This window comes from Mesocricetus auratus, unplaced genomic scaffold (assembly GCF_017639785.1).
Source record: "Mesocricetus auratus isolate SY011 unplaced genomic scaffold, BCM_Maur_2.0 Super-Scaffold_100037, whole genome shotgun sequence".
NCBI lineage: Eukaryota > Metazoa > Chordata > Mammalia > Rodentia > Cricetidae > Mesocricetus > Mesocricetus auratus.
Window position 1 is genome coordinate 11,028,383 of NW_024429215.1, and position 72,089 is coordinate 11,100,471.

Below are 72,089 nucleotides of genomic sequence, written 5' to 3' on the forward strand. Positions count from 1 at the left end.
GCAAAGTACACAGTCAGCAAGACAAAAGGCACCCCACAGAATGGGAAGAATATTCACCAACCTCACATCTGACAGAGGTCTGATCTCCAAAATTTACAAAGAACTCAAGAAACAAGTCTCTAAAACAACAATGAATCCAATTAAAACGTGAACTACAGAACTAAATAGAGAATTGTCAATAGTGGAGTGTAAAATGGCTGAGAGAAACTCAAGAAACTGCTCAATATCTCTAGCCATCAGGGAAATGCAAATCATAGCAAATCTGAGATACTATCTTACATCTGTCAGAATGGCTAAAATCAAAAGCACCAATGACAGCTTATGCTGGAGAGGATGTGGAGATTGGGGAGCACTCTTCCACTGCTGGTGGGAGTGCCAACTCGTACAGCCACTTTTAAAATCAATATTGAGATTCCTCAAGAAAATGGAAATCAGTCTACCACAAGATTCCTCTCTTAGGCATATACCCAAATGATGCACATTCATGCAACAAGGATTTCTGTTCCACTGTATTCATAACACTATTATTTGTAATAGCTAGAACCTGTGAGCAACCTATATGCCCCTTAAACTGAAGTGTGGATAGAGAAAATGTGGTACATTTACTCAATGGAGTACTATGCAGCCGACAAAAAACAACAGAATCTTGAAATTTGCAGGCAAATGGATGGCACTATGAGAAACCATCCTGAATGAGACAATCCAGTCACAAAAAGACAAGTATGGTATGTACTCACTCATATATGAATTTTATACTTGGATCAGGGAAGTGTGCCAGCCCACAATCCCACTCCCACATAGTCTGGGATACAGGTAGGACCCTAAGAGAGATATGCAGGGTACCTCAGAGAAGGGGAATGAGAGTGGGATCATGGGAAAAGAGAGGGGGCGAGGAGGAAGGGAGAGTATGATATGGGGGAACAGGAAGGTTGAGTTGGGGGAAGAATAGAGGATTGCAAGAAGAGAGATGCCATAATAGAGCCAGTCATTGTAGGTTTGAGGAGTGATCTGGCACTAGTGAGATTTTACGAGATCTACAAGGATGACCCCATTTGGCCAACTAAGCAATAGTGGAGAGACTACGTTAAATGCTTCTCCCTGATAATGATGTCAACCACTTCCATATATGCCATCTATCAATTAGCACCTTCTATCAATTAGCCGTTGGATGGAATAAGACAGAAACTGTAAAATAAACTAACTAGAAAAAGACTTTCATCAAATCCAAAATGCTTTCATCATGAAAAGTTATGTAGAACCTATGGATGAAATGATTAAAACTTAGCATAACGAAGGCTATTTGTGACAAGTTTATAGCCAACATAATACTAATTGGGTAAAAACTCAAAGCATTCCACCTGTGATTAAGGAAACTGGAATGTATTTACTCTCTTCAGTGTCATTCAGAACTGTGCTCGAATTGAAGCTAATAAGCTAAGGAAATAAAATAATAGAATGAAATAAAGAGAAGCAAAGGGAAAAATATCTAAGTATTTCTTTTTGTAGTTAAAATTATTGTGATTATAAGCTCAAGAGACCAAAAATACACCACTAAAATACTTAGTGATGATAATCTTACAGTGAAATATTTATAAAATTAACACACATATTAGCCATGCTATACACCAATGTTAGTGTGGTGTGATATATTAGATATAAGATGTAGAGATTTTGTATAGTTCTTTCTCTATTGACTTTTAAAACCATGTCTATATTTATATCTATTTATATATAGATAGGCATAGATAAAGAATATATAGATATAAATGTAGATAAAGAAAAAGTATATACATACAGAAAAATAAAACATATATATAATATACACATATATGCATATATTAATACATATTACTTAATGTGTCCCATGATTTTTCTGCCAGGCTATATAGCAAGACTAACTTGAATTACAGATTGTGATCATTATCAATGGTAGATTAGGAGCAGGTAGGGTGGGTCCTGCTTCAGGCAAAACCATCAAAGACCACACTAGTCAAAGCCAGGATTCAGCTGAAGAGTTTCAGAGAACAGGTGTGAGAAGACAGAGTAGTATCATTGGAGAACAGAGTCTGCAAAGAGTAAAGTCTGCAATCACAGGTGCTATGATAGTTCCAAAGAGTTTGCCATGGTTAGGAACCAAGAAACTTACAAGCAAGACATACTGCATAAAGTGAGTGCCTCCAGTTATGTGTAACTTTCACAAGTTTGCATAGTTTATCTTCATAGTGCCGCAATTGGGGGCATAATCTAAGACCATCAGTTTCTTTTTTAGAAAATATTTTATATTTGAGCCATGTAAATATAAAAAATTGGTTCTGTGGGTGTATGGTAGACATGATGGTGGAAGGAAAGTGAACATAAGAAAAATTTTTGAGCTGCAGAAGAAAGAGGAATGCAGTGTGTAGAGTGTAGTTTTTTCCTTGCCAGTCTCCTGGGCCCTGCTGTGCTGCCTGAACCCCCCAAATAACACACAGGGTGCTATATTAATTATAAGCTGTTGGTCATTTGCTTGTTTCTTACTGGCTAGTATTTAACCCATAATTGTTAATCTAAGTATTTCTCTTACTGGAGAAAGGGGTCCGGATCTCTTACTCCTCTGATGGCCTACATTGTGTCTCTCTCTTTCCCAGAATCCTCCTCAACTCCTAGTCCCACCTATCTTGCTTCCCTATTGGTCAACTTGCTTTATTCATACAAATCAGACATATTTTTACATAATGACATCTCCCAACAGGAGTGGAGATGATTTGTTTTAAAGTATCCTAAATAAAATGATAAGTGGTCTATAACTATTGATCAAGGCATGAGGGATTATATCCAATCTACATAAGACAAGGTACTCATGATAAAATGTATGTTCCAATTATAGGTAAGAATAGAAGGCCCACAGAGACAACCTGAGAGAGACACAGTCATCTCCTGTGACAGAAACGCAGGATTTATAAAAATAACAAAAAAGAACAAATGTGGAAACGCACAGAATTGACTCCTTTCCATTTTGACTTAAGGTCAGAGATTTTTTTGCGTGCCCTTGCTCTTCAAAGGTCAAACAACAAGGATCTCTGGCCTAAGATGTAAATTCAATAGGATACTAGGCCTCAGGTGTGGTCAATGCATGTCCTGCCTAAACAACAGAAAGCTTAACTGAGGATAAAATAACTTGTTGTTTTATGTATTCAGAAGATGATTATGCTTGCTTGTTGTATCTGGGAAAAGAAGTCATTTGTCTTCTCCTCTTTTGATAGGAGTATAAAAGACTATGAAAAATAAACATGGGCAATTCATTACGCACTGAATACTCTCCTGTCTATATCTCTTGTCCTTTCTTTAATTCATTTCCTCAACACACTCCTCCCTCGAAGCATAGACTAGAAACATTAGTTGGTGGCACCAGAGAGCAGCCCAATGAAATAGGGTTACTACAGATGCCCCTGCTACATGAGGCTACTATAGCGCCTGTTTTTAATTCCAGAAGTCAGGAAGCAGAGGCAAGCTAACCTCTGTGAGTTCAAGGCCAGACTGGTCTATAGAGCAATTTACACGCCAAGCTCCAAAGCTACACAGAAAAACCCTATCTCAAAAAGCCAAACAATTTACACCTTTAAGCGGCCTCCCATGCTGTCACACATGATGCTACCCATTGTTGCTTCACTAAGCAAACGCTGTTATTTAATTTAATTTTATAAACACATGAAATTTGGAGGGAATGGTGTAGTAGGATACAAAGGGACTTTGTAAGGATATAATGGTGGACTTAGCTGAAAGGCATTTGCATGTGTGAAATACTCAAAGAGACATTAAGTAGCAAATGTTCTTAATCTTTAAAATAGAACTACGTGGATATGTGCTGGAAGAAATCATAGCAGACTGTGTTCATTGATCAATAGATACTTTTGTAAAATTGGCATTAATCTGATCTCACAGTTTCTATCATCTTCCACAGGAGACCTAGTGCCAGCTTTGGAGAACATGAAAACTTAACATCTGTTCCAAACTCCCCATGTCACTGGAGATATTCATGAGAAACTCTTCAGTATCTTTTAATTAGCATTGGAAAACATTTCAAAGGTGATTTTCTCTCTCAAAGCTAGTGCTGTCACGGCCACTGCAGGTTATATGAAAATTGTCATTCTGGAGGGAGATGAGGTAACAGAGTCACAGACCTTTATCTCAGGCTTGACCTGTCTCCCTCTCCCACAGTGCTGCCTATTATGAAGTTGGAGCATGTACACACACAACATATCAGAGTCCACAACACTGTGGAGGCAAGAAGCCTGGTGAGTACTTTATATTTCAGAGTGCATTGCAGAGACCAAAAGAGCAGAGACCCATGTAAGTACTCATGTCTGGCAATGAGAATCTGGAGTAGAAGCAGATCCATGTGACAGACAGAGAAGGCACAATAATTATTACTTAGTTAAGAGGTGAGTGTTCCTAAACTCGATCCAGGCTCTTTTGGTTATCACTGTAATGTGTCAGCTGTTGAGGAAGACTGTGGGTAACAGAGGCTAATGCATCCTATCTGTGCAGGTGCTGAAAGATTGTGGTGAAAAGTGAACGTGATAATTCACCTTACCTTAAATGGTATGTAGAGTAACTTTGCAGGTATATTATGTGTGAACTTTTCTGGTTTCATGACACAATAAACATTACCACGCAAACATAAGAAGCACACATAGATAGGAAGGTGCAGGATGTGACTCTGATTCTGGAGTAAAATGTATTCTTATGTGAGGGTACATTCATGAGTTTTAGAGGCAGTAACTGTGACCATATTGAGTGACCTCCTAGGTGCAATGTTGCTTTGAATCTTCCCTTTTGTACTTAGTGAGGTAACACTGAAGGGAAGTTAAAGTAGGAATATCAGGCAATGAAAGTTAGGTTCCAGTGTATCTTGAATTAGTTCCCCTGGTTTAGTCATACTCTAATGTTAAGCATAATTTGATGCCGTGACTTCCATCATTGTTAACCATGCTTGCTAATGGAGCATAAGGCAGCCTTGTGCATGCCAGGTCAGGGCTCTAACACTCATCTCCTATTCTATTCTCACTTAGTTCTATATTTCAGTTTGGACAATGTTTATGTTTTCATGTTTTACAAGTTCCTTTTTATGCAACTGACATGAATACCCTCTCTCTGAGTGCATTCTGATTTTTATTTTAATAGCTTATTCAATATAATAAGTAATACATATCTACAGAATTTTACATAAATGGTTTTAGTGACTTGATTATTTTTTACATTACTTGTGTTGTGCTTTGTACAGAATAATGTTGCGCGTAACTCATCTGTAGTTACCACTCTAGCCTTTATTCCACAATGACAACAGTGAATATTTCTGGAGGAATCTTACACATCTTGTGCTTGTGAAGTGAAATAGGAGATCAGCAGTTTCTGTCATATCAGATTACACTTATTTTAGTAAGTAAGGGCATTTTAGTGAAATATTCAAATATGGAAAACCTTATTTGCCCTTGTCATTTTTGTATGAAGCAAGCCTTTAGGTCAAAATGAAAACTTAATTTTGCACATATTAATTTATTACTTATTTTGCTTTTATGCTCAAGAATTTTTCCTGCTTTCAAATATGTGTACTATGAGAATTCAGTGCATGTAGACAACAGAAAGGATTTGTGAATGCTTTGGACCTGGAGTTAATAGGCAGTTGTGAGTCACCCTGTTGGTGCTCAGAGACAAACCTAGGTCAAACCTGCAACACCAGCAAGTGTATTATATCACTAAGCCATATTTCTGTTCCCCTCAAATGAAAACTTCCTATAGCTAGAAGTAAGCAGTAAAATACCAATAATGTGAACAAAATGTCAAGAGAGTAACAGAAACTGCATATAAAAATTTTGTATGTTTCAAAGCATCTATCATGGCTTTGTGAGCACAGACTTATGCTATTTTGTTTGTGCTACACTAGACATGTTCAAGTCCTTCAGTATCTACTCTGACTTATACAGCTTTTAGTTTTAAAGTCATAAGTACATGTTGTGTTACTAATATCAGGCATTGACAGCAGAAATAAAGCTACTGTCCACATCAGACTGTTATATAATCAAGCTGTTGAACAGATAGGGTAGAGGTGATACATAAATTGTTACTGCTGTTGGCCATCCCTACACTTAGTAATAAATATTACAACTACAGTTTCTTAAAATGTTCAAAATGTAAGAGTAGAACATACAGGCAAATCAATAGAAGGTGATGATGAAGTCTGACCTGTAATTCACTGAAAGGGAACGATCTAAGATTAAGTATGGAGATGGAGTCTTTATCATTGCCCAGTACAAGGATACTGTGAAAATTAGGGAATAGTCTGCATCTGAACTGCCTACATGAGGGTATCTTCAGAACAAGTTAGGAAGTTGTCTCCCATAACATGACTCATGAGGTCACTAAATATGGGTCTGATGTGATCCTGGTGAGAACTTTAGAAGTAGAGAAATTGGGGAATGCAATCTCCCATCTCTTCTTAAGAGGAAACATGCACATATAAGTCAGTATAACATAAACAACTCCCCACTTGACTGGCTCTTGTGAATCACTAGGGACATGTTGTTTCTGGCAGATATTTCAATGACCATAGTAACTGAAATATCAAAGAAGATGGTAGATATGATTGACGGAACTGGACACATGAGAAGCAGCTTTTGTTGTCTGGTTAAAAGAGTGGCATGGGACTATGTTCACTGTGGAGCTGAGAAAGGAATCAAAGCAGTGGAACCTCAGGACTGGTATTGCTTTTATGTCTGTGTTCATCTACATGATAAACACATCCTGTATCTGTATTTCCAGATAGGGTAGGGTTACCTCACAGATCTGCACTCAGCAGCCATTTCACAATATGGTGGATGGTGGTTACTGTTTCTTTTAATTTACGTCAAGGCTTAACTCACCGCATTAAAAGCAGCTAGATACCCAAACACTTAGTTCTCAAGCATATGGTACATATACTTCTTAGTAATTTTCATTAAAGCATTTTCAGTGTCCACAGAGGTCGGATTGGTCCACTGACATAATCTTCTGGGGTATGTGCTTTGCCTCTCAGTCAGTACAACCCTAGCTGTGTAGAACTTTTAAAAAGCTTCCAGGGATGCCGTGTTTTTACTTGTCCCCTGAAGCATGCTTCATATCCTATATGTTTTGTCATATTTATTTGACATCTATCATCACGATGTGGAAAACTTTAAAAGTTTCCAAGAAGCCTGTTGTAGTGGTGTATGCCTTTAGTCCCAGAATTCAGAAGGGAGAGGAAGGAGGATCTCTGTGAGTTCAGTGTCAGCATAGTCTACATAGCAAATTCCAGAACTCTATTGAGGGACCACATCTTAAAGAAAAAGTCAAAACAAAACAGAAAATGATATTTTCAAGAACAATAGGTGTTCACCCATTCTCTCTTTGAAAGTTTATATCCTAAGTGGTGTCATATTTCCCATGTATATATTTATCAGAAGGAGCAACACAAAATATAAATAATGAGCATGCTTGTGATACTCTTTTGGCAGCCTTTCAGTGAACTCACACCTCACAATTACTAGACAGTGTTTGTTGGGATAATGGTCTCAAATTATAATTTCATGAGTTTCATTTAAACATCATCCCCTCCTTTCCTTAAGAAAAATTAACCCAAACTGTCTCTCCTCTCTCTGCCTTCCAATCTCTCTTCTCCTTCCTTCCTTTCTTCCTTTTTTCTTTTTATTTCTTCTTATTTGCTTAAGATATGTACTTTTTATAGTAATCAAACAGAAATGATAGCTGTACTTCTCTGAATTTTTATAGGTGAAGCACAACTTGGAACATAGTAGATATAGTAAACAAACTGTTCCTATGAACTCATTAAGCAAAACCAGACTTCTGTTGCATATTTTAAGGGAACAGACTTATGGATAACATTTGAGGGGTTAGATCAAATTTTCCTTGTGTGACTTTTATAAATGAAATCCCTCTCTAATAAGTAATTTATATTTTGAAGTTTTTTATTTATACATATTCATTTTGAAATGAATTCTTGTCTTCCTCCACTCTGATACATGGAATTTTCCTTTTCAAAATTATGTATATTTGGCACAGTTCAAAACCCAGGAAAGGTTTTTAGAAGGAAAACAATAAATGTGGAGTAGATTTTGTATCTTTCAGTCATATTTTCTAGAACAAGACCATTTTTCAAGGCAAAAGTTTAGAATCTCTACTTGTTATGGAATCTATTATGAAAGATCTGATTTCTAGATGTGACAAGTTGCATTATGCTGGTTTGAAAAGTGCCTGGGATCCAAACCCTTAATGTTCATTGCTGTAAATCGAGGTGTTTGAGTTGCCCTGCCAATCAAGAGATTGGGTTCTTTTTTTGTTTTTTCAAGACAGGGTTTCTCTGTGTTGCTTTGGAGGTTGTCCTGTAGATCAGGCTAGCCTCAAATTCACCAAGATCTGCCTGTCTCAGTCTCCTGAGTACTGGGATTAAGGGCATGTGCCACCAACACCCAACAAGATTTTTTTTAATTTCTGGACTAATTGAATTCAGCATGACACATTTCCTCATCACTGTGGGTCAATCCTGCTGGAGTAGAGACATCATCACTTCCTTCACCATATCTTTGCTTCTTTCATTGCTAGCTCCATTTCTCCATCTTCTCCAAAGTAACCAGGGCCAGAGAGATCTGGAATGTGCTTCTCCTTTTTGCTATTCTTGCAACAGCATCCCCAGTATTTATCTATTTATTAATTGAAAAGACCTACTAGATCTTCATTTGTCCACTCCTGAATGCCTCATCCTATGCTCAATTGCTTGCTTCTCCTGATATCCTGAGCAGATACTTAGTCTTTTAAAAAATAGATCTTTGTAGTGTTTCTGACATTGAGTTTGGAATTTTAGATCTTCCTCTTCTCACTGCTTAACCACCTGCAGATGATACTTATTCACATAGATATGCTGAATGCTTGGTGCAAAATGAATCTCAGTCTCTTCTTCCTGCAGGCTATGGGCCATGATGTTGTTTTCCAGCACAGAAAACTCCACATACTTCCTTCCCACTGTGGAATCATTAATGCTCACATTGGTCTTTATGGTGATATGGTCTCTTGTGCCGATGACCTTGGTGGACTATTATATTGCTCACCAGTAACAGTCACCCATTTACTCCATGGCTGAGATGACATGGAATCTCTCAAGGCTAGAATCGGTATGTAGAATTCTATTTTTTTCATTTTTTATTTAAATTAAAAACAAGCTTGCTTTACATGTCAATCCCAGCTCCCTCTTACTCCCCTCCTCCTACACCACCCAGGGTCCCCAACCCCCCACCAATCCCCACTCTGATCACCATGGAGGGTGATGCCCTTCATGAAGGATCTCCAGAGTCTGTCATGTAGAATTCTATTTTGTGTGTATGAGTTAATTGATGATGGACTGCCATTGGGCACATCTGAGTATTCTTCAGGTCAACGCTCCCTTGATTGTTACTGGCTGATGTAAAGAGTAAACTCATTTCTGTGGTTAGTCTTAAAAGTGGGATTACTGAGGTATAATGGGATTTTCTCCTTCCATGTTAGCATGTACATTGGCATGATTGTTCATCTTTTTATTGTCAGCCATATTAAGACTTCATGGCTGTAACTTCCCCAACATTTTTAGGCAATGCAGTCTTACAGCAGATACATATTCCTCTTGATCTACAATCTCTCAAACCTCCTCTACTATAATTTTCCCTGATCCTTGAGTACAGAAATTGCATTATGGTTGTACAACTGTGGTTTGGCAAAACACATTAAGTTGTTTATTGCCTTTCGATCAGGAATGACTTTTCTTTTTTACGCCTTTTGATTAGTCATATTTTTAATGGTCTTCTTCTTTTGCATTGAAAAGATTTTTCTTCAGGCATTAGAACTGCAAACAATGGCAGAATTGTGGCAAGTAGGAAAAAATAGTCCCAGTTGTTTACCAAATTGTTTGTGAAATGGTGCACACTATAATCAAGTATCTACAAGTAGCATTATACAGAGTGAACAAATGTTAAATATAAATACATAGAAGCTACAGATTTGAGAAGAAATGTTTGCATTGGTACTTGGAATTGATTTGGGGGAATAAAGACAGAGCAATGTACTTATAATTTTCTTTCAAAAGTTGAAGAGATAGAACTATAGATTATAAAAGTACCTTCTATAACACAAATTAAATTGTAATTAGACATTTTTTCTTTTTAGAATAGTTAAAGCTTGAGTAGAATTTTGGAAAATTAAAGAGTGTGATAATTTGTCTGTAGAGTTATGCTTTATCCACTTAAGCTATTGTGACTCTTTTAACAATTCACAGACACTTGCAGGGCATTTGATTCCTGGTTATTCTATAAGCATGATCAAGTTTCATATTTTCAACATTTTCTTCACTTTATACTGATTTTTCTTTTGTTTTACTTGTTTAGTATTCTTTTATATTTTATTAGCTTACAAAGTAACAGGAATCCTGAAGTCATTTGCATACTTACTGTTTTGTTTGGCACAACTCTTCCCTTCTCCCATATTTCTACCCTTGTGCAAGTTTATACTGTACCATGTACATTACTCATTCTTTAACTTTCAAAGCTCATGTATTGTTTTACCATCCCCACTCTACTCCGAGACATTCCTATGGGTCCCTTTCAAGTCTCCTGGTCTCTATCCTCACTTACCCCCACATAAATACAAGTTTCAAAAATTTAAAAGCTATGAAATCACACTTGAGACATTCTCTCTCTCTCATTCTCTCTCTCTCTCATTCTCTCTCTCTCTCTCTCTCTCTCTCTCTCTCCTTCTCTCTCTGTATTGTATCAATTAACAGTGTAGTTCCTATTTTCAGATGTGTGTTCTACAGTGCCAGCACATAGAAGAACATAGCTTGCATTTGGTAGTTCCTAAGGTCTCAGCTTATCTCCCTATGCTATTTAAATGATTTCAGATCTCAGGATTCACTGCCAATTCTGCCCCAGATCTTAACTGTCCAACGGACTGTCCCTACATGTTTAATGAATGTGAGGGACAACACAGACCTCCCTGGGGCTGCTGGGGCCAGAGGCAGTTTCGAAGCTGCTACTGGGTGCTTCCACAATGGATCTCACCGAATTTAAGAATGGTTTGCAGATACTTTCTCTTCCAAGAATAGAGTGTTGTGTCCAATGAGTTTCCTGCAACTCCATTACGTTGATGGGTTGTCTAATCCACTGACTTCTTTCCTATCTTTTCCACTTTAGACTTCTGACTGGTGCATGGTTATCTCACACACAATTTCAATAGATACAATGACCATTTTATAAGTAGGTATCATTTATAATATTTTGTCATTCTCCCTGTCACGTCTATGGTCATATTTTGCCTAATTCTATTTTATTGGGCATTCTGTGATATTTCATTACATCAGATGTTCCCTTCTCTCCAACAGTCCTGCCATGAATGTGCACACACACATGTATTTACATCTATTCATTGTGACATTGTGACAAGAGAGTTGGTCATTGTGACTTTTCAAAAGAGCCTGCTTATAACTTAACATGATTCAGGATATCACTTGAACCATCACTCTAATATAGTTTGTGATCTTAATAAATGTTTCTTATCTAAGAATGTTGTGGGATGAAGAACCAAAGATCACTGAGCTGAACTAAAATTCTTATTCAGAATCTATATTTAGAAGACTTGGTGTTTGCCTTCAGAGAAACACTTCTCACAGAGCAGTTTGGAATAAATTTTACATGGAGCTTATATAGGCAAAATTTCAGAAAATCAGCATCTCAGTTATCAACTCACAGGGGGAAGCAAAGCAAGCAAGCAATCTTACAGATAGAAAATTAATTGATATTATGAGGGGCACTTTAACCCATAATATAGTTAGATACTTTACCAGGAGAATTTCATTGAGTAGTTACAAGAGGGATAGTCGATTTCTGGTTAAATCAAAGATGGCTTCAGCTGAGAAAAGACACAGGAACCTTTACCTCATCAAAACACTATAGAAATATTATGAGTGGTATACATTTCTAATTTATGTCTCTTTATTGTACATGAAATACAAAGGTCATCTTTTCCAGCCTTAATACATGGGGACGTGTTTAGTTTTACTGCAACTAGATAGACCATGTTTTCTGACTATTAACGGGAGACCTGTCATTTCCTAAATAGAAATGAAGGAGGAGTGGATTGGGAGGTGGAACAGAGAGGCATTGGGAGTAGGGACTGTCAAGAGAGAAAGGGAAAACTGTAGTCTGGATACAAAATCAATCAGTCAATTTATTCCCTTGCCCTCCCTGGAGAGTGGAGGGGGGGATGGAGTGGGGTTGAGGGATTGGGTGGATTGGGGAATGGGGGAGGAGGGGAGGGAGAGGGAACTGAGACTGGCGTGTAAAAATTTAAATAAAAATATGAAAAAGAATTACTTTATATTAAAAAAAACCGACTGTGTTCCAATGAGTACATAGGCAACACAATTGGACTTTGTATTTTTTTCCTTTCTTTAGAGGAGGTCAAAGGAAATGGGGATGAACATGGGCAGACAAGGAAGTGAATGTGATCAGGGTGCATTATGTGAAACCTCTAAATAATCATTAACATATGATGTTGGAAAAATGAATTGCTTCATGTGAGTTTTGTGGTTGTTTTTTAAGTTGTTTTCTTTTACAATGTGACTAGAAAATATCAATATATTCTGAAAGTCTTACATTATGTTAGTTTATACTGCCTGCTACTCTTCCTTGTTTTCCACAGGTCAACAGCCTATCATCTGAGTGTTTCATTTGTAGGAAACTTTAGGATCCCAATTCCATCAGTGTGTGCATTCTGAGGTATTGAGAAATCACACAGTAACACACATGGAAAGAAGCTACTCTGTCAAAATTATTGGGATGTGGTCTTTTTATATGGTCAAGGCTGGTCTTGAAATTCTGCATATAACTAACCCTTTGTTTCAGCCTCTCTGTAGTTCCATGGATTAATGATATCTTCCTTCTTCCCAGGATATAATCATTTTCATTACCCTCTTGACCTGAGAGGTACCGTGGCTGAATTCTATAGGAAGTTGTGCTGAATCACAGAATGGACTTCTGGAATCTGGTGATCAGAATCATTTTCTTATCACAAATTACCACAGGAATTATGGGAAATTTCTCTGTAATTTTCTACTATCTAGTCCTTTACTACAGAGAAAGCACATTAAAACCTACAGATTTGATTCTTTTGAACCTAATGGCAGCCAATGCCTTGCTTATTCTCTCAGCAGGAGTGCCCCAAACAATGTCAGTATGGGGACTGAAGAAGTTCTTGAATGATTTCAGATGTAAGGTCCTACTGTACATTCAAGGGTTTAGTCGAAGTCTGTCCATTTTTACAACCTGCCTCTTGAGCGTCTTCCAGGTCATGACCATAAGTCCCAGGAAATACTGCTGCAAAGATCATAATGTCAAAACTGCAAAGTACATTGGGTGCTCTATTTCCCTGCTCTGGGTCTTGTATATGTTGATAAATTTCATTTTCTTTATGTACCCAGGTACCAAAATTAATAGCATAAATGCAACAAGAAAGCGAGACTTTGGATACTGTGTTATTGCAGGGCATGATGAAATCAGTGACTTGCTCTATGCAACATTGGCAATGTGCCCTGAATTCTTCTTTTCTCTGCTCATAGCCTGGTCCAGTGCCTCCATGATGACTATTCTGTACAAACACAAGCAGAGGGTTCAATACATCTTTAGTTCTCATAGTTCCAGTAGAAATTTCACTGAGTCCAGGGCCACTCAAAACATTCTTGCCCTGGTGTCTACTTTTCTGGCTTTTTATACGCTCTCTACCATCTTACGAAGCTGCATTGCTTTTTTGTATAACCACAATTTGTGGCTGGTGAACATCTCTCACTTCACTTCTCTGTGTTTTCCCTCTTTTGGACCGTTTGTTCTTAGGAATCATTACTCCATTGTGTACAGATTCAGTTTGGCCTGGATAAGAAAAAAAATATCTCCTCATTTTATTATAAGTATGTAAAATAGAATCATTTCACAATATCAAATTGTATACTCAATTAGCACCCTAAAAATCAATAAAGAAAGTGAGGGATTTAGTACCATGTCTCTCCGTGATTGACTTAAGTGAGTATGGGAGCTTAATCAGATGGTTGAATTAGTAGCCTGTATTAACTCCAACTGTCAGATAGTAGCATTTTTCCTTTGCCCAGATGATGTGGAAAGAAGCTAGTGACCTAGTTGCCTTTCTTGTGGCTATGCTCCTGTCAGGTAAACTTGGCTGCTGCTGCACATACATCTTATGGATACTGCACTCTAACTGTAAGGCAAACAGAAACCATAACTGGCCATAAACTTGTGCTTCAGATGGCCCTTGTCCCATGACAGGTGCTCTAGCCCAAAATTGGTTCAGAATTCATCTTCAGTGATAATGTCCCAGATAATTTTCTTGTTCCAGAAAAAAACAGTGTTTGGCTGTTCTTAACCTTGTAGCAACAGTCCTCAGCAACATCTGGGAAGATGGGGATCTTCCCTACTATGTTGGACTAAAATTGTGATTCAATCTTTCACCTTATACCAAAATCAATTAAAAATGAATGATGTTTTTGAGATGTTCTTGAATTTTGTTTGCTAGTATTTTTCCACACTTTATTAAACATAGATTTTTCTCACACCACAGGGTATCTACATTGTCTGAAAAGAGTTTCTTCTCCCTTTATCCTTCCAGGGCCTCCACACTTCCCCTTCCATCCAGATCCACTTCCTTTCTGTGTCTCATTGCAAACTAACTAGATTTATTTATTTATTTTTTACTTTAATTTTAAATAGCTTGTTTTACATGTCAATCCCAGTTCCCTCTCCCTCCCCTCCTCCCGCACTCCCCTTCCCCCCAGCCTCCCACCCTATTGCCAATTCCTTACACATAGGGGATATCTAGAGTCTGTCATTTCACTCAGGGCAGGGTCCAGGCACTCCCCTAAGAGTCCAGGCTGAGAGAGCATCCCTCTTTGTGTTATGGACACACGATGTCTGTTTGTATTCCAGGAATAAACACTGATCCACTGCTCAGGGCCCCATAGGTTGCCCAGGCCTCCTCACTGACACTCACCTTCAGGGGGTCTGGATCAGTCCCATGCTGGCCTCCCAGCTGTCGGTCTGGGGTCCAAGAGCTCTCCCCTGTTCAGATCAGCTGTCTCTGCTGGTTTTGCCAGCCCATTCTTTGCCAATTTGCTCATCGCTCCTCTCTGTCTGTCACAGGGTTCCTTGGGTTCAATTCAGTGTTTAACTGTGGGTGTTTGCCTCTGCTTCCTTCAGTCACTGGATGAAGGCTCGCGGATGGTTATAGACATCAAGTTCATTATCAGGAATGGGCATTCGAGGTGGTCTCTCCATTATTGCTTAGCTTGCCAATTGGTGTCATCCCTTTAGATCACTAGAGGTTACACTGGTAGATTTTGATATACAACTAGGAGACACACACCATGAAATATAATTGGATAAAGCAAAACCATCATACCAAAATTGGACAAAATTAGCCAGGAGAAATAAAGGGCCTCAATAGATGGCACAAGAAGCTAAATGGAAACAGTGATAAACTGGCTTCTAGGCTCTTATCTTTATGACCATTGATTACTATGTCCCACAACCCTCTTTAGAGAAATTCCTTTTGCAGTCTATGGGGATTAACACAGAGGCCTACATTATTCAAGGTAATGAGAATAAGATATGCTGGAACAACCCTGATAAAAATCAGACATTCATATAATACCTCTTCCTCCCAAGAATCACGGATCATCATAGAGGAAGAGGTAGAAAGTGTGTTAAAACCTATCTTTTTGGGGTTAGAGAGATGGCTCAGAGATTAACATATAAGTTTTAACACACTTTCTACCTCTTCCTCTATGATGATCCCTGATGTATTGAACTCAGGACCTCTGGAAAAGAAGCCAGTTCAATTCCTAGGAACCACAAACCAAAAGGTATCTCACAACTATACTTAATGAGATCTGGTGCTCTCTTCTGGCAAGTAGGCATAAGAACACTGCATACATAATAAATAAATCTTTAAAAATGTTTAAAAATAAAACCTTAAAAAGAAACCCTTTCTGACTACAGATGATTCCAAGAAAACTGGTTTTATCCAGACAGAAAAAGGTCCATGCACGGGTGAATTCACTTTTTGTAACAGTATGAACAACAACTGCACATATTCATGAAGAAAAATCTCACCAGTGTGGAGGTGGTCAGGAAATCCCACACTTACCTGAAGACCTAATGGCAACAACTGACTTCTGGGAGGGGATGTGTCTGATTTACCTTTTTTTTTTTTTTTTTTTTTTTTGGTTTTTCGAGACAGGGTTTCTCTGTATTGTTTTGGAGGCTGTCCTGGAATTCGCTTGGTAGACCAGGCTGGCCTCGAACTCACAGAGATCCGCCTGCCTCTGCCTCCCGAGTGCTGGGATTAAAGGCGTGCACCACCAACGCCCGGCTCTGATTTCTATATTTTAGAGACTGCTCATGATTCAATAATAAGTGCCACTCTACTATCAGATAATCAAAGTCACTAAGTACACTTGGTGATTTTTGTGTTTAGGTTTTGTTTGTTTGCTAGTATTAAGGGACTCATGATAAATAGAGTGGATGAATAAGAAAGGATTTGGAAGAAGATAATCATTTGTAGATCTGAGTAAAACACATGCATGTACAAAAGAGTCAAACATTTTAAGTAATGAAATGTTTAAAATATTGTGAAAATTGACTATGTTAGTCTGTATTGGAAGAAATCAGTGAAGTGTGGAATCCAAAGAGACACAGAGACATGTCTGACTTTCTCATGAATCTGGCTTCAAAATTTCTAACAACTTCCACAGGAGTTCCAGTCAACCTTCAGGGATCATGAAAACTAAATGCAGCTTCAAAACACCTATCCCTTCGGATACATTTACAAGGAACTCTAACATAACTAGAAGCATTTCATAAATTATCTAGTCTCCCAAAGCTAGCACTACACTTGTCACTGAAAGTGAAATGAATATTGAAGTTCTGGAGGGAGGGGAAAGGAGGTCACAGAGTCACAGACCTCTGCATTACCCTTGCCCTAACTCTCCCACATTGATGCTTATTAATGAGTCTGGATCTGCCCAATGAACCCACCAACCTAGAAGGACAGGAAGGTAGGTGAGTACTGTGTACTTCAGTCTGAGAGGTTGAGTTAGCAAAGAAGAAAGGCCTGAGTAAGTGCTCATGTTTGGTAATGGGACCTGGGGTAGAAACAAATCCATGGACAAGATAAAATGCACAAAAATTAATTGCTTAGGTAAGAGATGAGGAAGAATGTTTCAGGTTTTCCGAATATTATCCATTGTTGTTTCTTATTGCAATATATGTTCCCCCACTGATTGTGACTGCAGGTAAAAGCAATATAATTCCGCCCAAATCTGAATGTGGGGAAAGGTTGTGGTGATAAGCCAATGTGATAATCTACATCAGCATATATGATGAGTTATATCTTCAGCATTATTATTTGAGTTTATTTTAACATGGTTAAATTCTAAAGAGTAGAATGGGAATGTACAGAGCACACATCTCTAGTAAGTGCAAGATGTGACTATGATTGTGGAGTACAAAGTATTTATATGTGACACTACATTTATGATTTGGTTATAATGCAGTATCTGAATTGGTTGTGAATGGCAATGGTTTCAACGACTGTTGTGAAGCCTCTCCCTCTTGAACTTGGGAAGGGAAAATGGAAGGGAAGGAATAGTGTGATCATCAGGCAATGTCAGTCAATACCAAAGTTGTCATGAATTATTTTCCTGGCTTCACCATACTCTAATATGAAGCAGAACCTGGTGGCTCATGTGCACAATCTATTTATCCTTATTGATAGTGGAAGGCAGATCCTTGTGCATTGTATGCCATGGGTTCTAACCTTTAGCTAAATTTGTATTCATTCTTAGTATGGTGTATCTCACTTGACAGTATTTTAGGTTTCACATTCTTCAGAATGTACTTTATTGCCTCAGATGCCTCTCTTCCACTTCATAAATTTCATTACAATACACTCATCAATATCAGAATCAGCAAATTATCCAGGAAAATGGTAAAAACTATAATCAAAGCACATTGTAGTCAGGGGAAGGCAAATCTCTTGAATTTAGGCCAATCAGATCAACATAATGAGTTCTTATGCAGTCAGAGCATCAGTTCATGAAAAAAATTAAAATGGAGCAAATACATGCTAACTTTTAAAAGAAAAATTTCAGGACCTTAAAGTTTTTCTCATGCTATTATTTGTTAATCACACATTATTGTTTAATGTTGTGGTTTGCACAGATTAATAGTGTCAGTATTTCTGCCAAGTGGTGGTGACACATGCCTTTAATCCCAGCACTCGGGAGGCAGAGGCAGGTGGATCTCTGTGAGTTCGAGGCCGGGGTGGACCAACAGCCTCCAAAACAATACAGATAAACCTTGTCTCGTAAAAACAAAAAAAAATAATGTCAGTATTTCCTCTGTAGAAATTATTATAGCCTTTACCCTTGCAATGACAATAATTCATATTTCTGTTGGCATCAGAAAGTCAGGTCTGTCTTGTGCTTCTGATATGAAACAAGGAGTCAGGGCAGTTTTCTGTCAGGTCAGACTACCTTGAACACAGCGAACTTTACTAAAACTCAAAATACCGAAAATTGAGATTTGGCTATGGGATAAACTTTTATGTCTAAGTGAAAACCCTATTTTTACAAAAATTTATGTGTCTGTATTTGTATTTTGTGAATGTATGTTCTCCCTGAATGGAAATATGATCACTATGGGAATGCAGTGCCTGAAGAATACAGTAGATTGTGACCGAACTCCATGGAATTGGAGTTACAGGCATTTGTGAGACACCATGTGGGTTGTGAAAACACATCCCAGATATACTGCAGAAGCAGCAAACTTTGCTAACCACTGAGCAACTTTTCTAGTCCCTCACAATGGAATTATTTTACAGTAAGAAGCATACAATGGGATACAAACAAAGTGAAAAATAATCATGTGAGTTACACAAACTGCATAGAAGTTTGGAGTGTGTTTGAAAACATGTCTGGTGGCTTTGAACACAGACTGATGTGACTGTGTTTGAGCCTCATTATCCATGTACAAATCTTTCCAGTACTCACTGTCCCTCTAAGCTCTTTTTAGATTTAAAGAGTCCCATGCCCTAGTGATTCTTATTTCTGTTCTTCATAGTAAAATAATGCTACTGTGTAGGACAACCAGTTTAAAACATCAAAGAAGGTTGCAAACTGAGAGTATTGCAGTGAGTCATAAATTGTCACTAGTTTTCATGTATAAAATTATATCTAACTCACAAATTTATATTTTCCAATATACACTAAAAATGTTAAAAGTGAATAGTTACATGTTAGACTAGAGGATATCAATGGATGTGACTAGCATGACCATATTTTAGCTTTATGTGTGAAACCAATAGCTATGAAGAAAAATGACCATTAGGACATTGGGCTCAGTAACCTCATAGTTCTAAGCATAGGAGTATTCTCATAATGTAGTTGACTCTGGTCACTGTTTCTTTTCTTCAACATTGCTTCTTACTTCATTACAATGAATGCAGGTGGATACCCAAATATTTATTTTTCAGACAAGTGGAACAGATACTTCCTTGTGATTGTGTTCAAGGAATCTCAAAGGCCACAAGAGTTCTTGAAGCAAAGTACCTTGTCAATACTTGCCTCTCTTACCGAGGCTGTTTTTAATTAGTTTTATGTGCCCCACTTTTGATTTTTGTGCTTTAAACACACTAACTCCCACATAATCACACATTTACAAAATTGTAAGCTAAGAAACATCACTTATACACAATGTACACTATTGATATCTCTTGGCCGATATTACCTCACTTAATACAATACTTTCTATTTTCTGCTGTAGCCATTCTTTAAGGTGTGATCCAGTGCCACTGCATGGGTAAGGGGAAGCTGATACTATGTGGTAGTTCTAAGGTATCAACTCATTTACCCACTTTGTCTTAACTTCTTCAGATTTAAAGAAATTCTGGCAATTCTCCCCGAGTCCTTGATAGTTCACTTGATTGTCCCTGTATGGATGATTTTTGGGAGGAGCAATGGTTCCCTTCTTATTTACTTATCACTATTACTCTATTTTTTTTACTTTTACTGTTTCCTTTTTAACTTGCTACCCCTTTTCAATCCACCTTCCTAACCTGAGGGAGAGCTCACAGGATCTCCTTTCTTTCACGACATTGGTGTCGGGTGAAGGCCTGGAGATTTAATCAATCTGTTTTCAATTCTTTCTTTTCCATGTTTTGTCTCCTTCCTTCTTACTTTCCCAATCTTTCCAAATCTTGGTGGGACCTCCACATATGGTGTCTGTACCACAAAGAAGTACGAGATATTGAGAAATGAAAGAAGCTGTGTCCAACTGTTTGTGCTAAGAGAAGACGTCTGCTACATTTATTATCAGGATATTGTGTGTATGTCTTTATTGTAGGAGAAGTGTGTGTGTGTGTGTGTGTGTTTGCATGCTGAATGTCTGATTGTGTGTGTTATAAGGAGTGAGAAGCCTTATATACAGACTTACAGCACAATGGAGGAAGACAAGGTGTAAGAACTAGTATTTTACTCGTGCTAGATATTGATGTCAGGTGGGCAAGGCTGGGGCAGTAAGCCAGGACTAGAGAACAGGATGCACCTGTGGCTATCAGCTGACAAACAAGGTGCAGAAATCTGTGGGGGCTGGGAACCAGCAACCAGATTTTTAAACACTTATGAAAACTGAATATAATGCTGGCTATAGGAAAAATTGTGAGGTGTACACTTGAAGTGTTGGAGGGACTCAACAGAATGAAAGCAATGATATTATATTTAAATTTCAAAAATCAAAAGAAATGCAGTTAATAAGTTTGTTTCACCACAAGGTACAAAATTTTCATGTTTCCCAGAATATTTGTACATCAACATTATAAAATGAATTGTATTATATTATACTAAGTATTCTTATTATCTCCGTGCTAATTGTGATATCAGGTTTTCCTTTGACTCCATTCTCATTAGATAGTCTTCTCATATTTGACTGACTGTGTTGCTCTACTGAATAGTCTCAAATTGGCAGATTAGATATTTGAAAGTTAAGAGATACATGTAAGATTATCAAGGGAAGTGTCAAAATTCCAGAATCATTATGGAACTATTGTCCATATAAGGAAAGACTCTGCTTCTTAAATACCGTAAACTTGATTCATAGACATGTAGAAATACCTAGTTGCCAACTGGATGCCACATCTCTTCTATTTTTTCCTTTTTTATTATTTTAATTTTAAATAGCTTGTTTTACATGTCAATCCCAGTTCCCTCTCCCTTCTCTCCTCCAGCACTCCCTACCATCCCATCCCCCCAGCCTCCTACCCTATTAACAATTCCTTCCACATAGGCCATATCCAGAATCTGTCATTTCACTCAGGGTAGGGTCGACGTACTCTCCTAAGAGTCCAGGCTGAGAGAGTATCCCTCTTTGTGCTATGGGCACACGATGCCTGTTTGTATTCCAGGGATAGACACTGATCCACTGCTCAGGGCCCCATCGGTTGCCCAGGCCTTCTCATTGACACTCACATTCGGCGGTCCAGATCAGTCCCATGCTGTCCTCCCCGCTGCTGGTCTGGTGTCCAAGAGCTCTCCCCTGTGCAGTTCAGCTGTCTCTGCTGGTTTTGCCAGCCCATTCTTTGCCAATTTGCTCATCACTCCTCTCTCTCTGTCACTGGGTTTCTTGGGTTCAGTTTAGTGCTTAATTGTGCGTGTTTGTCTCCGCTTCCATCAGTCACGGGATGAAGGCTCCCAGAGTGTTATTGACATCAAGTTCATTATCAGGAATGGGCATTCGAGGTGGTCTCTCCACTATTGCTTAGCTTGCCAATTGGTGTTATCCCTTTAGATCACTAGAGGTCACTCTGGTGCCTGATCTGTCTTCTAACCTATGATTCCCTCTTCCCCCTATTCTACCCCTACCCAACTTTCCTGTTCCCCCATGACCTACTCTCTCTTCCTCTTCTCCCCCCTCTCTTCTTCCCAGCAACCACTCCCCCACATCCCTCGCTGTGTTCCCCAACTGTTCAGAGGATCTTGCCTCATTCCTCTTTTCTTGGGTACCATGCATATCTCTTAGGTTCTTTCCTGTTTCCCAGACTCTCTATCAGTGAAAGTGCAGACTGGCACTATCCTGATCCATGTCTAAAATCAATATATTAGTGAGTACATACCATGTTTGTCTTTTTGTGACTGGGTTACCTCACACAGGATGGTTTCTTCCAGTGCTATCCATTTACCTGCAAATTTCAAGATTCCATTGTTTTTTTCTGCTGATTAATACTCCATTGTGACAATGTACCACATTTTCTCTATCCACTCTTCAGTTGAGGGGCCTCTAGGTTGCTTCCAAGATTCTGGATATTGTAAAAAATACTGCTATAAACATAGTGGAGCAGATACCTTTGTTGTATGAATTTGCCTCATTTGGATATATGCCTAAGAGTGGAATTGCTGGGTCTTGTGGTAGATTGATTCCCATATTCCTGAGGAATCTCCAAACTGATTTCCAAAATGGCTGTACGAGTTGGCACTCCCACCAGCAGTGGAGGACTGTTCCCCTCTCTCCACATCCTCTCTAGCATAAATTGTCTTCAGTGTTTTTGATGTTAGCCATTCTGACAGGAGTAAGATGGTATCTCAGAGTTGTTTTGATTTGCATTTCCCTGATGGCTAAGGATGTTGAGCACTTTCTTAAGTGTCTCTTGGCCATTTTAGCCTCCTCTATTGAGAATTCTCTATTTAGTTCTGTACCCCACCTTTTAATTGGGTCCTTTGGTGTTTTGTAGTCTTGCTTCTTTTGTTTTTTGTAAATTTTGGAGATTAGCCCTCTGTCAGATGTGGGGTTAGTGAATATCTTTTCCCATTCTGTGGACTGCCTTTTTGTCTTGTTGATTGTGTCCTTTGCCTTACAGAAGCTTTTTAGTTTCAGGAGGTCCCATTTGTTAATTGTCGATCTCAGTTTTTGTGCCACTGGTGTTATGTTTAGGAAGTGGTCTCCTGTACCAACTCATGGAAGAGTATCTCCCAGTTTCTCTTCTAAAATTTTCAGTGTGGCTGGATTTATGTTGAGATCTTTGATCCATTTGGACTTAAGTTTTGTACAAGGCGATAAACATGGACCTATCTGAAGTCTTCTGCATACCAGTACCCAGTTATGCCAGCACCATTTGTTGAAGATGCTTTCTTTTTTTCATTGTATAGTTTTAGCTTCTTTGTCAAAAATCAAGTGTTCATAGGTGTGTGGGTTAAAATCACGGTTTTCAGTTCAATTCCATTGGTCTACCTGCCTATTTTTGTGCCAATATCAAGCTGTTTTCAGGACTATAGCTCTATAATAGAGCTTGAAGTCAGGTATGGTGATGCCTCCTGAAGTTCCTTTATTGTATAGGGTTGTTTTAGCTATCCTGGGGCTTTTGTTTTTCCATATAAAGTTGATTAATATTCTTTCCAAGTCCTTGAATAATTGTGATGGAATTTTGATAGGGATTGCATTGAATCTGTAGACTGCTTTTGCCAAGACTGCCACTTTTTATTATGTTGATCCTACCAATCCAAGAGCATGGGAGATCTTTCCATTTTCTGGTATCCTCCTTGATTTCTTTCCTTAAAGATTCAAAGTTCTTGATATACAAGTCTTTCACTTCCTTGGTTAACATATCTCCAGATATTTGATGCTGTTTATGGCTATTGTGAAGGGTGATGTTTCTCTGATTTCTTTCTCAGTCACTTCATCATCTGTATATAATAGCACCACTGATTTTTTGAGTTTACCTTGTATTCTGCCACATTGCTGAAGGTGTTTATCAGCTCTAGGAGTTCCCTTGTGGTGTTTTTCCCGTCACTTATGTAAAGTATCATATCATCTGCAAATAGTGAAAGTTTGACTTCTTGTTTTCCTATTTGTATCCCCTTTATCTCCTTTTGTTGTCTTATTGCTGTAGCTAGAACTTCAAGTACAATATTGAAGAGATATGGAGAGAGTGGACATCCTTATCTTGTTCCTGATTTTAGAGGAATTGCTTTGAGTTTCTCTCCATTTAATTTGATGTTAGCTGTTGGTTTACTGTATATGGCTTTTATTATATTCAGGTATGTTCCTGTTATCCCTGATCTCTCCCGGACCTTTATCATGAAGGGGTGCTGGATTTTGTCAAAGGGTTTTTCGGCATCTAGTGAGATGATCATGTGTTTTTTCTTTCGCAGTTTGTTTATATGGCGGATTACACTGATAGATTTTCTAATGTTGAACTGTCCCTGCATTCCTGGGATGAAGCCTACTTGATCATGGTGGATGATTTTTCTGATGTGTTCTTGAATCCGGTTTGCTATTATTTTATTATTTTTGCATCGATGTTCATGAGGGAAATTGGTCTATAGTTCTCTTTCTTAGTTGTGTCTTTGTGTGGCTTGGGTATCAAGGTAATTGTAGCCTCATAAAAAGAGTTTGGCAGTGAGCCTCCTGTTTCTATTGTGTGGAATACTTTGAGGAGTATTGGAATTAGCTCTTGTTTGAATTTCTGGTAGAATTCTGCACTGAAGCCATCTGGGCCTGGGCTTTTTTTGTTTGGGAGACTTTTGATGACTGCTTCTATTTCATTAGGGGTTATAGGACTGTTTAGATTGTTTATCTGTTCTTGATTTAGTTTTGGCAAGTGATATTTATCCAGGAAATTGTCCATTTATTATAAATTTTTGAATTTTGTGGAGTACAGATTTTCAAAGTATGCCCTGATGATTCTCTGGATTTCCTCAGAGTCAGTTGTTATGTCCACTTTTTCATTCCTGATTTTGTTAATTAGCATGCTCTCCCTCTGTCTTTTGGTTAGTTTGGACAGAGGTTTGCCTATTTTGTTGATTTTCTCAACGAACCAACTCTTTTTTTATTGATTCTTCTCAGTGATTTCCTGGTTTCTACTTGATTTACACCCTCAATTTGATTATTTCCTGGCATCTGCTCCTCCTGGGTGTGTTTGCTTCTTTTTGTTCTAGAACTTTCAGCTGTGCTATTAATTCTCTAGTATGACTGTTCTCCAGTTTCTTCATGTGGGCACTCAGTGCTATAAACTTTCCTCTCAGCACTGCTTTCAAAGTGTCCCATAAGTTTGTGTATGTTGTGCCTTCATTCATATTGAATTCGAGAAAGTCTTTAATTTTTTTTTCTTCCTTTACCCAGGGATGGTGCAATTGTGCATTGTTCAATTTCCATGAGTTTGTGGGCTTTCTGCGATGTGTGTTACTGTTGAATTCTAATTTTAATGCATGGTGGTCTGATAAGATACAGGGTGTTATTCCAATTTTTTGTATCTGTGGGTGTCAGGGGAGGAGGGGAGGGAGAGGGAGCTGGTATTGACATATGAAACAAGCTTAATTTAAATTTAAGTTAAAAATGAGACCATGGATGCCTGCCCAGAGTACTATATCCAGCAACATTTTCAGTCTCGATTAATTTCTAATGCAATGCTTTCTGTTATAATGGATCAAACACCTTAATCTAAAACCTGAATCACAGCTATATATGGCAACACACATTAAATACCAGCATCCTGGAGGAAATAGAGGGTGAAATTCTAGTATTAGTTTACCAGCTTCATCTGCACAGTAAGGTACAAGATGGCTAAGCATACATAGTAAGACTGTTTCTCATTAAATAAGTAAATACACACACACATGGATAAATTCATAAAATAATGCCTGAAATAAAGGAAATTTGAAACAAATAATGAGAAACATACAGAATATACTCAAAGATTTTGGGGCTACATTTTAACTTTCTGTACAGAACTCAGTAGCACAAAAACAGGAACTGACCCAGATATCAACAGGTCATAATACATGAAATTAAAAAGTCTATGAGTAGCACAACACTTTACCAGAAGAGCACACAGAGAGTATTTGAGAAAAATTTGAGAAATTTGAGAAAAATTTTCTCAACTATACTTCAGATAAGGAAGTAAACCCATTATTTATAAAATATTATGGAAACTCAATACCAAGGAAACAAAAATGCCTATTATAAATGAGTTAATGAACTGATATATTTTATCAAGGAATATGAGTTATCAAAAATGACTTTAAAATGATTTGACATACTCTTCATTATAAAAATTTTATATTTTATGAACACATTTATTGAAAGAAGATAATCATTTTTACAGTTGACTAAAACATATTTTCATATACAAAACACTCAAATATTTTAAGTAATGAGTGTTCAAAAATTCTTCAAATAATTAACTGTTTGTTTGTGTTGCAAGAAGTCAGTCAAGTATGGAATAAAAAGGGGCAAACAGACTTCGCTCACTTTCCCATGAATCTGATCTCTGAGATTCCAGTGCCACCCCCAAGAGACTCAGTCATCATTCAGGATCCATGAAAACTCACTGCCTCTTTGTAACACCTAATCCCAGTGGAAAAACACACAAGAACTCTAAAATATCTTTGCTAAATAACAACTAGAATGTTTCCATACATTAACTATCCTCCCACAGCGAGTGCGGTTCTTGTCACTGAAGGTGAAATAAAATTGCAGCTCTGGAGGGAGGTGAGGTCACAGAGTCACAGATCTATGTATCACCTTTGTTCTAACTCTCCCACAGTGATGCTTATTAATGAGTCTGGATCTGCCCAATTAACCCATCAGCCTGCACAGACAAGAAGCCAGGTGAGTACTATGTATTTCAGTCTGAGGGACAGAGTTAACAAAGAAGAGAGGACTGAGAAAGTGTCCATGTTTATTAATGGGATCTTGGGCAAAACATTCAAGGAACAGAAAATGCACAAGAATAATTGCACAATTGAGAGATGAGTTAGAAATATCCAAATTTTCCTAACCTTGTGTGCATTGCTGTTTTTTACTACAAGTCCACCATTTTATGTGACTCTGAATAAGCAGAATAAAAACCTGTTTTCTGAATGTGCTGAAGGCTTGTGGTAAAAATTCAATGTTATATTTCACTTCAGCTTGCATGACGAGTGGACTACATCTTCAGTATTATTTTTGAGTTCATTATATCATGTTTTAATGTCATAGTAAAGTCGAGAATGGATATGTACGGGTCACACATCCCTGGGAAATGCACGATGTGACTGTTTGTGAAGTCGATAGTATTCATATATGACACTTCATTTTGTGATTTCCTTATGGAAGAAGTGTCTAAATCAGTAGTGAGTAGACATTTTACAATGACTGGTTTGAGAGGTCTCTCCCTCTTCAATTGGGGAAGGGACAGTGGAAGGGAAGGTGCAGTGTGAGTATCATGTAATGACAGACAGGATCGAATTTGTCATGAGCTACTGTCCCTGGTTTCATCATGCCCTAATATTATACAGAACCTGATGTCTTGAATTCACTCTCCATTTATACTTATTGATATGGAGTGCAGAGTCTTGTGTATGGTATGGCAGGGTTCTACTCCTCAGATGAATTTGTATTCATTATTAGTAAGCTATATCTCACTTGAAAATTTTTAAGGTTTCACATTCTTCCGGTTGCACTTTTTTTTGTCTCAGATGCCTCTTTTATATTTGAATACATCATATATTTCACTGTAGGAGACTCATCAATATACAAATCAGCAAAACAGTCAGATGTATGTTGAAAACCTTTAATCAGAGCACATGGGAGGCAAGGGAAAGCAAATCTCTTGAATTTGAGGCTAATATGATCAGCATAATGTATTCCTAAGCAGCTACAAACTGTCAGCAACTAATGACAAATAATTTAGAAGGAGCAAATACATGCTTAGTTTTAAACAAAATTTTCAGAAATTTAATATTCTCATGCTATTATTTGTTAATTGTGCCTTAGTGTTTAATGTTGCATTTTGTAATATTGACAGTATTTTCTGTGTTGTACGTATAGTTTCTACTCTTGCAATTACAACAATTCATATTTCTGTTGGCATCAGGAAAATCAGGTCTAACTTGTGCTTCTGATATCAAACTAGGAGTCAGGTCAGACCACCTTGATCACATTGTAATTACTAAAAGTTCAGAAGCACTGGAAATTGGCATTTTCCTTTGAGACAAACTTAAGTGACTAATTGAAAACGTATATCGTCAAAGATTTGTGTGTCTATTCCCATATTGTGTGCGTGTGTTTTCCATGCATGTAAATATGAGCACTATGGGAATGCAATGCCACAGAATCCAGTAGATTGTGACAGAACTCTATGGAATTGGAGTTACAGGCAGTTGTTAGGCACCATGTGAGTTCTGCAAGCGAAGCCCAGATCCAGTGCAGCAGCACACTTTCCTTACGACTGAGTCACTGCTGTAGTCCCACACAATGGAAAATTTTTATGGTAAGAAGCATAGAGTAGGATACGATCAAAGTGACATTAATCAAGTGAGGAGCACAGACTGCATAGAAGGATGGGGTGTTTCAAAACATCTCTCATGGCTTTGACATAGACTAAAATGACTGTGTTTGTGTCATACTCTCCATGTACAAGTCCTTCAGTATTCACTTTGACTCTAAGCACTCTTTGGATTTAAAGACCTACATGACCTTGTGATGTAATTCTTAGTTCAGTTACTGACAGTGGAAATATTGCTACTGTGTAGATCGTCTAGTTTTAAACATCAAAGAATGTTTCAAACTGAGACTATTGCAGTGAGTCATAAATTGTTATCAATGTTATCCATGTATAAAATTATATTTGATTCACAAAGCTGTATTTTCTAAAATATACTTAAGTCTAAACAATTAATTAAACTGAAAATTTTCATGTTAGTTAGAGGACACCAATGGATGTGACCAACATCACCACTCTCTAACTTCATGTACAGATCTCAATATTTGTAAAGACAAATTTCATAAGCAGTTTGGGCTCAGTGACCTGACAGTTCTAAGCATAGAAGTGTTCTCACACTGTAGTTTTGACCCTGGCTTCTCTTTCTTTTATTCAACATAACTTCTTAATTCATTACAAGGAATGCAGGTCGATACCCAAATGTTCAATATTCAAACAAGCAGAACAGATAGAGTTTAAGAAGTATCAAATACTACAATTGCCCTTGAAAGAGATTGACTTGTCAATACTTGTAATATTTGTATTTTTCACAGATGTGGCAACACAGGTGCACTGGTGTCAATTTTCTCTATATATTTTTCGCCTCTCAGCAGGTAAGTAAGCCTAGGTAGGTAGAACTATAAAAAGGCTTTCACGTTTTCATTTGTCTCATGTTGAATAGTGTGTATGTGAAACAATGTCATTGCTTGTCCCTGAACTCAGAGTGATGGTTCCCCCCTTAATCATAGGCAGTGATAAACCAATCCTGAAGGATAGCCATAAGTGAGTTCATTCACCCCCACCTGAGGTGGGTGGTCTTAGTGGACCAGACTGAACAGCTCAGCTACCATCCAGGCCCAAAGCCTAGCCTTGGTTTGTCCCCTCTAACATCTACCCATGTAGGACCTGCTGGAGCTTGTGAAGGGATCAGTGCTATGAAACAATACTCTCAGGCTCACCAATAAGGGGAGCAGCCACAAGATAAACCAGAGGAGTCCCATGAAGTTCTTGTGGTGATGATGTACCAGAAACCAGAGACCTTGAACCAGAGAATTGGCCCATTTCAATGATCGATTGCTGGTAAAGCTGATAGGACACAGTGACCCCCAATGACACCAGCACAAAGGAAGTGTGGTTGGAGTGGCCGAAAAGGAGAAGCTAAGAGGTGTTTTCTTATTGTTGTTTTGTTTTTCTAATTGTTTGCTTACTTGCTCTCATTGTTTTGTTTCTTTTGTGGGGACACTGCAGGTGTGAGGGTGGAAATGGCAGACTGAGAGGTAACTAGAGTTGGTGTATATTATGTGAAACTCCCAAAGAATCAATAGAGAAGGAACAGGAAGAAAAACAAAACCAAGTCATAGTATTCATGTGTCTGATCATCAGAAGAAACAGCAAAATCATCAGTAAAGAACCTATTTCTGATACTGTCCTGATGAACCCTTCTGTGATCTTCCAGCTTAATTACCAACAGTTTTACAAATACCTAGAAGATGTTGGTTTGGATATTAGTCTTTAGCTGTGAGTCCATGAGCTTCACAGCAGACACTGGAAGCCACACCTCAAACTACCTTAAACCAAACTCAATTTCCTATTTTTCCTTATGTGTTCATTTTCAAATAATGAAAGAAATCTCATAATCACGTATATCATGGTAATTTTGTAAGGGAAACCTCACTTGGAACCCAGTACATGAGGCATAAGGCAATATTTTAGATTCCTAGGGTCTACTGGTATTTGGCTAGGTAGAACTCTATCCTGTGTCTGTATTAGCACTAGATCAAGGACTGTTAATGGGTATGTGTGGGCAGTGTGCAGGTTTAAGCTCCCAAGACTATAACTGGAGTATGTAATTAAGTTTTCTTTGATGGTAAAATTAAATTATTTTTATTCTAAAAGCTGATATTATTGTCATTTTGCTTGTATTTGTTTCATATGAACAAATGTAACCACTTTTCTAGAGTGTAGTGACATTCAAGGACATTACCATGATATGAGTTTCTTGTTTTACATTGAAGTATACCCAAATTTGGTGTATTCAACCGTTTATTTCCTTACTTTTGTCATTTTAATAATCATTTGTTTTTTGGTTGCTAATTTTTTATGAGTTTAAATGTTGCATTTTCCTTAAGGCTTTTTCCAATTTCATATTTTTTGATGGAACCATTCCCAAATTTTTGCATCTGTCTACAGATACTCCCCATTATATGATCCCTGCATGTTTCTTCTATGCTGTAATCATATATGTTGTCCGTCCTTCAAAAGCCTCTTTCACAGAGGATCTTTTTAATCCTCTTACATGCCCCAGTCTATTTTGACTACTTTACACACACTAACTCCCTAATCACACATTGTAAACTTATAACCTAAGAAACTACACTGAGATACAATGTATGCTATCGATACTCAATGCCCAATATTCCCTCAATTAACATAGTGCTTCCTATTTCCACTGTATCTGTTCTTTGAGATGTGAGCCACTGCCAGGATATGGAGAAGGAGAAACTGATACTATGGGGTAGTTCTTAGGTCTCAGATCATTTACTCATTTTGTTTTAACTTTTCCAGATTTAAAGACACTCTGGTAATTCTGCCCTAGTCTTTGATATCCAATTGCTTGTCTCTGTGTGGATCATTGGTGGAAGGAGCAATGGTGACCTCCCTGATGCTTCTAATTTCAGAATGGTACTGATCAACATCTGCACCCGCCCACTTCTTTAAGGTGACCTTATGGTATTAAAGAAGACATTAGTCATCGCTATCTTTAGGAGCAGAGTACTGTGTCATCAGTCTTCTCCTGAAGCACGGATGGGCTGTCTAACCCACTGCCTTCTTTCCTACTATTAACAGAGCCTCTGAGTTGTGCCTATATATTGTAGACACAGTTTCCATAGAAACAATGAACATTTCTCTAATTGGTTTATCATTCTTCAGATAGTGACCTTCTCCTTGCCATTTCTGGTGTTCTATTTTTCCTAATACTGTTCTGTTGAGGATTCTGTGGGATTTCATCCCATTGGATTTTGTCAATGGTCTAACAGTCCTAAATTGGGGTTGCACGTGTGTGTGTGTGTGTGTGTGTGTGTGTGTGTGTTTGTGTGTGTGATATGATTTTCCTAAGAGCAAGCCCTAAAATTAGTAACCTATAAGTTGCTACTCAAACCAGCATTTGAGTACATCCTATGCCTTTTTTTTCTTTTTTCTCATCTTTTTATTTTAATTAGAAACAAGCTTGTTTTACATGTCAATCCCTGTTCCATCTCCTTCCACTACTCCACTTCTCCACACCAATCCCCTATTCCATGCCCTTCCTGCCATATCTTTTGTAGCCTGGACCCTCATCCCTGTGTCTAGGCTGAGAGAGTATACCTCTATATGGAATAGGCTCCTATAGCCCATTTGTATACTAGGGTTAAATAATGATTCACTGCCAGAGATGCCATAGATGGCCAGACCTCTTAATTGACACCCACATTCAGGTGTCTGGATAGGTACTATGATGTTTTCCTAGTTACCCATCTGGGGTCCATTTGTATTCTCAGGATAAACACTGATTCACTGCCAGAGACCCCATAGATTTCCCAGGCCTCTTAACTGACAACCACTTTCAGCAATCTGTATCTGTACTATCCTGGTTTCCTAGCTATCAGTCTGGGATCCATTTGTGTACTACGGATGATACTAATTAACTGCCACAGGACATATAGATTGCACAGGACTCCTAATTGACACCCAGGTTCAGGGGTCTTGTACTATGCTGGTTTCCCAACTATCAGTCTGGGTTCCATGGGCTCCCCCTGGTTCAGGTCAGCCGTTTCTTTGTGTTTCTCCAGCCTGAACTTGACATATTTGCTCATCAGTTCTCCATCTCTGCAACTGGATTGCAGGAGTTCAGCTCAGTGTTTGGAAGTGTTGTCTGTTTCTGCTTCTATCAGATACTGGGTGAAGGCTCTAGGATGACATTTAAGGTAGTAATTAACCTCATTACCAGAGAAAGGCATTTAAGGTAGCCTCTCCATTACTGCTTAAATTGTGTGTTGGTTTCATCCTTGTAAATCTATGGACATTATCCTAGTGCCAGATTTCTCTTTAAACATATAATGGCACCTTTAATTATGGTTTCTCTTCTTTCTCTCCTATATTCTTCCCTGGACTCAATCTTACTGCTCCCTCATGTCATCCTCTCCCTTCCAATTCTCCCATGCTCTTTTTCCTAAATTCCTCTCTTATCCCCCCACGCCCCAATTAGCTCAGGAAGTCTTGAAGTTTTCACCTTATCTAGAGCACCATGTATGCCTCTGTTATGGTCACCTTGCTTCCTAGTTTCTCTGAAGGTGTGAGTTATAGCCTGGTAATCCTTTGCTCTATGTCCAAAATCCACATATAAGTGAGTACATATCATGTTTGTCCTTTGTGACAGTGTGACCTCACACTAGTTTGTTTCTTCTAGTTCCATCCATTTGCCTATGAATTTCAAGACTCCATTTTTTTTCCCACTGATATTTCTCTGATTTCATTCTCAGCCCATTTATCATTTGGATATAATAGGGCTACTGATTTTTTTCATTAATCTTGTATCCTGCTACTTTCCTGAAGGTGTTTATCAGTTACAGAAGTTCCCTGGTAGAGGTTTTTTTGCGGGGTCACTTATGTAAACTATCATATGCTCTGCAAATAGTGAAAGTTTGACTTCTTCCTTTCTAATTTTTATCCCCTTAATCTCCCTTTGTTATTTTATTGCTCTAGCTAGATTTTCAAATTCAGTATTGAAAAGATATGTAGAATAGGGCAGCCTTGTCTTTTTCCTGGTTTTAGAGGAATTACATTGAGTTTCTATCCATTTTGATTTATGTTGGCTGTTGTTTTGGTATATATTTATTTTATTATGTTTAGATATTTTTGTGATATCCCTGATCTTTCCAAGACATTTGTAATGAAGAGGTGTTGGATTTTGTCAAAGGATTTTTCAGTATCTAGTAAGATGATAATGTGGTTTTTCATTTTCTGTTTGTTTATATGGTGGATTACATTTATGGATTTTCATATGTTGATCCATCCCTGCATCCCTGGGATGAATAAAATTTTCTTATGAATACTTGTATATTTATTCTGAATGCTACTATATTTTTTCACTACTCATATTTAAATTGTAGATGAGATATACATTAAGAATTGGCATCTGTTCAATTATTAACTCATCATTCACATTGTATTTTCTTATAGCATAGCTAGAAAATACAAGTATATATTCATTGCCTTACATTATGCTTGGTTGGTAGTATCTTATACCATAAGCCATCTCCAGTCACATGCATTATAAATAATAATTTTTCTTGTCATTTTCTTTGAGAAATTCTAGTTTGTTATCTAGACTGAGATGGTACACCTGAGTTCCAAGCCACATTTTAATTTAGCTTGTCAGTAGTTCTTTGAATTACTAATTCTTTTTATTCATTTTGAGCAGAGAAATGTCTTTAGTCATTAGCTAAAGAAAGTCATCCACAGTTGAAGAATAAACTTCTGGACTCTGACCATAAAAATCATTTTCTTATCTCAAACAACCACTGGAATTCTGGGAAAATTTTCTCTTCTTTTCTACTACATATTCCACTGTGGAGAATTCATATCAAAGCCCACAGAGTTGATTCTCATGCACCTAATGGCAGCCAATGCTTTGTCCATTCTCTCTGTAGGAGTGCCACACACAATAGCAGTTTTTGATTTGAAGCAGTTTTTAAGTGATTTTGGATGCAGACTACTTCTGTACATTCAAAGAGTTGGTCGGAGTGTGTCCATTAGCACCACATGCATCTTGAGTGTCTTCCAGGCCATGACCACCAGTCACACTCAATTCCTTTGTAAGGATTCAAGAGACAAAGCTCCAAAGTATATTGGCTTCTCTATTGCACCCCTCTGGATCTTTTACGTGCTGATACATTTCATTTACATTGTGTACCTGTTTGTCAAAGGGAACAGTAAAAATGTGACCAGGAAACGAGATTTTGGATACTGCTCTATTGTAGGAGAGGGTGAAATCAGTGACTCATTATATGCAGCTACTGTGGTGTGCCCTGAAATCCTCTTTTCGTTAGGTATGTCCTGGTCTAGTGGCTCCATGATTGTCACTCTATACAGTCACAAGCAGAGGATTCAACATATCCATAGCACCCATGTTTCCAGAAGAACCTCCCGAGTCCAGAGCCATCCAGAGCATCCTGGTCCTGGTGCTTATCTTTCTGGCTTTTTACACTGTGTCCTCTATCTTACAAGGCTGCATAGCTCTTTTTAATAACCACAGCTGGTGGCAGGTGAACATCACTCACTTCGCGTCTCTGGGTTTTACCTCTTTTGCTCCCTTGGTTGTTATGAAACATTACTGCAGGGTACATAGACTCAATTTGGTCAGGATAAGGAATATAAATCACTGATTATTATTTTGGGTATGAAAATGATATTTTTTGTGGTGAACAGAAATTTACTCACATATCACTGTCACTATATCGGTGTACAAATTTATGGAGGTAGTTTCTTATCATTTAACTATTAAGCAAATATTGTGACTGGGAGACTTGTTGGCTGATTAAAATAAACATGTATCTGAGCTTATTTCATTGTATGAGGAATATATTTCTCTTCAACTTGAAGCTTCTAGGCTTCTCTTTGTCTGGATGATACACAAAGAATCTAGCAAAACAGCTCTCAATAAAGCTGTCCTTTTTGTGATTTTCATTCTTCATGGGCTCCCTGAGTGTTTGGTTATTTCACAAGTAGCTCATGGGTTCTATATTCTAATGGCAAAGAAACCTGAAACCATGTCTGGTCATGAAGTTGTGTTTCAAGAGGATCCCGCTCATTCACAGCTACTCAAGCCTGCACCAATACCAGAAAATATCTTCAGGCAAAATTTCCCAAATACTCTGCTTTCAGCTGCACTAGAGATAATGAGGTTTGTTTACTCTGAAGCTTGTAGCAACAGCCCCCAACAAACTCTCAGAAAAGAACATCTTACTTACCACACAGTGAAAAATATAATGACTATCTTCCAATTCATACAGAAACCAATGAAAATGAATGAGTTTCAATGTTAGCTTGATATTTGTTTGCCAATATGTTTTTGAGAAATTTTGCATCTGTGTTCACAGTGGCTGTTTTTCTGTCAATTTCCTTTGTTACTGCTGTGATGTTAGCTTGTTTGTCACTATTGTAATGCTGTTTTCATCAAAAGATTTTGGAAACCTATTTACAGAATCATTGTAGAAATTAGCTTTTTGATACCTTAAAAAACAAAAAACAGGACTGCAATATGATGCAACTCTTCCACTCCTGGGCATATATACCCAAAGAACTCCATATTCTTCCAAAGAGGTATACATATATCCGTGTTCATTCTTGTTATATTTGCTATAGCATGGAAATGGAAACTACCTATATGTCCATAAACAGATAAATCCATGATATAATTTTTGTTCATGTACAAATTGGATTATTATTCAGATAGAGTGAAAGATAAAATCATAAAATTTGTAGAGAAATGATATATTTATACTACATAATAGTAAGCTTGGACACATTATCTCATGTTGAAAAAAATGACATAATCTTCTTCATATGCAAATCCTATCTTATAATGTGTAAATGTGGACATTTAACCACTGACTATAACTTCATTATAACATTTAGAATGGATAGCACAAAGTTGTGTAGTGGTGGGGCCTGTCTTTAATCCCAGCACTTGGGAGGTATGGCAGGTAGATATATGTGAGTTCAAGACCTGATGCAGAGTGGATGCTAGAAGAGGCTCCAAGGCTGCATAGAGAATCTCTGTCTAAAAACAAACAAAAAGGTGGGAGGGCATGAAAGCTAATGTTACATAATGAACACACAGGCATTCTTGAATATGTAACAGCATAACAAGATAATAATTCTTCTATTTTCAACGCTGTCATTTTCTCATTCTGTGATAGACAAGAGCATAATATTGCTGGTGGAATTGTAAAACTTTACACAAAGCTCCATGGCTGTAGCATAGATATTTTAACTGTATAGAAGTACATTAATATATACTGAATCTGTTTCTATTTCTTTGTATCTCTTTAATGATATTTTGTATGTTCATTAAAACAAACTGATTTTAGTTTAAAATAAAGTGGTATCACAATGTATCCAAAGATATAGGAATAGCTAAATTATGACCAGCTGCCAATGTATGGCATCACACAAATGGACTCAAAGATAGGTATCACTTACTTATCTTATTAGATGCCAGAAAATAGATTATTCATTTATATAATATATCCTGATTAAAATTTCTCCTCACTCTACTCTTCACAGTTCCTCTCCTCCCCCTTCCATGCTCACACTCTTTCTTTCTGCCATTGTGATAGAATAACAATGCATAGCAAGATAAGATATCATTATATTAAAGTATCTCATTGAGACTGCACAAGTCAAACCAACAAAAGTAAAGGTCCCAAGGGATAACTAGAATCAGAGACCCACTCAGTAGATTCATACAAATACTAAAGAGACAGCTGTAATATAAACTCAGAAAAACATGTTCATTTCCTATGCATCAGCTTCTATCTCCATGAGTTCATAGGAGGTTTCTCATTTGACTCAGAGGGCCTTGTTCTCTTGGTGACATTCATGCCCCCTGGCTCTTGCTCTCTTTCTTTCTTTCTTTCTTTCTTTCTTTCTTTCTTTCTTTCTTTCTTTCTTTCTTTCTTTTTGGTTTTTATGAGACAGGGTTTCTCTGTATTGTTTAGGAGGCTATCGGTCCAGCCTGGCCTCGAACTCACAGAGATCCACCTGTCTCTGCCTCCCGAGTGCTGGGATTAAAGGCGTGCACCACCACCACCCGGCCTCTTGCTCTCTTTCTACCTCCTCTCTGATGGTCTTGTCTGAGCAGTGGGGGTATGGATATGATAGAAACATTGAATTTAGCTTCTCCGATACCATAAATACTTTTAACAGACCCAGCATTCTTTCATAAAGTGACAAGAGATACAGGTATAATTCCTCAGCATAATAAAGGGTACTTCCTACAAACCTACAACCAAGGGTTAGGAACCAAGTATATTATATACAGAACTCATAGATTTGATGATTGTCACTGGTTTTCTTTATCCTTAAAATGTATTCACAATTTTTCTATATAATACCTATGTCACTGTATATCCTGAAAACCAGTCTTTGAAATATTTTTCTATCTGATTCATATCAGTAACAGAACAGGTTTGGGGAGAATAAAACATGAGATAAGATAAACAAGAGCACAAATGGGGAAGATTAATTAGTTGCATATCCAAGGAGGAAAAATGTGCTACCCAAAATAACTAAGACCCTAATTGTCAAAGGCATGTGTTAGTGACATAGAAGGGTTGCAAATGCCTGAAACTTGAAGGGCATATCACTTGGAGTCAAATACAGAGGACATAGTGTTTAATGCAACATGTTTGGATTTGGAGGATGCACAGAGCAAGAGAACTGAAGACACAGATGATTGACAATGGACTCAATACTAGGGAGGCCAATGCTTAGGAGCCTAAACTGATAAAAACAGACAGTCACTCAAAGAGTTTTTAGTTTGGGAACAGGACTAATGAGAAACTATTGACGTATGAGAAAGTGTAGTGGATTTCTGGAACTCTCAGAGGTAGAAAGATAGTGGATCCGCCTGGACCCCGCCACAGTTGCAGTCCCCAAATAACACATAAGACATTGTGTTGGTCGTTTGCTTGTTTCTTACTGGTTAGCGCTGCCTTAAGTATTTAACCCATAATTGTTAACCTAAGTACTTCTCTTACTGGAGAAAAGGGTCCAGACCTCTTACTCGGGCAGCCTACATGAAGTCTGACTCTGTCTCTTTCTAAGAATCCTCCTTGACTCCTAGTCCCATACTTATCATGCTACCCTATTGGCCAACAGTGCTTTATTCAACAACCAATAAGAGAGACAGATTTACAGAATGACATCTGCCATCAGGTTACCTCCCTCAGAATTGTTTCTTCTAGTTCCATCCAATTACCTGTGAATTTCAAGATTCAATTGGTTTTTCTGCTGAGTAATAAACCATTGTGTAAATGTACCACATTTTCTCTATATATTCTTCAGTTGAGGGGCATCTAGGTTGCTTCCAGGCTCTGGCTATTACAAATAATGCTGCTATGAACATAGTTGAACTGATGTCCTTGTTGTATGAATGTGCATCTTTTGGGTGTATGCCTAAGAGTGGAATTGCTCGATCTTTTGGAAGACTGATTACCATTTTCTTGAAGAACTGCCATACAGATTTCCATAGTGGCTGTACACATTTGTACTCCCACCAGAAGTAGAGGAGTGTTCCCATTTCTCCAAATATTCTCCAGCATAAAATATCATCTGTATTTTTTTATTTTAACTCGTGTGACAGGAGCAAGATGGTATCTCAGGTTTGTTCTTATTTACATTTCCCTAATGGGTAAGGATGTTGAGCACTTTCTTAAGTGTCTGTCAGTCACTTTAGATTCCTCTATTGAGAATTCTGTTTCCATTGATTAACTTTTCTCCTCCATTTAATTCCCTTGACTCACTCATTTCTTTCTTTGTTTCTCTACTCATCTTCTGTTTTCTCCCCTCCACTCCCACAGTAGCAAATATTAAAGGTCTTTCACTTCCTTGGTTAACATTATCCCTGGATATTTGATGCTGTTTATGGCTATTGTAAAGGGTGATGTTTCTCTGATTTCTTTCTCAGCCACTGTATCATCTGTATGTAATAAGGCCACTAATCTTTTTGAGTTAACCTTGTATCCTGCCACTTTGCTGAATGTGTTTATCAGCTCTAGGAGTTCTCTTGGAGAGTTTTTCGGGTCACTTATGTAAGCTATAATATCATCTGCAACTAGTGAAAGCTTGACTTCTTCTTTTCCTATTTATAACCCCTTGATCTCCTTTTGTTGTCTTATTGCTGTAGATAGAACTTCAAGTACAATATTGAAGAGATATGAAGAGAGTGGACAGCCTCATCTTGTTTCTCATTTTAGAGGAATTGCGTTAAGTTTCTCTCCATTTAGTTTGATGTTAGCTGTTGGTTTACTGTATATTGCTTTTATTATATTCTGGTATGTTCCTTTTATCCCTGATCTCTCTAGGACCTTTATCATAAAGGGGTGCTGATTTTTGTCGAAGGCTTTTTCAGCATCTAGTGAGATGATCATGTGGTTTTTTCTTTCACAGTTAGTTTATATGGTGGATTAAATTGATAGATTTTCTCATGTTGAACTATCCCTGCATTCCTGGGATGAAACCTACTTGATCATGTTGGATGATTTTTCTGATGTGTTTTTGAATCCGGTTTTGCTAGTATTTTATTGAGTATTTTTGCATCCATGTTCATGAGGGTTGGTCTATAGTTCTTTTTCTTAGTTGTGTCTTTATGTGGCATACATACCAAGGTAAGTGTAGCCTCGTAAAAAGAGTTTGGCAGTAAGCCTCCAGCTTCTATTGTATGGAATACTGTGAGGAGTATGGGAATTAGCTCATCTTTGAATTTCTGGTAGAATTCTGCACTGAAGCCATCTGTGCCTGGACTTTTTTGTTTGGGAGACTTTTGATGACTGCTTCTATTTCATTAAGGGTTATAGGACTGTTTAGATTGTTTATCTCCTCTTGATTTAGTTTTGGCAAGTGATATCTATCCAGGAAATTGTCCATTTCTTATAAATTTTTGAATTTTGTGGAGTACAGATTTTCAAAGTATGCCCTGATGATTCTCTGGATTTCCTCACAGTCGGTTGTTATGTCCCCCTTTTCATTCCTGATTTTGTTAATTAGCATGCTCTCTCTCTATCTTTTGGTTAGTTTGGACAGAGGTTTGTCTATTTTGTTGATTTTCTCAAAGAGTCAACTCTTTGTTTCATTGATTCTTCTCAATGTTTTCCTGGCTTACACTTGATTGACTTCAATCCTCAATTTGATTATTTCCTGGCGTCTGCTCCTCCTGGGTGAGTTTGCTTCTTTTTGTTCTAGAACATTGAGCTGTGCTTTTAATTCTCTAGTGTGACTGTTCTCCAGTTTCTTCATGTGGGCACTTAGTGCTATTAACTTTCCTTTCACCACTGCTTTAAAGTGTCCCATAAGTTTGCATATGTTGTGTCTTCATTCTCATTGAATTCCAGGAAGTCTTTAATTTGTTTTTTATTTTTTCCGTTACCCAGGGATGGTGCAATTGTGCATTGTTCAATTTCCATGAGTTTGTAGGTTTTCTGTGATTTGTGTTATTGTTGAATTCTAATTTTAATGCATGGTGGTCTGATAAGATACAGGTGGTTATTTCAATTTTTTCTATCTGTGGAGATTTACTATGTTTCCTATTATGTGGTCAATTTTAGAGAAGGTTCTATGTGGCGCTGAGAAGAAGGTATATCCTTTTGTGTTTGGGTGTAATGTTCTATAGATGTCTGTTAAACCCAGTTGGGTCATAACTTCTATTAGTTCTTTTGTTTCTTTGTTAAGTTTCTGTCTGGATGTCCTGTCTCGCGGTGAAAACCAAGTGTTGAATTCTCCTACTATTAATGTGTGAGATTTTATGTGCAATTTGAGCTTTAGTAATGTTTCTTTTACGAATGGAGGTGCCTTTGTATTTGGGGCATAGATGTTTAAAATTGAGACTTCATCTTGGTGCACTTTTCCTTTGTTGAATATGAAATGTCCTTCTTCATCTCTTTTGATTGATTTTAATTTGAAGTCTAGTTTGTTGGATATTAGGATTGCTACACCTGCTTGTTTCTTGGGTCTGTTTGATTGGAAAATCTTTTCCCAACCCTTTACTCTGAGATAACGTCTGTCTTTGATGTTGAGATGTGTTTCTTGTAAGCAGCAGAAGGATGGGTTCTATCTTCTTATCCATTCTGCTAGTCTGTGTCTTTTTATACGCAAGTTGAGGCCATTGACGTTGAGGGATATTAATGACCATTGATTGATGATTCTTGTTTGTGCTTGATTTATTGTTAGTGAAGTTATTTTGTGTAGTTTCTCCTCCCTTTTTCCTTTGGTGTTTTGTAAAATGGGATTATCTATTGCCTGTGTCTTTGTGAGTGTAGTTATCTTCCTTGGATCTAGGTTTTCCTTCTAGCACTTTCTGTAGAGCTGATGTCACGGATATGTATTGTTTAAATCTGGCTTTGTCATGGAATATTTTGTTTTCTCCCTCTATGATAATTTAAAGCTTTGCTGGATATAGTAGTCTGGGCTGGCATCATTGTTCCCTTAGCGTTTGTAGGACATCTGTCTAGGATCTTCTGGCTTTCACAGCTTCCTTTGAGAATTCAGGTGTAATTTGGTTAGGTCTGCCTTTATATGTTACTTGGCCTTTTTCTTTAGATGCTCTTAATATTTTCTCTTTATTCTGTAGGTTTGATGTTTTGATTATTATATGGTGAGGTGACTTCTTTCTCTGGTTCAGCCTATTTGGTGTTCTGTAAGATTCTTGTACTTTCATAGGCATATCTTTCTTTAGGTTAGGGAAGTTTTCTTCTATGATTTTGTTGAATATGTTTTCTGTACTTTTGAGCTGTATTTCCTCACCTTCTTGTCTACCTATTATTCTCAGTTTTGGCTTCTTCATGGTGTTCCATATTTCTTGGATATATTTTGTTAGGGATTTGTTGGTTTGGGGATTTTCTTTGGTTGACGACTCTATATCCTCTAATGAATCTTCAACACCTGTGATTCTCCCTTCTATCTCTTGCACTCTGTTGGTGATACTTGCATCTGTAGTTGCTGACTGTTTACCCAGCTTTTCTATTTCCAGCATCACCTTGTTCTGTGTTTTCTTTATTGTTTCTATTTCAGCTTTCAATCCTTCAACTCTTTTAGTTGTTTCCTTCATTTGTTTGGTTGTTTTTTCTTGGTACTCTTTAGATTCTTTGAGAGATTTGTTTATTTCTTGAATTTTTCCACCATTTCATGGATTTTTTTGTTTTTTCTTCTATTTCTTTAAGGGATTTCCTCGTTTCTTCTTTGAGGGTCTCTATCATCTTCATAAAATCATTTTTATTATCTGTCTCCTCTGCTTTGTCTTTTCCGGTCTTGCTGGCATTGGTTCCCTAGATTCTGGTGGAGTCATGTTGGTCTTTCTATTGCTGGGTGAGCTCTTATTCTGTCTTCTTTCCATCTCTTCTTCCAGTGGGTACTGGTGGGGTCTTTCTGCCTCCACTGCTCTCCTTCCTTCCTGAAGCTGAAGCTTGGTACTCTGACACTGAAACTTAAGCTGAAGCTGGGGTCACTGGTGTTTGGGGCCTTGAAGGGCTGATGTCTTTTCTGTGTGTGAAGGTCTTCTGGATGCCAGGAGCAGCTCCTGGAAGCTTGAGGGGATGGTTTTTGGGCAGAGGATGGGGAGTGTACCTCCAGAGACCCAAGCTCACCTGAAGCTGGGATCTCCCACCACATCTCTTCTGAATCATTGCCATATTGATAGATGTCATCATAAATTTTACCCAGCTGTCAACCCTGAAGACTATTATAACAATCCTGGAACAACAGTGTAAAGAACAACATGGGAGTAGCCAAAATTTTACATGTAAATTGAATGCCGACTTCCTATGATGAAACCTATACCTAGAACAATATTACCTTCAAGAATCTATATTAGAGAGTACCCAGATCCTCTTGAAGAACTTAAAAGTATAATACTAATAAATGGGCATGGTATGTAACTTGTGCCTAGAATCTTATCTTTATACAGAGGGATTAATATATCACTCAACCCTCATCAGAGAAACTCCTCTTTACAGGTTATAGTAATAACTACAGCATTCCACAATCATTCAAAATGCTGAGAATAAAACACTCTGGAGTGCCTTTCTAAAAATAAGATCATCCTCCCAAAAGTTAGGGATCATCATGAAGTATATGATGAAAGAGTTAGAAAATTTCTGGTGGTAGATGATTCTAAGACAATGCCTTATACAGATAGAATTTGTGAAATAGTTTTATAGCCATATTCACAAAATCTACAAGTGATGAAGTTAGTCAAGCTTCTAGAACATTGGTTGTTATCTTGAGACCCAACTCTTACCTGAAGAGCCTTCTGATCACAGATGACTTCTGAAAAACCATGTGTCAGATTTATTTAAGGATTTGAACTTTGAGATGCTACCTATGCCTGCATATAAGCCCCTTTTATAGACACATATTAGCATCAATAAGTAGGCTACATGGATGTTTGTTGTTGTTTTTAAAAAGACATGAAATTTGGAGGAATAATCATGGAGAAAAATAATCCAAGGAGAAAATGATGGGTATATGTATCTAAAAGACATATGCATGAATGAAATAGTCAGACACATTCAGTACTAAATTTTCTAAATACTTTGTAAAGAAGACAGATTATTTGTGTGAGAATTCAAAAGACTAGATGCAATGAGACAGAGTGACTACTGCAAGTTTGTCCTGAATCTGATCCCAAAGTTTCTAGCACTTCCTACTGCACACTGCAAACACAGTCCAGAGACCATGAAAACTTAAATACTCTTCAAAATAACTTTTCCATTGGAGATATACATGAGAAAATCTTTCGTGCCTTTCTAATTAGCAGCATGAAAAGTTCCATAACTGATTTTGTCTCCCAAAGACACACTGTCAATGCCAGTGCAGGTGACATGAAAAATGTTATTCTGAAGGGAGGTGAGGTCACAGAGTCTCAGACCTTTATCTCAGGCTCAAGGTGCCTTCCTCTCCTAAAGGGCTTGTTATTATGGGGTCAGAATCTGTACACTGAGTCCCCCACACTGTAGATGTAAGAAGCCAGGTGAGTTCATTCTATTGAAGAGTGTGTTTCAGAGCTAGCAATGGAGGGGATTTTGTAAGTGTTAGTGTATGATAAGATAAATCTGCAGTAGAAATGGATTTGTGGAACAGAGAGCTAAGGCAGAAGAATTATTCCATAGTTAAGAGATGCCTGCGGAAGACAGAGGTTTTCCGAAATTTGTGATAGTCTCTTTTGAAACTTTTTATAATGTAAGTCCCCAACTTAGCATGGTATAACCAGTGAAATACAGCCTGGCTGTGAAGATGCTAAAGTATTGTGGCAACATATCAATTTGATAACTCATCTTATTTCACATGATATATAAATTTGATCAACTTTGCAGGTATTATTGTTATTGATGAATTTACATGGGTTCTCAGCCATGGTAATAATTGAATGCAAATATACAAAGCAAATAAACATGGGAAGGTGCATGATGTGAATCTCATTTTGGAGTAATGTATTTTTTACTTAAAGGTAGTTTTATGAGCTAAAGAGATAGTAACCATATCTGCATTGTGTGACCCCTGGTGTAATGACTATTGAACCTTTTTACTTTTTGAAATTAGTATAATAGTACTGAAAGAATTTCCAGTATGATTATCAGGCAACTTCATCAGGTACAAATGTGTCTTGAGTTATATACACTAGTTTACTGAAATTTAATTTGAAACATAACTTGATTCCATGCCTTCCACTGACATTATTGTTGCTAATGGAACACAGGGCCTTTCACACAGAGGTTCAGGTCCGTACCTCTAGCCTTATTTGTATAAACATTTTGTTCTTTATTTTAGTTTGGACAGTGCTCGTTTTCATATTTTCAAATTACATATTAGGTGTTTCTCATGTATCACTTCTATTTGAGTGCATTATGCATATTATTATAATTAGTTCATCAACAAAATAGGTAACAAGTACATACAAATTCATAAGTTAAATATTTAAGAACTTAATTTTCTTCTCATGCACATACATTTCATGTTTCATTTAGCATACAATAATAGTGTTAGTAGTTTTACCGACCATTCTAGACTTTACTCCTCAATTATAAAAGTGAATATTCATGGCAGAATCACAAACATCTGGTCCATCAAGTGCTTTTGGAAAGAAACTGAGTGATGGGACAACATTCAGTCACATCACAACAGAACACAATCAGAACGAACACTGCAGTCTAGCAAAATATCAAAAGCCTTTTAGGAACTTGCCATTTGCTTCTTGTAATTGCCCTTTATGGCAAATGAAATCCTACACGTGAAAGTATTTTAATACCTTCTTTGATTTTTTTTGTGTGCACGGATGTTTTGACTGCATGGATATATGTACAGTATGAGAATTCGTTATATGCAGAGGGCAGAGGAGCATGTGTGAATCCCTAGGAAATAGATTTCCATCCTCATGGCTGTGCCAGGATAGGATCACTGATATCATCTTCCTGGGAAGGTACCTGACCTCTCAGTAAGTACAATTCTATGTAAGTATAACTTTTAAAAAACTTACACACATATTGGGGTTTTACTTGCTTCATGTTAGGCAATGTATACACTGATCAACATCATTACCTAAGTCTATGAAAATGATGTGTATATCTTTAAAAAAGTCTGAGTGAGCCTGTTGTCCTGATCTATGTCTTTAGTCCCAACACTCAGGTGATTGGGGCAGGAGGGTCTCTGTGATTTTGACATCAGCATGGTCTTCATAGCATGTGTGAAGAATGTATTGAGAGTCCATGTTTCAAAATAAACAAAACAAAACAAAAAGAAACAATCAGAAACATTTCCAAGAATATTTTGTTTTCCCATGTCAATTCTTTGAAATTGTACATTCTAGGTATTGTCATATTTCGTACATTCATGACTGGCAGATGGAGCAGCAAAACTATAAAGAACATTTTTCATGAGAGTATTTTAGTGAACTCAAACATCTGTAAGAATCAGTGACACAAATATTTGATGTTTTTTGGGAGGATCATGTTCTCAAACTGTGATAAAGAAATTTAATTTGCATATACCTCCTTCAATCATCAAATGCCTTGAGCAAGGCATTCCCTCTTTGAGCAAGTCCTCTCTTTCATTCTTTGTCTGTACCTTTTGTTGTTTTATTGTATTTGTTAAACATTTAACTTTTGAACTAATAAAAATCAATCCCATTATCTTAGATTAATTTAGTTATAGAGTACTCTGGGAATTCAATAGATACAGCAAAAACATACAGTTAATTTCTCAACAGTTCATTTTTACTAATTTAGCAAAATTAGACCTATGTTGCCTCTTTGTAGGTACAGACATACTGGTAAGATTTAAGAGATTATAGCTCATTTTTCTTGTGTGTGACTACACATTTTAAGTTTACTTAATATATATGAATTTTGGGATGTGTTATTTCTCTTCAAAGCACTGTTATGTGAAAATTTTTTGAAATCATCCAAAATTATTCACAGTTAGGAAAACACATGAGATAAACTCCTCAGAGGGCTAGATTGAAAGAAAATAACCAATGTGGGGTATATTTTGTATCATTTAGTCATATTTGCAACAGTAAGATATTTTTTAAACTTAATACTGGTTATGGAGGCCTTCATGAGAGGGCTCAGATTTTGAGAAGTGACAAGTGCCATTATGCTGGTTTGTAAAATGGCTGTGATCCAGATACTCAGGGTCCATAACACAAAGAGGGATGGTCTCTCAGCCTGGACTCTTAGGGGAGTGCCTGGACCCTGCTCTGAGTGAAATGACAGACTCTAGATATCCCCTATGTGGAAGGAAATGGATATATGGTGGGAGGCTGGGGGGACTGATAGGGGTGCGGGAGGAGGGGAGGGAGAGGGAACTGGGATTGACGTATAAAACAAGCTATTTAAAATTAAAATAATTTAAAAAACACAAAAGTATGAAAGGTAACGCTAGGCAATGGACAGACACAGACATCCATTGGTTACAGAGGATACCAAGATAATATTTTTCAACACTGCGAGTGTTTGCCTTTGCTTCAATCAGTCACTGGATGCAGTCTCCAGGATAGTTATGGACAACAAGTTCATTATCAGGAATGGGCATTCGAGGTGGTCTCTCCACTATTACTTAGTTTGCCAGTTGGTGTCATCCCTTTAGATCACTAGAGGTCACACTGGTGCCTGATCTGTCTTCTAACCTATGATTCCCTCTTCTCCCTATTCTACCTCCCCACTCAACATTCCTGTTCCCCCATGACCTACTCTCTTCCTCTTCTCCCCCTCTCTTCTTCTCAACTCCCACTCCTCGCAGTGTTCCCCATCTGTTCAGAAGATCTTGCCTCATTCCTCTTCTCTGGGGTACCATGCATATCTCTTAGGTTCTTTCCTGTTTCCCAGACTCTCTATCAGTGGAAGTGCAGACTGGCACTATCCTGATCCATGTCTAAAATCCATATATGAGTGAATACATACCATGTTTGATATGTTGTGTAAGTCTTAGAATACTGTGTCCAACTACCTTTTTAGTTTTGTTTGTTTGTTTTACGAGACAGGGTTTCTCTGTATTGTTTTGGAGGCTGTCGGTCCAGCCTGGCCTCAAACTCACAGAGATCCGCCTGCCTCTGCCTCCCGAGTGCTGGGATTAAAGGCGTGTGCCACCACCATCCAACTAGCTTTTTATGAGTGTGTTGACTTAGCTACTTTTGCTTGCATTGAGTGTCCAATTATGACTCTTCTCGATTTTTGTATGTCTTGTAATCTTTGTTTTCTTTGGCCATTAATTTCTAAAAGTATTTTTTTCTTTTGTTGTTCAAATTTCTGGGCAATTTCAGTATCATAACTTTCCTAATTCCTATGGGTCACATTTGATAGAGTAGATACAACCTCATTCATCACTTTTGGTTCAATTCCCCATCCTCTCCACAGTAACTGCCGCCTCCAGTGAACTCTGGAATATGCTCCTTCCTTTTCCTCCTCCAGCAACCACTACCAATTTTTATGAGCTAAAGGCAAACTATATCCCTATTTGTCCTCGGCTGAATGCCTCATATTAACTTCAACTGCATGCTGCTCCCAGTATCTTGAGAAGTTTCTCATCTTTATATTCAAGGTCTTTGTAGCACTTCTGTCACTATGCCTTGGGTTTTACATTGTCTTTTGTAGTTGTACAGTCACCTGTACGTGATGTTGATCTGCATTGTTCTGATGAATGTTTGATACTAATGCAACTAGACCTCTTGTACCTGCATGATTTAAGATATAGTGGGTTCCTCCAGCACAGCAAAATCTCCTCATACTTCCTTCATACTTTACACACTTTAATTCTCAAATTGCTTATGGTGGCTATGTGGTCCTTGGAAAATGGTGATCTCTGCAAGTGCCAACCTTGCTGGCAACAACAGCCATACACTAGCTCCATAGCTTAGATGGTATGGAATCTCCCAAGGCAGCAATTGTTACATAAAGATATATTTTGTGCCTGACAGTTAAATTATCATAGCCTGATATTGGCAATGTCTGTGTAATCTGCAGGTAAATGTTTCCATGATTGATAATAGATGATGTAAAACATAGCTCATTTTGTGGTTATTCTTTTTTTCTTGTTTTTTTTAATCATTTTTTATTTTAATTTTAAATAGCTTGTTTTATATGTCAATCCCAGTTCCCTCTCCCTCCCCTCCTCCCGCACTCCCCTACCCCTCCAGCCTCCTACCCTATTGCCAATTCCTTCCACATAGGGGATATCTAGAGTCTGTCATTTCACTGCTGGGTAGGGTCCCCTAAGAGTCCAGGCTGAGAGAGCATCCCTCTTTGTGCTATGGGCACACGATGACTGTTTGTATTCCAGGGATAGACACTGATCCACTGCTCAAGGCACCATAGGTTGCCCAGGCCACCTCACTGACACTCACATTTGGGGGTCCAGATCAGTCCCATGTTAGCCTCCCTGCTGTCAGTCTGGGGTCCAAGAGCTCCCTCCTGTTCAGATCAGCTGTCTCTGCTGGTTTTGCCAGCCCATTCTTTGCCAATTTGCTCATCACTCCTCTCTCTCTGCCACTGGGTTCCTTGGGTTCAGTTCAGTGCTTAATTGTGTGTTTGCCTCTGCTTCCATCAGTCACCAGATGAAGGCTCCCAGATGGTTATAGACATCAAGTTCATTATCAGGAATGGGCATTCGAGGTGGTCTCTCCACTATTGCTTAGCTTGCCAATTGGTGTTATCCCTTTAGATCACTAGAGGTCACTCTGGTGAGGGGTGGGGGGGAAGTGGGAGCTGGGAAGAAGAGAGGAGGAGAAGAGAAAGAGAGAGTAGGTCATGGGGGAACAGGAAGTTGAGGGAGTGGGGGTAGAATAGGGGGAAGAGGGAATCATAGGTTAGAAGGCAGATCAGGCACCAGTGTGACCTCTAGTGGTTATTCTTAAAAGTGGGGTTACTGGGTCTTTTGGGATTTCCCTCTTATATTTGAGCATATGTATTGGTGTTGCAGTGATTTTGAGACTTCATGAGTATAGCTTTCCCAATATTTTAGGAGATGCAATCTCACTACAGATACAAGTTCCTATGTCTCTTAAAATATTTCTGCCTCCTCTTTCACAATGCTCCTGGTGCCTCAAGTGCAGGAATAACACTGTAGGTATACAACTTGACTTGCTAGATCATAATTAGTTGTTTTCTACATTTTGATCACTCGTGGGTTTTTTCCTGTTTTCTACATATTTATTAATTATGGGGTTTTTTTGAAACGATCACCTTCTTTTGTGTTGGGAAGTGTTTTCCTTTTTGGTTAGAGTTTCATGTAATGAAGGAATTTCTTTGAGTAGGAGAAAATAGGCTCCAATTGGTTAACCAGCACAAAATTGTGAACAAGGCAATCATGGATATACAAATAACATTACAGGGATTCAGTCCATTTTATACAGAAATACACATATTTTTATATATGCATATATAATAGAATGAAAACATATACATATATTTGTATACATATAACAACAATGAAAGATAAAGAACTAAGAAGCTATGAATTTGAGAGGGAAGGTGCATATGGTTTCCTTAATTTGATTGGAATGAAAAATAAACATGATGAAATTGTATTTTTATTTCAAATATTTAAGAGATGTAACTCCAGCTTATAAAAATACAGTCTTCATCATTAAGTAAGTTGTAATTATAGAAATGTTTCTTCTCAAAATGTTTAAACACAGAACATATTGTTGGAAAAATTATTAAAGTGTGACTATTGATTTGTATGTTTTTTCCTTTTCCCAATGTTTGTAGTAGCATTCACAGATATTTGAAGGACATGAAATTCCTGGCTTTTCTATAGGCATACAGAAATTTTGGATTATCAACATTGCCTTTCTTTACTTTGGATTGATTTTTATTTGGGTGGGTTGTTTTTTATGTTTATTTAGCTTACAAATTAAGAAGTTTTCTTAAGGTATTTTCATAGCCCCATCCCCTCTGCTTCCCGCATTTCTATTCAATTATCCTATCTTATACTATCCCATGAACACAATTCCTTCTTTCACTTTCAAAACCCATGTATTGTTTCACCCTCCTAATCCCTTTCTCAGTTATTGCCCCTTCCAAGTCTCCTGGGAACTTGTCCATCTAACTCCCATAGAAGAACACATTTCTCGTAACAAGAAGCTATGATGTCATACTTAGGCCAGTGGTACTATTCATTCTGGGCATGCATTGCATCAAGTAATAGAGTATTTTATATTACTGCTGCAACCATTTCCTAGGATGTTCCACATGAAAGTTCATGGGGAAGGTAGACCTGTAGTTGGTAGTTCTAAATGTATCAGCTCATTTCTACACTCTGTATAATCATGTTAAGATCCTCAGTTTTACCCCATCTCTTGATTGACAGCTGGCTGTTCCTACATGGCTGAAGACTATGAGGGGCAACAGTGATCTCCCTTTGCCACATGATCAGCCAAGTGCTGATTCACAGCTATTGGTGAGTAATTAGGAAAGGGGACCTGACCCAACTTTAGAAGTGTTTGCAGACACTTTTTCTCATGAGAATAGGGTGTTGTGTTGTAAGAGATTCCTTTAATTTCACTGTGCTGATGGCCTGTTAAACCCAGTGTCTTCATTTTTGTCATCCCCACACTAGACTTCTGAGTCATACCTGATTATTCCAGACAGAGTTTCAGTAGAGACATTGAACATTTCGGCAGCTGATGTCATTCATAAGATGTTATCTTTCTTGAGATTTCTCCTAACATGTATTGCTTATGTTATTAAAATCTGCATTCCTAGGCATTTCACCATATCCGTTGTTCTCTTGTTTCTAAGCTCTTTAACCTTAATGGGTTCATATGTGAGAGTGTAAGTCTATGAGATATGACTTTTCATAAGTTCTAGTTCATAACTCAATATGATGTAATGTGCTCCTTGAGCCATCCTTGTAAAGTATTTTGTGCTTCTAATATTTTTCTCTTATTTAAGATTGTAGCGTGATAAAAACTGAAAAACTACAGAGCATGACCAATGTCCATATTTCCAGATGCATGTAACAGCCTTGCTGACTGTCTAGAAAGCAGCAATTCTCACAGAGCACCTTGAAATGCAGTTTGTTTGGAGCATGTAATGGTAAAGAATCCAGAAAAATCAGCATCTTGTTTAACAATTGGCAGGAAGAAGCAAAGTAATAAAATAAGTTGCAGAATCCATAAAACTGCAGTTAGCTAGGGAAATTCTACCACCAATATCTAGAACAGTGTTTGTCACTTTCACAAGGGATTTTTCATGGAGTAGATAGAAAAAGGAGGGTCAGTTTCAGGTTAAACAAAAGATGGCTCCACCCTCCCAACATTGTAAGTGTTGCATTTCTTAGGAAAGTCAATGGATATACTGCCATCAACATTTGCATTCTGAAGTCTTGAGAAACTGCACAGTAACAAACATAGATAATAAGTAAAGTCAAAATTTGGGGATGAAATATTTTCATGCGTTCAAGTCTGGCCTTGAACTACTGAGTTTAAGGGACCCTCATCTTCAGCATCTCTGTAGCTCCATGGATTAAACTGTCTTTGTCCACTCCAGGCTATCATCATTTGTCATTATTCATTTGACCTGAGAGATAGAGTTACCATGTTCAAAAGGGAATTGTGTTGAACCACAGAATGAACATCTGGAATGTGACATTCAGAATCATTACCTTATCACAAACTACAATTGGAATTCTTGGAAATGTCTCCTTTTTGTTGTCTTATCTAGTCCTTTACTTTAGAGAATGTATATTAAAGCCCACAGATTTGATTCTCATGCACCTAATGGCAGCCAATGCCTTGATCATTCTCTCTGCAGGAGTGCCTGAAACAATGGTAGTTTGGGGATTTAAACATTTCTTGAATGATTTTGGATGTGTGTTCGTATTGTACATTCAAGGATTTGCTCGAAATGTGTCCATTGGTGCCACCTGTCTTTTGAGTGTCTTCCAGGCAATGACCATCAATTCCAGGAAGTCATGTTGGAGGGATCATAAAGCCAAAGCAACAAAACACATTCAGTGCTCTGTTTCCCTATTGTGGGTCTTCTACATCTTGCTACATTTCATAATGGTGATGTACACACTTACTGAAATGAATAGCAAAAACGTGACAAGAAACCGAGATTTTGGATATTGCTCTATTGTAGGGCGTGATGAAACCATAGACTCACTCTATACAGCATTGGTGATGTGCCCTGAGTTCTTTTATGCTTTGCTCATTACCTGTTCCTGCACCTCCATGATTGTCTTCCTGTACAGACACAAGCAGAGTGTTCAACACATACGTAGCTATCGTGGTTCCAGTAGGTCCTCCCCTGAGTCCAGAGCCACCCAGAATATCCTGGTGCTGGTGTCTACCTTTCTGGCTTTTTATACTCTCTCTACCATTTTGAGAGGCTGCATTGCTTTTTTGTATAATAACAATTTGTGGCTTGTGTATATCTCTCGATTCACTTCTCTTTGTTTTCCCTGTCTTGGACCCTATATTCTTATAAGACATCACTCAGTTTTGTTGATATTTAATTTGGAATGGTTAAGACATTTTTTCTGATTTGATTATTACTATGCAAAATATAACCATTTTAGTCAGACCTCAGTCATGATGGTTGCATGCATGCTCCTGTGAAGTCTGGGTCAGCACTTCCATAACACCATAGAGTTTCCACATGGCTAAAGTTGAAGTCTGATGGCATGAAGGAACAGTTGAAAACTGATTCCCTCCCAAATAGGTGTGTGATCCTGAAGGATTCACATGGTGTGGTACATGCCCATTTTATAACTGGTAATAAAATCTTAAGAATCCTGAAGTCCAAAAGTCTTAACCCTTATATCCCAGAGGATCTTTACAATTTGATTAAGAAAGTGGTCACTGTCTGAAAGTACCTTGAGAGGAAAATAAATGATTAGGTTGAAAATTTCTTCCTGATACTGATAGAGAGCAGAATTAGACAACTAGCTTCTTACTATATAAGACTAAGCAGGTCCTCCCATACAATTGTAAATATGAGTTGTCCATGGCTTCTGCTCTAGTGACATAAATTGTTTTATGTACAGGAGCAATCAAAATAATTGGAAGGAAGGAAGTCTTTTACTATTTCATGTAAAGAACTGCTTATGTTTACATCTGACAGCTTCAGTGTTTCAGGTTTCACATTAAGATCTTTGATCCACTTAGAGTTAGTTTTTGTGTAGAGTGATAGATTTGGATCTAATTTTATTCTTCATATGTGAACATCGTTTTCCCAGCACCATTTGTTGAAAATGATTTAATTTTCCAAACTTTCATTTTTGGCATCTTTGTCCACTATTAAATGCCTGTAGTTACATGTACTCATATTTGGGTCTTGAATTTTGTTCCATTGGTATGCATGTCTGTTTTTGCATCAGTATTATCCCATTAATTATATATATATTTTCCAAGCACAATAGTTTATTGATATCTTAATTGTCTCATTGTTTTACTCAAAGTAAATAAAAATATGTTTCAATAAACACAAAAAATATGAGCATTTTAAAGTAAAATTTTATTTAAATTGAAAGCAGTCTTATTTTTCTTTTTAAAAAATATGATTATTGTTTATTACATTTTAAAAATTAGAAACAAGCTTGATTCACATGTCACTCTCAAGGGATAAATTGGGAAGCTGGGGAGGGGGCCTGGTTGTGGGAATGTGAGAGGAGGGGTGGGAGAGGGAGCTGGGATTGACAAGCAATCTTATTTTACATACCAATACCACTTCCTTTTCCCTCCCATCCACCCATGCTCCCCACAAACCCAACTTCCCATGTGCCATTCACTCCCAAGGGAGGGTTAGGCTTCCCTTGAGGGAATTTCCAAAGTCTGACAGATCATTTGGGGCAGTACCCTTTGTATCTAGGCTGAGAGAGTATCCCTACAAAGGGATTCAGCTCCCAAACACATTTGTGCACTAGGGATATATACTGGATCCACTGCCAGATGCCCCATAAACTGCCCAGGCATCCCAACTGAGACCGATGTTTTGGGAGCTTGGTTCATTCCTATGCTGGTTCCTCAGCTGATATACTGCAGCCCAAAACCTTCTACATGCTCAGGTCAGCTGTTTCTGTGGAGTTCCTCAGCATTGTCTTGACCCCTTTGTTCATCAGTCATCCCTCTCTACAACTGGATTTCAGGCATTGAACTCATTGCTTGGCTATGAATCTCTACTTCTGCTTCCACCAGATACTGGATGGATATTTTATGATGGCATTTAAGGTAGTCATTATTCTCATTAAAGGGGAAAGGCATGTAAGGTAGCCTCTCCAATATTGCTTAGATCCTTGGTTTAGATCATCATTGTGGATCCATTGATTTTTCCCCAGTGCCAGGTTTTCCTTTAAACCTATACTGTCTCCCTCTATTAGAATTTGCACAGATCTTGGGCCTTTGCTTTTATCTGGGAATCCCTCTATGGTTAAGAAAACATTCTTCTCCTGAATTGATTATAACTATGCAAAATATAAGTATTTTTGCCTTCCAAATTTTACTCAATTATCACTATAAGAAACATAGAAAGTTAAGTATTTAGTGTCTTGTATTCTTAAGGCTAGGGAAATAAGGATGGTAGTTTTGTCAGATGGATGTATTAGTAGCCTACATGATCTGATCATGCTCTGTTGGCCCATTGTAGCCTTCAACTTTCATATCACAGTTTTGTGTTTGTCCAGATACTGTTCAAAGAAACCAAGAAACTGCTTGCAAGAGAGCTGAATTTCTTGTGATTTTATTGTATTAAGGAATCTTGGCTGCTTGGCTGCTGCTACACAGACATCTTGTTCATACTGCACACAAATTGTGGCAAACTAAAACCATGGCTGACCATAAACTGGAGCTCCATAGATTATGACAGCTGCTCTTACTGAACCAGGAACAGAAATAATCTTCAGTGATAATTATCAGATATTTTGATTTCAGTTGTTCCAGAAAAAACACTGTTAGGCTGTTCTTAACCATATACCAACAGTCCAACACTGTCAGTAATGATGGGCATCTCCTCTTGCCATGTAGTTCAAAAATTAACAGTCCTGTATTTCACCTTGTACCAAATCAATAAAAATAAATGATGTAGATGAGGTAAATTTACTTTTATCATATGGTATTCTTCTTTTCCCTTTTATTAGACATATATTTTTCTCATATTTTATTACCTGAGTACAGTTTGCTTACACTTTATTTCACTTAGAAACAAACAGCTCCTTTTCCATCAAGACCCACTCCCATTTGCTCTCTAATTAAAAAGAGAAGGACTCTAAAGGACAACAGTAAAACACAGCAAAATATTCCATAATAACATAAAACAAAAAACTATTATATCAAATCTGTACAAGACACAATGGCAGAAAAACAATAGGGCCTGAAGGGAAGGCACCAGAATGAGAAATTCAAGTGTTTGTTTTGCATCCAGGAGTCCCAGTGAAGTTACTGAACTAAAAATTATCTATAAATGTAGAGGGTTTGGAACAAACCATGATTTCTCCTTCAGTTCATGTTTATGTACATGAGCTTTGCATAGTTGAGAGGCTCAGGTCTTCCCAATGTCCTCCTCTGTCAATCTATTCCATCCCACTCCTTCTACATATCTTTCTGTGGGGTTTCCTGAGAGGTATGAGGGGAGAGTTTTGATGGAGACATCTCATTTAGAACTGTATGCTCAAGGATCTCTTTCTTTGTCTCTCTCTCTCTCTCTCTCTCTCTCTCTCTCTCTCTCTCTCTCTCTCTCTCTGTGTGTGTGTGTGAACTTGACCCAAAGTGTAGCCTTAAGAGAAGAAGGAGCTCATCTAAGATAGTGCCTCCATGAGATTCAAATATCAGACATTTTTCTAATAGTTATTGGTGTTGTAAAGTCCAGTATATTGCAATGGTGCCCTCCATGGGCTGATTTCCCTAAGAAATCAACTTCTTATTTTTCCATGAGAAGAAAGCTATTAAGCAGCTCTCCTCCTTGGGCTCTATGCTATCTCCTGCCTCCAGGTCCCAGCCTTTTCTTGAGTTGCTGTTCTAACATTTTCCATTGATGCACTACGATGTGGAAGTGTAAGCCAAATTATCCTTTTATCCCCAAAATGTTCTTGGCTCATAGTATTTTGTTGCTGAAAGGGAACATGAAATGAGACACTATGGGGCCCCTTTGGTCAAAAACTCAATAAGATGATATAGTCTCAGTAGTGCAATCTTTGTTTGCAGAAATGAGTTGTTCACTTGAGGTTCTTTCTACCTCATTATTTTGGGACTCCCTTATTTCAATTTTTTGTACCTGTTGATTTTTGTCGAAGTTTGTGGTCACTTTTTGAGGAAGTTCCATGAAGTCAGACACAGAGCTCTTGTCTTTAATCATTGAACTAGAGGGAATATAAGGCATAATCTCAGTGCAGTTCCAGAGAGCAGTCTTGAGGTTTTATGGAGAGCATTACAGTCTGCAGTCACTCTAAGGAAATGGTAGATAACCTTTTGTTTTAGTTTTGGTAGAGGTAAGAACTCTTTGGTGGCTTGACTTCTCTTCTTTTTTTCAATCAGTGTTAATGCAAATATCTGTCTCTGGGATTTTATTATTCATGTTACACATTTATGCCTAATATAAAGATATGAACCCATGAAAGAACCATTTGCATGTGACTTTGCAATTCCTGGCCCAGTCAAGAACTCCCCTCAAAGCTCACAAGGGCTCCCACTATAGTCACTGCCTAACTGGCTATATTTAACTTCAGTTTTTCTTAGCCTCTAAGCAAGTTGGGGAATTTCCTGTTGTAGCCTTTCTGAAACAGTTTCCAGATGCCATCCAAACTCCAGAAGCACCCACACTCCAAATGCCCAAGACTGATTGAATTTGTCTTCAGGCTGCTCCCATCACATGTGGTTTTTCCACACAATAAAGGATGTGGTGTTTCAGACTCCTCCTGTTCTCACTTTCTCCCTCCCTGCCTTCCTCCTTTCCATGGCTTTCAGGTTCACCCAACAGCACCTCTCTTTGGGCTTCTATTGTCATGCTAGTTCTCTGAACAAATGTGCTATGACTCAGAGCTCACTTACATTTTCAGTAGATTTGAGAAGACAATGTGGAACTTCTGTGGATGATAGAAGAGCTTCAGAATATAAGCTGTACATTTCAGGAAAAGGTATAAATCAAAATCAATTAAAATTAGATTAGGAATCTCCCAACAGTTATAGTTTGGAAAGGATTTTGTTTTTGTTTTCAGGAAGATAAAGGCAAATATCTTGATGAATTTAAATAAGCATCCAAAGAATTGAGAACTCCCCAGAAAAAATTACCAGAAAACAAACAATGTGATCTATTGTGATCTCTGAAGTCTTCAAAATACAGATGGAATGCCACAATGACAATTCCACCAGGAATAGTATAATACCACCAAACTGAAAAATATCATTTCAAGATCACCTTTGGGCTACAAACTACTCAGAACAATTTTGCAGAGATTATCTCAGATGATCCTGCCTCATAGATTATGCTTGAAAGGATTTGAGACAAGCCATACAGTTTTCCATTATGAAGAGCCTGGAAAATGACACAGCTACCTCTAAAAGAAACTGAAAATTCACCAAAATTTTTCTTTTCATAATCTGCTAAAGAGGCTGTTGCCCCCAAATAGCAAAAAGTAAAATTAAGAATGCAATGCCCCCAATAGCAAATGGTGGAATTGGTGGTGCTTGCATTTGGATATTTGTAATTTTTTAAGGGAACTGGTTACAAGTTACTATTGGCAATGGTCTGAAAAAAAAGGTAAACAAAGATGAATAAATTAATGATTCTTGTTCTGATAAAAATAGTGGGATACAGATATAATAGGATACAGGGTAGATGATTCAACATATTTCAAAAGGAAAAAAACAGAGGACATATATATGCATATATATAAACACATAAAAGTAGATTATTGATTCTATTTTTTTAGAATTAATTGTAATTGACTGTTGATGGGGGATGTCCTTATATGTATATGTTTGTCTTATTGGTTGCTAAATAAAGCACTGTTGGCCTTTGGCTATGGTTTCTTAATTGCAAGCTCTTGCTTAATAATTAACCCATAACTACTACTCTACATAATTTACAAGAACTTATTTTCCCTAGAACGCCAGCCTCATGGGTCCTGTCTTCCCTGGATCACATGATGACTCCCCACTATTTACCACTCCTTTACTCCTACTCACCTATCTTGATTCCATATTGGTGAACAGTGCTTGACTCTCTTGCTCATCCCTCCTTCCTCTGAGCAACTAATTCCAGGAATATGGCTCAGTGCTTTGGGTGACTTTCTCTGCTTCTATGAGCTACTGGATGAAGGCTCTAGGAATCACAGTCAAGGTAGCCATCAATCTCAATATAGGGGAAGGGCATGAAAGACAGCCTCTCCATCACTGCCTAGATTCTTAGTTGGGGTGATCCCTGTGGATCCCCTAATATTTCCCCTGTGCCAGACTTCTCCACAAACCTATACTTGCTCCTTCTATCAAGCCATTTCTTTTCTTGCCCTCCTCTATTCCTCCCCTGTCTCAATCCTTCTGTTCTCTCCTGTTTTCTTCCCCCTCCCCTTATACTCCTCTTATCTTCCCACCTCCCTCCTCTCTCCCCCCATGCTCGTGATTTTCTCAGGGCTTCTTATCCCCCTCCCCCTCTTCAGGGGATCATCCATCGTTCTCTTGGGGTGCCCCTTGTTTCCAAGTTTCTGTTGTGGTATGGAATGTAGGCTGGTAGTCCTTTGCTCTATGTCTAATATTCATATGTGAGTGAGCACATACCCTGCTTGTCTTTTTGTGATTGGATTACCTCACTCAGGATGATTTCTTCCAGTTCCATCCATTTGCCTCTGAGTACCAAGCTTTCATTGATTCTTTTTCCAATGAGTTATACTCCATTGTGTAAATATACCATAGTTTCTCCATCCATTCTTCAGTTGAGGGGCATATAAGTGGCTTCTAGGTTCTGGTTACTACAAATAACACTGTTATGAGCATAGTTGAACATATGTCCTTGTAGTATGAATGTGCATTCTTTGGGTATATACCCAAGAGAGGAATTGCTGGATCTTTAGGTAGAATGATATCCATTTTCCTGAGAAACAGCCATACTGATTTCCAGTGTGGTCATACAAGTTTGCACTCTCACCAGCAATGGAGGAGTGTTCCCCTTTCTCCACATCCTCTCCAGAAATAGACTGTCATTGTTGTCTTTGATTTTATCCATTCTGGCCAGTGTGAAAAGGTATCTCAGAGTTATTTTGAGTTGCATTTCCTTGATGGCTAAGGATTTTGAGCACTTTATGTGTCTTTCAGCCAATTTAGATTCCTCTTTTGAGAATTCTCAGATTAGTTCTGCTCCCCACTTTTTAATACAATTGTTTGGTGTTTTGGTTGCTAGCTTCTTGAGTTCACTGTGTATTTTGGAAATCAGCCCTCTGTCAGATATGAGGTTGGTGAAGATATTTTCCCATTCTGTGGACTGTTATTTTGACTTGCAAAGTGTGTCCTTTGCCCTGCAGAAGCACCTCAGTTTCAGGAGTTCCCATTTATTAATTGTCAATCTCAGTGTCTGTACCACTGGTGTAATGTTCAGGAAGTGGTGTCCTGTACCAGTTCATTCAAGGGAACCTCCCAGTTTCTCTTCAAAGAGATTCAGTATGGATGGATTTATATTGAGGTTTTTGACCCATTTGAACTTGCATTTTGTGTGTGGTGATAAACTTGAATCTATCTGCAATCTTCTACATGTCTGCATCCAGTTATTCCAGCACAATTTGTTAAAGATGCTTTCTTTTTTCCCTTGCATAACTTTAGCTTCTTTGTCAAAAATCAGGTGTTTTTAGGTGTGTGGGTTGATATCAGGGTCTTCTATTCAATTCCATTGGTCCACCTGTGCACTTTTGTGCCAATACCAAGCTGTTTTCAGGACTATAGCTCTATAATAGAGCTTGAAGTCAGGAATGACGATTTCTCCAGAAGATTCATTAGTGTACAGGGCTGTTGTGGGTATTCTGGGCTTTTTGTTTTTCCATATAAAATTCAGTATTATTCTTTAAGGTCTGTGAGGAATTGTGTTGAGATTTTGATGGTGATTGCATTGAACCTGTAGATTGCTTTTGGTAAAATTGCAATTTTTACTATGTTGACTCTATCTAAGAGCATGGGAGATTTTCCATTTTCTGGTGTCTTTTTTAATTACTTTTTTCATTTTTTATTTAACTTTTTACACATGTCACTCTCAGTTCCCTCTTTCTTCCCTCCTTCCCCACCCCAAATCTTCCAGCCCCTCATCCCTACTCCATTCACCCTCCATTCCCCAGGAAGGGCAAGGGCTTCCATGAGGGATTTTCAGAGTCTGCCCCATCATCCCAGGAAGGGTATAGGTTCTTCTCCTTGTTTCCAGGCTCAGAGAGCATCCCTCCGTGTGGTATGGGTTCCCAGAGTCCATCTGTATGCCAGGAATAAATACTGCTCTACTCTCCAAGGTCCCACAGATTGCCAAGACCTCCTCTCTGTCACCCAGGTTTGGTGGGAGGGATATCTGGATCAGTCCCATGCTGGCCCCTCAGTCATCAGCCTGGGGTCCATATGTTCCCCCTTGTTTAGGTCAGCTGCTTCTGTGGATTTCACCAGCCCGATCTTGATTCCTTTGGTCATCACTCCTCTTTGCAACTGGGTTCTAGGAGTTCAATTTGGTTCACAGCTGTGGGTGTCTGCCTCTGCCTCCATCAGCCACTGGGTGAGAGTTCTAGGATGGCATATAAGGTAGTCATCATTCTCATTATCATAGGAGGGCATTTAAGGTAGCCTTAATGCCAGTTGGTGTCATTCTTATAGATCTGATCACTAGTGCCAGATCTCTTCTCTGACTTATAATGACTCCCACTTCTATGGTATCTCCCATCCTTTTCTTCTCTATTCTTACCCTGGCTCAACCTTCATGCTCTCCCATGTCCTCCTCTCCCCTCTTATTTTCTCCCTCTCTTTCTCCCATCTCTTTCTGCCCTCCCCTTCTCCCCACCAATCCAATTAGGAGATCTCATCTCATAAACCTTCTCCGGGTTACCATGCATATCTCTCTTAGGGTTTTTCCTGAACCCCAGACTCTCTGGTAGTGGGATTGTGGGCTGGCAGTGCCTTGCTCTTGTCTAAATTCCATGTATGAGTGAGTATATACCGTACTTGCCTTTTTTGTGACTGGGTTACCTCACTCAGGATGGTTTCTTCTAGTGCCATCCATTTGCCTGCAAATCTCAAGATTTCATTTTTTTCTGCTGAGTAGTATTCCATTGTGTAAATGTACCACATTTTCTCTATCCACTCTTCAGTTGAGGGGCATTTAGGTTCTTTCCAAGTTCTGGCTATTACAAATAATGAACATAGTTGAACAGTTGTCCTTATTGTATGAGGGTACATCTTTTGGGTATATGCCTAAGAGTGGAATTGCAGGATTTTGCTGTAGACTGATTTTCATTTTCCTGAGGAATCTCCATACCAGTCTCCAAAGTGGCTGCACAAGTTGGCATTTCCACCAGCAGTGGAGGAATTTACCCCTTTCTCCACATCCTCTCCCGCATAAACTGTCATTAGTGTTTTTTATTTTAGCCATTCTTTTTTTTTGCTTAACTTCTTTTTTTATTTTATTTTCCAGTTTAAATTTAGATAAGAAACAAGGTTGCTTCACAAGTCAGTTCCAGGTCCCTCTCCCATTCCCTCCCTTCCTCCCGTGCCCTCCCCCCCCCCGTTATCCCCTCATTTCTCCAGGGAGGGTGAGGCCCTCCATGGGGGTGTCCATAGTGTGTCATTTCATATAGGGCAGGGCCTAGACCCTTCCCCAAGAGTTCAGGGTGAGAGTGCACCTCACATTGTTCTATGGGAGTCCAAAGTTCGTGTGTATACTTGGGATGGGTACTGATCTGCTGCCCAAGGCTCAATAGATTCCCTAGGCCTCTTCACTGACACCCAGATTCAGGGGGTCTTGATCAGTCCCATGCTGGCTTCCAAGGCTAATGCCTGGGAATCAAGAGTTAACCTTTGTCTGGTCAGCTGTTTCTGGGGGTTAAACCAGCCCAGTCTTAATCCCTTTGATCATCAGTCCTCCCTCTCTGTTACTGGCTTTCTTGAGTTCAGCTCAGTACTTAACCAAGGGAGTCTGCCTCTTCTTCGATCAGCCACTAAATAAAGTTTCTGTTTCCCAGACTCTCTGGCCACAGGATTGTAGGCTGGCACTCCCCAGATCTATGTCTAAAATCCATATATGAGAGAGTACATGCCATGTTTCTCTTTTTGTGACTGGGTTACCTCACTCAGGATGGTTTCTTCTAGTGTCATCCATTTGCCTGCGAATCTCATGATTCCATTATTTTTTTCTGCTGAATAGTACTCCATTGTGTAGATGTACCACATTTTCTCTATCCACTCTTCAGGTGAGGGACATCTAGGTTGCTTCCACGTTCTGGCAATTACAAATAAAGCTGCTATGAACATAGTGGAACAGACATCTTTGTTGTATGAATGGGCATCTTTTGGATATATGCCTAAGAGTGGAGTTGCTGGGTCTTGTGGTAGGTTTATTCCCATTTTTCTGAGGAATCTCCACACTGATTTCCAAAGTGGCTGAACCAGTTGGCACTCCCACCAGCAATGGAGGAGTGTCCCCTTTCACCACATCCTCTCCAGCATAAATTGTCATTGGTGTTTTTGATTTTAGCCATTCTGACAGGGGTGAGATGGTATCTGAGTTGTTTTGATTTGCATTTCCCGGATGGCTAAGGATGTTGAGCACTTTCTCAAATGCCTCTCAGCCATTTTAGACTCCTCTATTGAAAACTCTCTATTTAGTTCTGCAGCCCACTTTTTAATAGGGTCCTTTGGTGTTTTGGAGACTTGCTTCTTGAGTTCTTTGTAAATTTTGGAGATCAACCCTCTGTCAGATGTGGGATTAGTGAATATTTTTTCCCATTCTGTGGGCTGCCTTTTTGTCTTGCTGACTGTGTCCTTTGCCTTACAGAAGCTTCTCAGTTTCAGTAGGTCCCATTTATTAATTGTTGATCTTACTGCCTGTGCTACTGGTGTTTTGTTCAGGAAGCTGTCTCCTGTACCAATTCGTTCAAGGGTACCACCCACTTTCTCTTCTAAGAGGTTCAGTGTGGCTGGATTTATGTTGAGGTCTTTGATCCATTTGGACTTAAGTTTTGTGCATGACGATAGACATGGATCGATCTGCATTCTTCTACATGCCAGTCTCCAATTATGCCAGCACCATTTGTTGAAGATGCTTTCTTTATTCCATTGTATATTTTTAGCTTCTTTGTCAAAGATCAGATGTTCGTACGTGTGTGGGTTAATACCCGGGTTTTCAATTCGATTCCATTGGTCTACCTGTCTATTTTTGTGCCAATACCAAGCTGTTTTCAGGACTATAGCTCTATATTAGAGCTTGAGGTCAGGGATGGTGATGCCTCCGGACGTTGCCTTGTTGAACAGGGTTGTTTTGGCTATCCTGGGTCTTTTGTTTTTCCATACAAAATTGATTATTGTTCTTTCAAGGTCTGTGAAGAACTGTGCTGGGATTTTAATGGGGATTGCATTGAATCTGTAGATTGCTTTTGGCAGGATTGCCATTTTTACTACATTGATCCTACCTATCCAAGAGCATGGGAGATCTTTCCATTTTCTGAGGGCTTCTTTAATTTCTTTCTTTAAAGATTCAAAGTTCTACGATACAGGTCTTTCACTTGTTTGGTTAGCGTTACCCCAAGGTATTTTATGTTGTTTGTGGCAATTGTAAAGGGTGATGTTTCTCTGATTTCTCTTTCAGCCCTTTTATCATCTGTATATAGTAGGGCTACTGATTTTCTTGAGTTGATCTTGTAGCCTGCCACTTTGCTGAAGGTGTTAATCAGCTGTAAGAGTTCCCTGGTAGAGTTCTTTGGGTCATTGATGTAAACTATCATATCGTCTGCAAACAGTGAAAGTTTGACCTCTTCCTTCCCAATTTGTATCCCCTTGATCCCCCTTTGTTGTCGTATGGCAATAGCTAGAACTTCAAGTACCATGTTGAAAAGGTATGGAGAGAGTGGACAGCCTTGTTTTGTTCCTGATTTTAGAGGAATTGCGTTGAGTTTCTGTCCATTTAGTTTGATGTTGGCTGTTGGTTTACTGTATATAGCTTTTATTATGTTTAAGTATGTCCCTGTTATCCCAGATCTCTCCAAGACCTTTATCATGAAGGGGTGTTGGATTTTGTCAAAGGCTTTTTCAGCATCTAGTGAGATGATCATGTGATTTTTGTTTTTCAGCTTGTTTATATGGTGGATTACGTTGATGGATTTTCGTATGTTGAACCATCCCTGCATTCCTGGGATGAAACCTACTTGATCGTGGTGAATGATTGTTTTGATGTGTTCCAGGATCCGATTTGCCAGTATTTTATTGAGTATTTTTGCATCAATGTTCATGAGGGATATTGGTCTGAAGTTCTCTTTCTTAGTTGTATCTTTGTGTGGCTTGGGGATCAAGGTTATTGAAGCCTCATAGAAAGAGTTTGGCAAAGACCCTTCTGCTTCTATTGTGTGGAACACTTTGAGAAGAATTGGTATAAGCTGTTCTTTGAATTTCTGGTAGAATTCTGCACTGAGGCCATCTGGACCTGGGCTTTTTTTGGTTGGGAGACTTTTGATGACAGCTTCTATTTCCATAGGGGTTATAGGTCTATTTAAATTGCTTATCTGTTCTTGATTTAGTTTTGGAAATTGATAGCTGTCCAGGAAGTCATCCATTTCCTTTAAATTTTCGAATTTTGTGGAGTACAGGTTTTCAAAGTATGACCTGATGATTCTCTGGATTTCCTCAGAGTCTGTTGTTATGTCCCCCTTTTCATTTCTAATTTTGTTAATTTGCATGTTCACTCTCTGCTGTTTGGTAAGTTTGGACAAAGGTTTGTCTATCTTGTTGATTTTCTCAAAGAACCAACTCTTCGTTGCGTTGATTCTTTGTATTGTTTTCCTGGTTTCTACTTTATTGATTTCAGCCCTCAATTTGATTATTTCCTGGCGTCTACTCCTCCTGGGGAGTGTGCTTCTTTGTGTTCTAGAGCTTTCAGCTGTGATGTTAATTCTCTGGTATAACTGTTCTCCTGTTTCTTCATGTGAGCATTTAGCGCTATGAACTTCCCCCGTAGCACTGCTTTCAAAGTGTCCCATAGGTTTGGGTATGTTGTGTCTTCATTCTCATTGAATTTGAGGAAGTCTTTAATTTCTTTTTTTATTTCCTCTTTGACCCAGGGATGGTGCAGTTGAGCATTATTCAATTTCCATGAGTTTGTAGGTTTTCTGAAATTTGTGTTGTTGTTGAATTCTAATTTTAAAGCATGGTGGTCTGATAAGATGCATGGAGTTATTCCAATTTTTTTGTAGCTGCTGAGGTTTGATATGTTGCCAAGTATGTGGTCGTTTTTTGAGAAGGTTCCATGTGGTGGTGAGAAGAAGGTATATTCTTTTTTATGTGGATGAAATGTTCTATAGATATCTGTTAATCCCAGTTGGGTCATTACTTCTATTAGCCCTTTTGCTTCTTTGTTGAGTTTCTGTTTGGTATTCCTGTCTAGTGGTGAGAGTGGTGTGTTGAAATCTCCCACTATAACTGTGTGGGGCTTTAGATGAGATTTAAGTTCTAATAATGTTTCTTTAACGAATGTGGATGCCTTTGTATTTGGGGCATAGATGTTCAGGATAGACACTTCATCTTGGTGGGTTTCACCTGTGATGAGTATGTAATGACCTCCTTCATCTCTTTTGATTGATTTTATTTTAAAGTCTAGTTTGTTAGATATTAGGATTGCTACCCCGGCTTGTTTCTTGGGTCCATTCGATTGAAAAATTTTTTCCCAACCTTTAATTCTCAGGTAATGTCTGTCTTTAAGGGTGAGGTGTGTTTCCTGTATGCAGCAGAAGGAAGGGTTCTGTCTTCGAATCCAATCTGCTAGTCTGTGTCTTTTTATGGGTGAGTTAAGGCCGTTAATATTGAGGGATATTAATGACCAATGATTGCTCATCCTTCTTCGATTTGCGATGGTTGTTGTTGGTGGAATTATGGGTGGAGTTTCACCCCTTTGTTCTTTTGGCTGTTGGTAGAGAGAGATTCTCTAATGCTTATGTTTTTCTGGTTGTAGTTAGCTTCCTTGGGTTGGAGTTTTCCTTCCAAAATTTTCTGTAGGGCTGGGTTAGTGGACACATATTGCTTGAATCTAGTTTGTCATGGAATATCTTGTTTTCTCCGTCTATAGTGATTGAGAGCTTTGCCGGGTATAGTAGTCTGGGCTGGCATCCGTGGTCTCTTAGTGTAGGTAGAATATCTATCCAGGACCTTCTGGCTTTCAGCGTTTCCATGGAGAAATCAGGTGTAATTCTGATAGGTCTGCCTTTATATGTTACTTGACCTTTTTCCTTAGCTGCTCTTAATATTCTTTCTTTATTCTGTATGTTTGGGGTCTTGATTATTATGTGGCGAGGGGATTTTTTTTTGTGGTCCACTCTATTTGGTGTTCTGTAGGCTTCTTGTACCTTCATTGGCACGTCTTTCTTAAGGTTGGGAAAGTTTTCTTCTATGATTTTGTTGAATATGCCTTCTGCCCCTTTGAGCTGGATTTCTTCTCCTTCTTCTATACCTATTATTCTTAGGTTTGGTCTTTTCATGGTGTCCCATATTTCCTGGATGTTTTGTGTTAAGGATTTGTTGGATTTAAGGTTTTCTTTGGTTGATAAATCCATTTCTCCTAGCGTATCTTCAACACTTGAGATTCTCTCTTCCATCTCTTCTATTCTGTTGGTAATGCTTGTATTGGTAGTGCCTGTCTGTTTGTCCAGCTTTTCTATTTTCTGCCTTTCTTCAGATTGTGTTTTTTTTTAATGACTCTATTTCAGTTTTCAACCCTTGCAGTGTTTGCATTGCTTCTTGCAATTTTCTGTTTATCTGTTCGTCCGTTTGTTGCCTTTTATGAATTTTTTGGTTTGTTCTTTCTTCCATTTCTTGCATTTTTTGGTTTGTTTTTTGTTCCATTTCTCGCATTTTGTGCTTTGTTTCTTCTTCCATTTCCTGCCTTTTTTGGTTTGTTTCTTCTTCCATTTTTTTCATTTTTTGCTTTGTTTTTTCTACCATTTCTTGCATTTTTTGCTTTGTTTCTTCTTCCATTTCCTGCCTTTTTTGGTATGATTCTTCTTCCAATTCTTGCATTTTTTGCTTTGTTTTTGCTTCCATTTCTTGCATTTTTTGCTTCATCTCTTCTTCCATTTTCTGCCTTTTTTGGTTTGTTTTTTCTTCCAATTCTTGCATTTTTTTGGTTTGTTTTTTCTTCCATTTTTTGAGGGATTTTCCAATATCCTCTTTTAGGGCCTCTATCATTTTCATGAAAGTGCTTTTAAGGTCGTTCTCTTCTGCTTCGTCCGCATTGGAATGTTGGGGTCTTGCTGGTGTGGAGTCTCTAGAATCTGGCGGTGTCATATTTGTTTTTCTGTTGCTGACTGTGTTTTTGTATTGTCTCTTTCCCATCTCTTCTTCTAGTGGGTGCAGAAAGAGCCCCTTACTGGTCTGGGGACCAGAGTTCCCTTTTGGTGGGTGCTAGCAAGTCCAATAATCTGGTGGTTCTTCTATTCCTTGTCCGAATGCTGGTCCCATGGGTGGAGAAGAACAGGAATCTGGGGCGCTTATCCTCTTACCTGGTCCCCTGGACCCTATGCTGGGTCCTGTTGTACTTGATCCAGAACAGCTACTCCCCTGGTCTCCCTGGGTCCTCTGGTTTCCTGGTCTCATTGGTGGGAGAGAAGACCTGGGGTCTGGGTGCTTGGCTCCCGCCGGGATTGGGAGCTCTGTGCAGGTCCCAGGCGATCTGCAGGCACTGGAGCACAGGCCGGGAAGCCGGCCTGTTTACCTGGTGCTGCTGGAAGAACCGCCGCTTCGCTGGACTCCCAGCCTCCTCTCCTTTCCTGGTCTCGTTGGTGGGAGAGAAGACCTGGGGTCTGGGTGCTTGGCTCCCGCTGGGATTGGGAGCTCTGTGCAGGTCCCAGGCGACCTGCAGGCACTGGAGCACAGGCCGGGAAGCCGGCCTGTTTACCTGATGCTGCTGGAAGAACCACCGCTTCCCTGGACTCCCAGCCTCCTCTCATTTCCTGGTCTCGTTGGTGGGAGCGAAGATCCGGAGTCTGGGGTGCTTGGCTCCCGCCGGGATTGGGAGCTCTGTGCAGGTCCCAGGCGATCTGCAGGCACTGGGGCACAGGCCGGGAAGCTGGCCTGTTTACCTGATGCTGTTGGAAGAACCGCCGCTTCCCTGGACTCCCAGCCTCCTCTCCTTTCCTCTATTTTAGCCATTCTGATGGGAGTGATATGGTATCTCAGAGTTGTTTTTTATTTTTATTTATTTATTTATTTTTAAATTTAGATTTAAATTAGAAACAAGTTTGCTTCACATGTCAATTCCAGGTCCCTCTCTGTTTCCCTCCCCTCCACCCGTGCCCTCACACCAACCCTCAGTATCCCCACATTTCCCCAGGGAGGGTGAGGTCCTCCATGGGGGTGTCCATAGTCTGTCATTTCATCCACTTTTTAATTGGATCCTTTGGTGTTCTGGAGACTTGCTTCTTGAGTTATTTGTAAATTTTGGAGATCAGCCCTATGTCATATGTGAGGTTGGTGAATATCTTTTCTTATTCTGTGGGCTGTCATTTTGTCTTATTTATTATGTCCTCTGCCCTGCTGAAGCTCCTCAGTTTCAGTAGGTCCCATTTATTAACTGACGATATCAGTGTCTGTGCTACTGGCGTTATGTTCAGGAAGTGGTCTCCTGTACCAATTAGTTCTAGGGTATTTCCCACTTTCTCCTCTAAGAGATTCAGTGTGGCTGTATTGATGTTGAGGTCTTTGATCCATTTGGACTTAAGTTTTGTGCATGGTGATAGATATGGATCTATCTGTTGTCTTTTACATGCCAGCATCTAGTTACTCCAGCAACATTTGTTGAAGATACTTTCTTTGTTCCATTGTATAGTTTTAGCTTCATTGTCAAAGATCAGGTGTTCAAAGGTGTATGAGTTGATATCAGGGTCTTTGATTCAATCCCATTTGTCTAGCTGTCTATTTTTGTGCCAATACCAAGCTGTTTTCAGGACTATATTTAAAGACTCTAAGTTATTACTGCACAGGTCTTTCACATGTTTGGTTTGCATTACCCCCAGATATATTATGTTGTCTTTGGCTATTATAAAGGGTGATGTTTCACTGATTTTGTTATCAGTCCATTTATAATCTGTTTATACTTGTGTTACTTATATTTTGAGTTAATTTTGTATCCTGCCACTTTGCTGAATGTGTTTGTCAGCTGTAGGTGTTCCCTGGTAGGGTTTTTTGGGTCACTTATATAAACTATCATATCACCTGCAAATAGTGAATGCTTGATTTCTTCCTTTCCAATTTGTATTTCCTTGATCTCCTTTTGTTGTTTTATAGCTCTAGCTAGGAATTCAGATTATATTGAAGAGATATGGAGTCAGTAGTCAGCCTTGTCTTGTTCCTGATTTTAGAGGAATCATGTTGAAATTTTCTCCATTTAGTTTGATGTTGGCTTGCTGCATATTGCCTTTTATTAACTTTAGGTGTGTTCCTTTTATTCTTGATCTTTCTAAGACTTTTATCATGAAGGGGTGTTGGATTTTTGTCAAAGGCTTTCTTAGTATATAGTGAGATGATCAAGTGGTCTTTCTTTTTCAGTTTGTTTATATGGTGGATTACATAATGGATTTTCATATATCCCTTCTGCTTTTTTTGGAATAATTTGATGCTTATCTTAAATGCCCATTCCTGATAATGAACTAGATGTCTATAACCATCCTGGAGCCTTCATCCAGTGACTGATAGAAGCAGAGGCAAACACCCACAGTTAAACACTGAACTGAGCCCAAGGAACCCAGTGACAGAGAGAGAGGAGCGATGAGCAAACTGGCAAAGAATGGGCTGACAAAACCAGAAGACACAGCTGATCTGAACAAGGGGGAGCTCTTGAATCCCAAACCAACAGCTGGGAGGCCAGCATGGGACTGATCCAGCCCCCCTGACTGTGAGAGTCAGTGAGGAGGCCTGGGCAACCTATGGGGCCCTGGGCAGTAGATCAGTGCTTCTCTCTGACATACAAATGGACTTCGTGTGTTTATGGAACAAGGAGGGATGCTCTCTCAGCCTGGACTCTTGCAGGAGTGTCTGGACCCTGCCCTGAGTGAAACGACATACTCTGGATATTCCCTGTGTGGAGGGAAGTGGGGAGGAGTGGGAGGCTGGGAGAATGGTGGGGGGTATGGGAGGAGAGGAGGGAGAGGGAACTGGGATTGACATGTGGAGCAAGCTATTTAAAATTAAATTAATAAAAAATGAAGCATCTTGCCAATGATTTGATTTCCTTTCACATGGATGTGTCAGGATAGGTGAACTGGCATGTATTTCTCACAAATGTTCCTGGCATTTCAGCAAGTTAATGATCCTAGGTAGGTAGAACTTTTAGCATATTTCAGGGATGCTGTGTTTTAATTTGTCCCCTGTTGAACACTGACTAACTTAAACCACATTGTAACTGATTCCTGAACTCCAGAAAGATGGCCCAACCCCTTAACAAGGCAAGTGTAAATCATCGTTGAGGACTGATGCAGAGCGGAGTTGACTCTGCCCTACCTGAGGTAGGTGGCTCAAGTCTCCCACACCAGCCTGCTACCACCAAGTTGTAGAATTATGCCTTAGGTTGACCCAGAACAATTTCTACCCAATTTAAGAACCCATGATTGAGCTTCTGAAGGGACTCTTCTTGTTGAACAATACCCACAGGATCTCCAAGACTTTTGGGCTTTCCACAGAATATCCCAGAGGAGTTTCATTGAGGATCTGGTGATGATGGTTTACCAGAAACCAGAGGCCCTTATCCAGACCAGTAAATCATTGCAATAAATATTTGCATAAAATATTCTCATAGAGATTCTTGTTAATCCTCTTCTGGGTGTTATTTTAGTTTAGTGGGCTTATCACACACTAACTCCCACATGATCTCACATATTACTAATTAAAATTTAAGAAACAAAAATGACACAAGGTACACTATTGATCCTTCCCTGTTTGTATTACCTCACATAATATAATACTTTCCTCTGTAGCTGTTCTCTTGGGTGTTTTTCCAGTACATGGATGAAGGAAAACTTATATTGTTATCAGA

The 72,089-nt window shown here is 38.5% G+C and overlaps 2 protein-coding genes and 1 pseudogene across 2 annotated transcripts; all 3 read left to right on the forward strand.

The window, feature by feature from the left end:
- The first annotated feature begins 13,050 nt into the window (after window positions 1-13,050).
- On the forward strand, window positions 13,051-14,001 carry LOC101828062 (vomeronasal type-1 receptor 4-like). Its single transcript, XM_005085643.3, has one exon. It carries the CDS (start codon window positions 13,060-13,062, stop codon window positions 13,999-14,001), a length of 942 nt encoding a protein of 313 aa, XP_005085700.1. The 5' UTR covers window positions 13,051-13,059.
- Window positions 14,002-27,133: 13,132 nt separating this feature from the next.
- Window positions 27,134-35,030, forward strand: LOC101833110 (annotated as a pseudogene).
- A 16,222-nt stretch (window positions 35,031-51,252) lies between these two features.
- On the forward strand, window positions 51,253-53,404 carry LOC101835400 (vomeronasal type-1 receptor 4-like). Its single transcript, XM_013126832.3, has 2 exons — window positions 51,253-51,315; window positions 52,466-53,404. Exons 1-2 carry the CDS (start codon window positions 51,253-51,255, stop codon window positions 53,402-53,404), a joined length of 1,002 nt encoding a protein of 333 aa, XP_012982286.3.
- Window positions 53,405-72,089: the final 18,685 nt, after the last annotated feature.

What these genes read in the sequence shown, in the direction of transcription:
- LOC101828062 (XM_005085643.3), top strand. Translation starts at nt 13,060, where the DNA reads ATGGACTTCTGGAATCTGGTGATCAGAATCATTTTCTTATCACAAATT.
- LOC101835400 (XM_013126832.3), top strand. Translation starts at nt 51,253, where the DNA reads ATGAGGGGCAACAGTGATCTCCCTTTGCCACATGATCAGCCAAGTGCT. An exon ending in GTGCTGATTCACAGCTATTG is followed by an intron (nt 51,316 to 52,465) that starts GTGAGTAATTAG and finishes CATGTTCAAAAG; the next exon opens with GGAATTGTGTTGAACCACAG.